General features: G+C 37.9%; 1 long non-coding RNA gene across 3 annotated transcripts; it reads left to right on the top strand.

The window, feature by feature from the left end:
* Positions 1-236: 236 nt before the first annotated feature.
* On the top strand, positions 237-29,677 carry LOC116754625. Of its 3 annotated transcripts, XR_004350105.1 has the most exons (4): positions 237-366; positions 707-842; positions 5,105-5,181; positions 5,276-5,577. It is a non-coding gene; the product is annotated as an uncharacterized LOC116754625 (long non-coding RNA). The 3 variants fall into 3 exon arrangements; XR_004350106.1 differs by lacking the exon at positions 5,276-5,577 and adding an exon at positions 29,057-29,677 and having other exon boundaries at positions 258-842; XR_004350104.1 differs by having other exon boundaries at positions 258-842.
* Positions 29,678-60,948: the final 31,271 nt, after the last annotated feature.

Below are 60,948 nucleotides of genomic sequence, written 5' to 3'. Positions count from 1 at the left end.
AGAAGGGACTGGCAGGACATATTTAAAGTGATGAAGGAGAAAAACCTGCAACCAAGATTACTCTACCCAGCAGGGATCTCATTCAGATTTGATGGAGAAATTAAAACCTTTACAGACAAGCAAAAGCTGAGAGAGTTCAGCACTACCAAACCAGCTCTACAACAACTGCTAAAGGAACTTCTCTAGGCAAGAAACACAGAGAAGGAAAAGACCTACCATAACGAATCCAAAACAATGAAGAAAATGGGAACTTTTTCTTTTCCCGTGACTTTTAGGTTTTACTTTTTGTTATTGTGATTAGTAGTCTGAGTGTGCTACTGGCTATAAGGGGGAGAAACAAACTGCTCAATGAAGAAGTTACTCTGTGTAAATGTGCTTTAGATCCACAAGTCATGGTGTCTTAATTATTTCGTAATTGAGAGCTTTAACAGTTGTGGCTTAAAGAGATAATGGAAGAGAAAAGATTTGCTCACAAAATTTTCAGAGTAGCATCGGCCTCGGGCAAGAGTGAATATTTCTAGAGTTCAACCCAAGGCTATGTGGCTTAATAATTTAAATAAATATCTAAAAATGGTCTTTGCATGTCTGAAACAAAAGCCTGGAGGATCGGGATGTTTCTTATAAACATGGACTCTGTTACTGCCCTCTATCTGCATTCTTGGTTGGATCCCTATTTATCTCCTCTCTGCTTTTTGTGATGTGCCAGGTCGCTGAACTGATGCCACATACCCCAGCCAAACCTCTTGTGGCTGCTCCCTGGAGGAACGCCTGGACAGAGGAGCCAGATTGGAGTGGAGATAAGGTACAGCTGCAGGTGCTGTTCAGACAGCGAAAGGTTACAGGTGAGCATAGTTCTGTAGAAACCACATCTTCCTATCCTGCGGAGCTGAGGTTTGGCCATCTTACTGGAACTATTCTGCACCAGTAAAACATTCTTGTTCACAAGGGCAGAGCAACAGATGAGACAGGATACAGCGTCTATAAATACACACTCTTTCGACAGGAGATATTGTGATACATGCAAACCTTGGCCTTTTTGTCTGGCTGAATGTTAGCCATTGTACAGTTCTCACCTTAAGTATGGGAGCGTGACAAGACCCTAGATTGCATGAGAGGTTCCAACTATGTATTTCCATAGCAACGTGTATTTCCTACATTAGGCAGCTTATTACACTTGATTGCATGTTTACTCACATGTATCCTCCATTAGATTAGAAACTCCTGGAGGCAGGCACGGGTTTGGCTTGCTTATCATTGTAACTCCAGAGTCTCAGAGTGATTATGAAATGTTTGACAAGAGAACAGATAGTCAAGAACAACTAGGTCTGAGGTCAACAAGGATGCCAGGTAGTCCTGAAGGACGGGGCGCTTGTATTAAAAAGTCACGTGTAGGCTGCTCATCTGTTCTCTCTAGATGCGTTCTCTCCATGGGATCTATATGATTTCTTCCCTCCTCATCTCAGTAGTCAGCCTCTGGGAGAAGGAGGTGACAAAGTCCTAACAGCTATGGAGATTGTAACAGGGCACACAACTTCCTGCTACAAACCATAGAGCTTTAGGCATCAGCAAGCAGCGTTCTGGAGGGATTTCGGAGTTGTGGAGTCCTTCCAAATTCCCTGGAATCAAACCTGTAGTCAGGTTGATGCTTGAGAAGAAATATAAGTCAGGATAAAATCTTGTCCGAGGGCAAGCAGTAAGCATGATTCTCTCCTCTCCTAACAAGTTTTCTGAGTTTTTATTGAGAGAAAAATGACACCGTTTTTAGATCTTAGATCTGCTGGATAGACTGAGCCTGGAACACCAAGGTTTGTTAGGATGTGAGTTTCTCTACTCCAGGGAGCAGGGACCCTGTTGGAGGAACAGCAGAAAGACGAAGAAGTCATGCAAATATTGCTACTCTCCCTACTATTTATTATGGGGTTGAAAACACACAACCTGTATCCTCTAACAGGGATACAGGAGGGACATAGCTTGAGAGCTTTATGGGTCAATAGGGGATAGATTCCTTGGTGTTTTTGTTACTATTTCTTTTGAATATGGCAGACTATCATGAAGGTTCTTCTTTATTTACTTAAAATTCCATTCTTTTGAAGAAGCAGAGACTATAAAAAGTGAATACTCTTAAAGATTCAGGTGATAGGAAACATAATTCCCAACCAGCATTGTGAATAAGTTAAGCCTGTTACGTTAAGCTTGACCTGAAGGTCAAGAAAACCTTGGCATTTTAGCGTTTGTATCACGTGGTTAAAGCTTTTGCACATTGCTCTGCAGAGTAAGTATGCTTATGCTGATTTATTGAAAACAAAATTAAGCTAGCTATACACACAGAGCAAAGTTATATATTTTATTGTGAATGTTGAATGATGGCAGAGAATGCCAGCCCAAAATATGCCACTTAAGCATAAGGATTATTTTGAACAAAAGATACTTGAAAAACAGCAGATACAGAAAAAAGCATTCTGATCTCCCCTTTTTCTTCCTGAAAACAGGAGATAAAACTCCCTTGTGAAAGATGTCCCCCTATACTAGGAAGAAAGAAGCATTCTTATCAAGGATGGGAAATTAAGACAAAGAGAAATCTGCACAAACAGACCTTGTTAAAATAATTCTTATCTTCCTTTAGCCTCGTCATATGTTTCAGTTACTTTTCCCTAATTGTCTTTCTTTGATCAATTTAGTATAAAACCATTGTATACTAGGTTTTGCCATTTCTTTGGGTCTTCATTTCCTAACCTTTTAGGCTCCCATGTCACCAAAACTTGTTTGTGTGATTTTCTCCTATTAAGCTGTCTTTTCTTGCAGAGCCCATTCAAGAATTTTCCTCCCCTACACTGTATTTGGAAATAAGCATTTCAACAGGAACATTAAGTTATATATTTTACAATTGTATCTATATCAAAAAAGCAAAGTAGATAAATTAGATCTGGTTACACTCATCTGATATAACCACATTTTGGTGTCAACTATAGTTTTCCTTTAATTTATCAAAATGTATCTCTTCTTTACACAATACCAAGTTGTGACATTCTCTAGGAACGTTGGAAGGCTAAACTTTGGAAGTCTAATTATAATATTTTCCCTAGTATCTCATTGCTGTTTAATATTGACTATATATTTAGGTAAAACATATGATCAAATAAAACAATATTATCTTAAAAGTATTCTCTTAACTCAAATCTATATTGTTATAGCTGAATTTCATTGGGACAAATATTTGAAAGGACTTTTTTAAGGAACAGCCATTGGTAAAATAATTTTATTCAAATTATTTTAAATTATTGCAAAGAAGGTGAGAAAGTGATACTTTTAATAACTATAGCTGAAGTATTAAGTAATTTGGACCCCCATATACTTGAGAGCTGTATAAAAATTTTATAATAGGAGAAGTAGCTTACCTTTCTATTTACTTGATCTTTAAGTAATACTTATTTAAACGATATCAGTTTAAATGAGAATTTTTCACATCTGTGTTGGAGTTTCATTTCAAGATGTGACTACAGTTCTCGATTTTAATTCACCAGCAGTTTTGAAGTTTGCAGCAGTACATAAAAGTACAGAGCCAAGTGAGGCAGTTTGCAAGCTGAATCTACAGCTGATTCGTCTATGGATGGTGAGGAAATAATGGAATAAATTATGGAGACATTTCTTCTGCATAAAATTTTTGGGAGATCTCAGATTTGGTAATAGCTTCACCAAAAGTCACAAACTGACAATTTGATGTCTTATCTTGTGATCATGTGTCTCAATTCTCTTGTCTAGCTGATAAAGTGAGAGCCACATTTTGTTGGATCCCTTGCATTAGTTTTGTTAGAGGTGGTACATAATACACTGAATCAAATCATTATGAGTTATTAGTATGCGTAGAGTAAACCTACGTATTGAATGAGAAGTGCTTCTGAAAACTTTGTACAGAGCTATATTATAAACAGGTTCATTTGCAGTTGGAAATATTGCATTGACTAAATGATGCCTCTAGAGGGCACTCTGCATTCAGTTCAGGTAGAAACTAGTTTCTGATGTTGCTCACATTTTCTGTTATATTTATTTTGAATTTTGAGTTCAGCAGAGAGAGAGAAGTGTGTGGTGTGTACATTTGTAATAATTGTAGCTTTTTTTTTTTTTACCGAATTTTAAACTTTTAATAAAAATTTTCTTTCTCTTTTAATAAAGTTTTTTTTAATTTGCAGTTGTTGTTTAACATTTATGTAATAGACTTACACTGAATAGCTTTCCTACTATAGTGGTAAGTTAACTTTGTTAAAGATTGAAATGGTCTATATTCATTTTCTTTCTTTCTCTGTTTTTTTCAGTGTTCATATGGATGTGAAATTGATGAGCCTAGAATTTCTTTTTGTGCTAGAAATTAGGAAATACTTAAAGAACTGGTTAAACATGGGACAATTTCACATCAAAATAAGTAATGATATAAATGCATTATAACTCATTAAATAAAATAGGATTAGTTAATTTATACTGATAAAAAATTTAGAAATAGACATAAATGGGGACAGGAGAAATCTTTTTTCTTTACGTTAGAATACCTACTAATAAATGTAGAAGAAATTATGGTATCAGAAATTCACTATTTGGCAGCCATCATAGTAATAATTTAAATAGGAAATATTAATGGATGCTAAAACTCATGCCTGAAATTTTGATGAGGAATGGCATCTTTACATCATTTCATAGGATCTCCCCCCCCCCAATACTTAGCTAATACTAAAGGAAATACGGAAGGGTAACTTTACATTGGAGAATATTGGCAGACTCCACCTTAACGAAATGATCAAGAATAAAATCACCTGTAATGAGAAAAATCCAAACTGACCATCTGATAGGATGCATCAAAACATATCTTCACATCTGTGGTATTCCTGCTAAAAATGTATAAAGTGTTAGGTCATGAAAGTCAAGCAAGACTAGGAAACTGTCCCAGATTGAAAGAGGCTAAAAATCATGAAAACTACATGCAATCTATGTTCCTGGATTGGATCCTTCTTTGTCTAGGAAAGACATGGACAGAATAATTGGCAAAAACTTGAATGGCTTTGAGGATTATATGATAGTATTGTAACAATGTTCGTTTTCTGATTTTATTTCAAAGGGGATCAGAATTTGCCACACTCAAAATATGCCACTTTGATATGAAGATTATTTTGAGTTGAAGAATCAACAAGTATGGTAAGAGTTATCAGCCCTCCTTGATCTCCCTAAAAGCAGGGCATAAATTTCCTTTTGTGAAGGTGGCATAAATTTTGCCCTTTTCCTATACCAGGATGAGAAGAACAACTCATCACCAGAGATCAAAAGCCGGCAACCAAAATGAGTCTGCATAAACAAACCTTACTAAAATAGCCCATATATTTCCTAGTTACTTCCATACAATTTATTGTCCCCTGAAGCCCAAACACTATTTCCTTTGCTAAGAAGGGTATAGAAGCTCCTGAGTCTAACTTCTTCTTTGAATTTCTTTTCTGTGAAATCCCATGAAAATACAAATATTAATAAATGTTTATTCCTTTTCTCCTGTTAATCAACCTTTGTTGGTTAAATTAGCAGGCCCTCCGACACTGAACCTAAGAGGGTAGAGGAAACGTTTTTTTCTTTCTGTGGTTACATGGGAGAATGTCCTTGGTTGTAGGAAATGCACACGAAATAATCCAGTGTTAATTTATTTCTGAATGGCTCAGTTAAAAAAAAAAAAAGAAAGAAAGATCTTGATACACTTAGAAATTCTTGGGAGTTTGAAATTATTTTAAAATAAAAAAGTGCATAAATAGTAAACCTAAAAAAATAAAATCGGTTTGACACTTTACCTTATACTCAATGTAGAAATCATCTTATGAAAATGAAATTAGCATTTCATTATATTGCAGAAACTAAGATGCAGGCCTATAAATCTTCTTGGAGATTTGTGGAGTTAGTGCAAACCGAAACAAAGCAAAGATGATTTGGGGTTTTGCTTTTCTAAAAGAATGTGGAGGAAGAGCATGTGTGTGAATCCAATTACTTTGATAATCTGTTCTAACCCAAGGATTCCAAAAATGAAACGAGCTTATTTCCACCATAATATTTAAAGCCCAGGTAGGAAAAAACACAAAATAAATAAACAAAACTCCCAAACTTTGAATGTCTTCATCTTTGCTCTGTAATGTCTGGCATTTCACCTCCCTGTGGACTTCTCATAATAAACATATTAAAAATTGTTGAAATCCTCAGATTAGAGAAGCCTGCCTTTGGAAATGTGGGTTAGTGCTAAACTCCATGCACAATAGAAAAAGAAAAAACCCAAGCTCAGGAAGACTTTTTTTCTCATTTAATTCAACAAATATTTCTTTAAAACTTCTTTGTGTAATAAAGTCCATTAACCTTCAAGAGCTTATGTCCTCATGATTTTGGGTGAGATTCCAAAAGAAAGAAATGCACATAAAGGGAGTGTTTTTCTTTCATTAATTACTTTTTTTTTTTTAAACACAATGGTATGACTTTTGGCATCAAGGAATAGCACAGGGGTTTAAAGTGGATTTTTAGGGACTTCCCTGGTGGTCCAGTGGTTAAGAATCCGCCTTCCAATTCAGGGGATGCGGGTTCGATCCCTGGTCGGGGAACTAAGATCCCACATGCTGCGGCACAACTAAGCCTGCATGTCACAACTACTGAGATTGCGCACCACAACTAGTGAGCCCATGTGCTGCAACTACAGAGCCCACATGCTCTGGAGCCTGTGTGCCACAACTACAGAAACCCTTGCACCACACACCACAACTAGAAAGATCCCGCATGCCTCAACTAAGACCTGAGGCAGACAAAAATAAAATAATAAATAAGTAAATAAAATGGATTTTTATCACAGCATTATTTTTAGATTCAAAAACGATAAAATAAAACTATTGTTGACCTTGTGTATTTCTGAGTAGAGAGAATGGATCATTTATTCTTGAGTGAAATGGAAAAAAACAACACTGGTTTCTCTTTGTTATAAAACATCAAATCATTGAATTCGGAAGGAAATTATCAAGGGTCATGATTATGCGGGAAACCAGCAAAGTGAAACAGTTATTTGGTATAAATTGTTTTTTGTTCTTCAGACATCTTTACAAGATTGACATAAAAGCAATTCAGGTATTTGTATAAATGCAACTACACCAAGACTAGAGGAGGCGTTCCTAAAACACGGTAAGTTAGAATACTTGGCAGAAAAAGCAAATCTCACATTTAACTGGCACTTTTGAGATCAAGTGAAAAAAAAAAAAAAATCATCTCCAAAGGCCAGGTAGCATTCTGTAGTGAAAACAAGACCAGCAGGTGGGTGAGGTGACATTGTTCTGATGAGCGATGACAGGATAGATGGGAAACAGTAGCATTCTACTAAAAAAACGACATTCACCTTTACTCACCTGACACTTGTTGAAATATGTACAAACACACAGTCCCCTGGCCAGGCTACTCACAGCGATGGCAGCATCTACTGAGCCAGACACTGCACTAAGCACTGTATATGCTTTATCGCATTCACTCCATAGAAAGCCTCCTTGAGGTAGGAACTGCTTCCCCTGTCTTACAGGTGAGGAAACTGAGGTTCACAGAGATGAAGTAACTTGCCCAAGGTGAGCTCTTCTCATTGCATTTCACTGAGCACAGCTTTTGTGTAGATTGCCAAAGGTAAAGAATTAGAAGAGATCACCAGTTCTAATACTGGTAGAAACAGATCTTTTTAATAAACAGTTCATTTTTCTATATAAGTACTTTTTTAAAAAATAAAAGACAGTAAGAAAAGAAAGGGCCACATACGATGTTCGGTTTTTAAGAGCTAAAAATTAGGAACTTGTTCAGGAAGTAATTGCGTGTGTTTGTGCAATGGAGATCACAACACAATTAAATTCAGAATTCCAGTGAAGTTTGGAAAACTAAAGAATTGGTCAGACTTAGTCATTAAAAAGTGAAGATGAAAAGAATTAATAATTACTTAAAAATATACATTCATATCAAATATAAGTATGTATATCTAGTAGCATTTTCAGTAATAAAGACTTTTATAATTAATATAGTAATACAACTTTAATATAGAATAAAATCGTGGTAAATTTACCTTTTTCCTTTCTATGCACATATATATTTTTGTAAATTGGGACTAGGGGTATATAAAGTATTGTACTTTTTTTCTGATTAATATATCATCAGAGTATTAAAGGCCTTTCCTTCAGTAAAGAGATCCATGAGTAGCATAGAAATTCAATTTAAAACATTCAAGAACAAATATGAAGACTTGGCTCAAAGTATTAGGCTTAATGAACTTAAACCAGTTAGAAAGTTATCAGTACAATGTAAAAGTTGTGCTCATCAAGTAGATGGCTGTTCAGAGTTAAGAAACTTGACTTTTGACTTAACTGTGAAAGATTTTGAGTGTCCCTTAACATCTAGGGCCAAGCTTAAGTACACATAAGATCTATTCTAAGCCTAGCTATAAAGCTAAACATAACTAAAATTGTGCGGGACTTCCCTGGTGGTCCAGTGGTTTAGACTCCGTGCTCCCAATGCAGGGGGCCCAGGTTCGATCTCTGTTCGGGGAACTAGATCCCACATACGGCAACTAAAAGAGCCCGCCCGCCGCAAGGAAGATTCCACACATGGCAACTTAAGCTCCCGCATGCCACAACTAAGACCCCGCAGCCAAATAAGTAAGTAAATAAATAAATATTAAAACAAATAAACAGAAAACCAAAATAGTGGGATTCACCCAAGAATTCTGAAGGAATTTGAGGACAAATTTAGGATTTTCCCTCAATATTTATTAGCCAACGCAGAAATAAGGCTTGCTAATACTATTTTAATTATGAATAGCCATGTAAGAAATTCAAAGATCTTATCAGTGAGAAGTAGAATTTATGATACAGATTTACTAACATGAAAGTAACTTAAGCAGTGGAAAGAAAAGTTTCTGTAAGGACAAATCTTGCTTGATTGATTAAATACACACATAAAATCTCTCCACTAAGATTATAGGCAAAGGCAATTTTAAAAATTGAATGCATATAAAAATGTTTTGTCATGTTTTAAAAATAGATTCTAGAAAAGAACTGAAGGGAGTAAGATAATAGACAAATTTCTGGGTGAACATAGCGATCTGGTTTCTCTTAGGGATCTGGGCTAGGAAAGATTTCATTTTTTTTTTTTTTTTTTTGTAAACTACAGGAAAGGAAAGGTAAACAGTAGCACTGAATGACATTTTAATAGACTTTGCAAACCAAAATGTTAAAGCAAAAGGAATGGACTACAGGAAAGATACAAAAACTTAAAGGAATGGGCTGAAAAGTAGTACATGACCTTCCTTGTAGAGAATCACATTCAGAGAAAATATAACCCGAAACATATGAGTTTGATATCTGCGGCCTAAATTTTTAGTTACAAAGAGGTTTACGTGGCAATGAAGGCATTGAAGATTTTTTCCTTATGAATCATCCTCACAGTGCTACAGAGGTAAAAAAGTAGAATAAAAAATGACTGGATTTTATCATCTATCCCTTCAGCAAATAACTATTGAACATCTATTATACGGCAGACACTCTTCCTAGTGGTTGGCACATTATCTCAATGAGCTGAAAAGAAAAAAAAAAATGCCTCCGCTTGTGGAGCTTACAGGATTTCTTACAAACGGCCGCTATAACATTTTCCTGCCTCCAAACAAACTGTAGTGAATTTGCTGTCAAGTTCATTAATGAACATGGCTCAGAAGATCCAGTGAGGGCCAGCTATGCTGATCAAGAAGATTCACTGCCTGAAGCTTATCAAGAGTTTAGTATATCTGCTTGGAAAACATGAGTAGGTTCAAAGAGAGTGTTAACAAAATCATGGGATACGTTATGAGAAGAACCCTTCCTCTCAAAAGTGACTGCAGTTGGCGCTGTGACCCTAGAGTTTTTCCTCATAAAATACTCATACAGCTCTGAGGTATTTAAATTAAAAAAAAATAATAATAATTATGGAGCTTACTAAGAAAAAGATTATCTTTAACATGTAATGTTTTTAAAGAGGTGTTTTGGAAAGGGTATAGACCTTCTATGATGGCTAGAGATAGAAAGTTGGAAAAAACTTAGGAGGAAGTTTAGTGAAACTAGCAACAAAACAAATAAAAAACTTGGGAGAACCCAGATGCAACATGGCTGGCTCAGTTGAAAGCACTGTGCAAGGACAAGAGAAAAGAGAGAGTTCAAACCAAAAAAAAAACAAAAACCAAAAAACAACCCCAAAACAGAACAAGAAAATCTAGAGGAAAATCAGGAGAAAAGGAAAGCCGAGAAGTGTTCGAGGAGATGGGGGCTGGCACCACCTTAGGGACGCTGTAAGTGAGGAATGTGAGAGCCAGGAAAAGTTCAGTAAAGTATCTGTAATATCGGTAGGCTACTGAGCTTAAAGATATATCGATGAAGCTCATTGTTACTTTGACAGCAATTTTCATTTAAAAGTAAAAGAAGTCGGGCATGGGGCCTATAAGAAAGGAGTCTTGCTATTCATGTAGCTTGGAAATACCCCTGCCTGGGCAGGGAAAACAAGGACTCCAGGTGTCTTGGCCATGAGTCAAGGTCAATGGATTAGAAAAGGAAGTGGCAACTGGGAATCATTGATTGAAGATTTCAACCCATGACTAGCTGAGAGATGTGAAACTAAACTAATAACTGAACTGATTATTATCTTCCAAATTTCCCCCCCACAGAACTGGAACTACTTGTGTGCACCTAGCTACAATGGCTGGGGAATAACGTCCCAGAGAAGAGGAAATGGGTCATGTCAACCCCAAGACACAATATCTGGAGTTGAAGCATCCCTCTGATACCCTCAGATAAGAAAGGAAGCTAAGGAAGCTTACTTAATCCTTCTGAGGTGACAGGGCAGGTAACTTGTCAGGGTAGCTCACTGAGGACAGTTTTGTGGGTTGTTGTGTCAGAGCACCTGGCTGGTGCTGCGGAAGGCTGGGATCTCACCCATGCTTCTCTGGCCAAGCCAGGAGCTCTCGCGTGGGGCTGCATACACCCAGAAAGAAGAGCACCTGTTTCTCAATTACACAAAGGCACTCTCTGGGCTGGCAGCGCCCTGGAAACTGTGTCCACTGTCAAAAACCATCGTCAGAGGCAAAGCCCATACCTGGCAATATTGGGGTGGCATTTGACATTTCTTCTGTTTGTATGTTGAGACATGGTAACCACCTGCGACTGGTTCTTTAACGCCCCCAAATGGACACAGACACGCTACAGGAAATTCCTCTTGCTTTTGTTCTCACCCAAATAGGTGACACCAACCACACCTGAGAGTGCTAAACAGTGGGTTTACTGGGATAACTGCAGAAAGATTGTGATGAATAGGACACTATAAAAATTACAAATTCCCTCTGCATAATCTTAAGAAGAGGACAATTTTGAGTCCAAGATTTCTCAAAAACCTCATAGTAGGGGCCTCAACTGTCTTTATTTAGACCCAATTTCTCAAAACTGTACCTAGTTAGAATTTGCTAGGCTCAGGGGGGTTTTCCACACCTCTGAACAATGTTTTTCGTCTTTACACAAAATTTTGGCAGTTGGCAGCTGTCGGGTCACCAGCAGTCTCTGGATGCAGAAAGGGACCCCTGAACACACGTCCTAACTAGCAGGCTCCCAGCTCCTCTGGTGCTTTAGGTAACCACTGCTGATTAGAAAACATCCTTTTCCTATGACAGAACAATCTAGTTCAAACAGAACTGTGGCTGACACTTACTGTGTGTGGCTGATTTAATGATCAGGGAATTACTGCCAGCTAACAGGCATGTTGATTATATTTTCCTCAACAGATTTTTGTTTGTTTGTTTTTATTCCCGCGGAGAGCTTTTTGTTCCTTTTCATCCAGCATATTTCTGGAACCCTCAGCCCAGCTGGCCATTTCAAGTCCTCTGCTCAGGCTCTATTAAGAGGAAAAACAGAACTGTACTGGAAAATAATGTACCTTAGGTGGAACTAAATCCGGAGGGAAGTATTGAAAAGCGAAACTGGCTCTTTGGATCTGCTAGGTGAGAGTGAAAGTAAAGGTCACTTTTTGGTAAGACGCTCTGAATGTTAGTAAAAGCAGAACTGTCTGTTGGGGAAAAGAGTAGGAGTTGAAGGTCAAGGGGGAAATTTGGTGGCTGCAATAACTAGAGTTAATTTATGAATGGACTCTAGGCTTCGTCAGTGAATGCTTCTGACGTGCCTGAGTGAGTAGGGGGCAAGAGAGGAAGTTTGGGGTGTGAGGAAAGTCCAGAAAACATGCTAATCAAATGTTCCACAAAAGGGGACAACTGGGTAGCCGTATTGGTACTTTAGTTAGTGCTTGGAAGGACCAGAGTAGGACTCAGCATCGAAAGCACGGGGCTGTTCCATGCAAGATGGTGTGTAGTCACTGGCCTGCTTCTGACAGAGCAGCAGGCTCCAGCCTAGAACATCTGGTTGTTAGACATTGTTTTGTGTCTCATGTGTTTAAAATTCATTTCTAAGCATTATTTTGTATGTTTCAAAAAGCAAAACACAAAAACAAAAACATAAAACCCCAAACAAAAAGTAATAAGCTTTCTAAGAGGAAAAGGTAATTATGGTCCTTTACTCTGTGCATCATGATTTTTGCCTTAGGCAAATTTACAGCCAGAGTTTATCACTGCTTTGGGCCATACACACATTTTTCTCCATGTTGCTTTCCCGAGCCTATGTCAAGGGAAAGAGCCCTGCACCTGGAATCGGAAGATCTGTATTCCAGAGGTACCTCTGCCACTAACTAGCTGTGATTTGAGCAAGTACTTAGCTCGTTCTTTGTCTAGTAATTAATGCATCCATTCATTTATTCAGTGGCCTTATACTGAGAACCTGCCTTGTGCATGGTAATCTCATTTTCTTCATGTGTAAATTAAAGGAATTACCCTAGATCAATTCAATGTTGGAATCATACAATTAATTTTAAATGTCACCTTTTTGTGAGAACTGAGATAGAAACCTAGGTCCTCTGATATGATTCATACACTTATTCTGCATTTATTAAAGCATTAGACTGTATTTTCAAATAAAAGCCTGTTTTATTTTTTTCTGTATTGTACACTATAAAAGTACACTCACTTTAACAAGCCAACACTAGAGAAGATTAAAAAATAATAAACTTATTCTTCCCTCAGTTCCACCTTACTGTGATAATTAGTATTTGCACCAATTCCATATTCTTCTCTATACTCACACAAATATGTGTATATTTATATGATTATATGATAATTTTTCTTCCTTTTCTGAAAAAGTAAAATATAGTCATATTATACATTACCCTGCTAATTATTTGGTTATTTTGCATTTTTCTGAACATTCCTCCAGGTTCATACATATAAATCTAACCAATTATTTTTAATGGCCGAATAATATTGAAAATTATAAATGGGCCAAATTTATTTAACTATTTCCCTATGATGGAATACCAAGTTGTTTCTAACAGTTTTTTCTTTTTGATGTCGTTTTAGTTAACGTCATAAAAGAAATATTTGTCTAGATTTATTCTTACATACTGGTGCTTTATTTACATAGAATAGATTTAGATTGTTAGCCAAAGGGTATAAACATTTAAACTTTTAACAATGCTTCTAGATTACTTTCTAAATTGGTTATAGCAATTTTCATTTCTATCAGCTATATATAAGAATTTTTATTTTCCTGCAACTGACGTCAGCTCTATGTGTATTAATATCTTTGCCAACAATGAGTATTCTACGGTTGTTTTAATTTGTATTTTCCTAATTACCAATGATGTTGATCATATTTCAATATATTTGTTTTTATTTGCTTGTTCTCTTCTGTAACTGTTAGTCTTGGCTCGTGACTGACTTTTCTTTGCAGATGCCTTTTCCCTTTCCCATTTGCAGTACTTCTTTGTCTAGTCACCATTTTCACAGGTAGAGGTGTTACAGATAACAAGGGAAGGGAAGTGGGATCAGAACTATGGAGTGTCAGAAGTAGGGGAAGTAGGGATTCCAACTTTATGTAGGGTAATCAAAGGCAGAGCCCACTGAGAAGGTGACATTTGAGCAAAGCCTTGCGGGAGGTGTAGGAGTGAGCCTGTGGCTTACTGGGGAAACAGCATTCCACTCACTGCTGTGTCAAAACTCGAAGGCTAGAGCTTGCCTGCTGTGTCCAACGAACCCAAGGAGGAAGGTATGCCTGGAGTAGACAGAGCTGGAAGGGAGGTTGTAGTCAATAATACTAGAGGTAAAAGGGAGCTAGCTCATGGAGGGCTTGTAGGTATTAACAAAATCTTGACTTTTACTCTGAGGAGATGAGGGTTTTGAGCAAAAGAGTAATATGATGTGACATATTTTGGAAAGATCACTCTGGTTGCTGGGTTTACAGTAGCCTGCAGGGACGCAAGGGAAAACGCATGGAGACTACTTAGAAGGCTACTCAATAACCTGGGCAGAGATGCTAGTTGCCCTTTACTGAGACAGAAGACTGAGGGAGGAGCAAATTTGGGTAGTTTGAGAAATGAGAGGTCTACAAAGTATTCATTATTGTCAGACGCATTTTATCATAGACACATTACTTAGTGTTCTGACTTTTAAAATAAAAGTTTACTTAAAGGTGTTGAAATGTTAGACTTATATATAACCTGGATCTTGTACTAAGCCCCTGAGGGTACAGAGCTATCTAATTTTATATTAATGGGGGTTGCCTCTTGACATTTTGCTTCAAAATAGAAACAAATTTAAGTATCGACTCCAAAGGGCAAGGAGCTAAGAGCAGAAAAAGGTGGTCAGGTAGAGGAAAATCTTCTCATTGGAAAAGAACAGTCATGGAGAGGCACATTAGCGAGACTACTTTACATGTGGTCTGGGTTTTTTTGTTTTGTTTTATGTTTTTTGCCGTTTGTTTGTTGGTGTTGTTAAATACCCACAATTGAAGAGAAAAGATAAAGGGACCGTGAAAGTTCAGGGAATTCTTCAGAGGCACAGAGAAAAATAACCTCAAGGTCAGTAAAAAAACAGTGATCAATGATGTATAACTGAGAACATAAAGAAGACATTAAGCTTTGACAGCTTTAAGTGCAGGAACTTCTAAATCATAGAGAGAAATTAATTAACAAGTCTCAGGAAAATCAAAGATTTCATTAATATTAAATCTATTCTAGTTTCGTAGAAACCAGGATACACTAATGCAGATATTCCTTGATTTATGAGATGGGGCTACATCTCAATAAACCCATCATAAGTCAAAAATGCATTTAATACACCCAACCTACCCAATATCAAGGCTTAGCCTCATACTACCCTACAGTTGGGCGAAATTGTCTAACATCTAACACAAAGTCTATTTTATTGAATACTTTACTGAAAGTGAAAGACAGAATGGTTGTATGGGCACAAAATGATAGTAGGTGTATTGGTTGTTTATCTTCGTGATCACACGGTTGACTGGGAACTCTGTCTACTGCCACCACCCAGCATCATGAAAGAGTATGGTATGCACATCACCAGCCAGGGAAAAGATCAAAACTCAAAATTTGATATATAGTTTCTACTGAGTGCATATCACTTTTGCACCACCATAAATTAAATAAATCATAAGCCAAACCATCATAAGTTGGGGACCTCTGTATATGATTTATTAAATGTTGATGAATTAAGCAACTAATTCTATATAGATGCTCTACTTCTTTAAATCTCTCTAGACTATTTCATAAGTCTGGTGATTTTTACTGATCTTTTTTTTTTTTTTTTTTTTTTTTGGCGGTACGTGGGCCTCTCACTCTTGTGGCCTCTCCCGCGGAGCACAGGCTCCGGACGCGCAGGCCCAGCGGCCATGGCTCACGGGCCCAGCCGCTCCGCGGCATGTGGGATCTTCCCGGACCAGGGCATGAACCCGTGTCCCCTGCATCGGCAGGCGGACTCTCAACCACTGCGCCACCAGGGAAGCCCTGGTGATTTTTAAATGTTCTATTTAACTGCTCTAACACTGAGTTAAGGTATTAATATTCTAGTGAATTATAGAACCTGAGGAGAGGGTTATAGGATCCCCCAAATTTATAACCTGTCAGTCAGAAGTATAGGTGGCCCCTGTGACTGGAATTCAAAGTGAGGCCAGTCTTGTGGGACTGAGCCCTTAACCTGTGGGGTCTAACTCCAAGTAGCTAGTGTCAGAATTGAATTGAATTGTTGGACACACAGTTGGTGTTGGAGAATTGGTTGTGGAAAAAGTCACTCATTTGGTGTCAGAAAAAAAGATGTTACAATGGGCATAAGTGATGCTTATATAAACCCAAGCAGCATTATACACAGAAAGAATATTGCCTTGTAAATTCAGATCAGTAAAGTTATGGAAAGTCTCACATGTATACATGTGTGTCTCTGAAGCTCTATAAAATAATTGCAGAAGAATCAAGGTTCTCTATCCTTTGATCCCAGATGGGGTGAGATAAATATTAGGTACATAATTTTACTATGTGATTTTAATTCACTCATCAACAAATATTTATTGAAGTTTACTATGGGCCAAGAACTGTCCTCAATGCTTCTTATATTTCTTATTGTAAGAAACAAGTCGGTGACACATTTGGGGACATTATATAGGCTTCTACCTAACTTTACATGACTGCTTCTAAGTATAGAGAGAATTATTGACACCTGAAATATTTTTAAGGTGAAACATTTTCTAACCATAAGCTAAGTTGGTTGTTTTAAATGCATCTGTAGGATGACTGAATACTTACTATGTGTCAGAAGCTCTATATGTATTATCTTATTTAATCCTCATGACTATTATTATTGCCATCAGGAAGATGAGAAAACGATGATTTTTAGAGAGATTAAGTAATTTACCTAAAAAGTGTGATTTGAACTCAGGCAGTCTGACTCAAGAAACCACACTTTCCACCACAAGACTGTTTTTAAATGGTGTCACTGATATAGTGGATGCTCTTTACTTGTCAGTAAATAAGAACTTCTATCAGCTTTGCTCAAAAGAATAGGTAGGAGTTTCTCTGAGCCATTGATGAGAAGGGGTCTCATTATCCTCTAATAAATTATACCATACGATAAAGAAAAGAAAGATTACCACTATATAGAGATGAAATAAATCCTTGTACTCTGGAACATTTCTAATAATCTTAAATTGAACCAGGTTTGGTAATCATACCTTTGATAATAAAAGTGCATGTGTTTCTTTAGGGGATTATTTCTCAATATATTGCCTGGGCTTCTAGATTCCTGTTACATTTCAGCAGTTGCCTAATCCAAATTCCTCCACACATCCTCCAAAATGCTTACAGATCAACAAGAAGGGCAAATAAAATCCACAATAGGGATCTGTAGCATAAATAAGAGTCTTAGCCTGCTCAAACTTCCATAAAAACATACTGCAGACTGGGTGGCTTCAACAACAGAAATTTATTTCTCACAGTTCTGGAGGCTGGGAAGTTCAAGATCAAGATGTCAGCAAAGTAGGTTTTATTCTGAGGCCTCTTCTCTTGGCTTGCAGATTGTGCCATCTTACTGTGTGCTCTCATGATCTCTTCTTTTTTTGCATGTGTGTGTGTGGAGAGAGAGAGCTCAAGGCAGCTCTCTGATGTCTCTTCCCATAAGGACACTAATCCTATTGCACCAGGACCCCACCCTTATGACCTCATTTAACCTTAATTATCCCCTAAAGGCCCTATCTCCAAATACTGTCATATCGGTTTAGGGATTCAACATATGAATTTGGGGAGAACACAATTCAGTCCATAGCAATAAGAGACAGAGAGTACTACAAATTTCAATCTCAAACCAACAAAGCTAGATTTGGGAACCATGCCAGAACAGGGTCTGGTGAAGAATGAGTTGAAAAGAGGAGCAAACCCATTGTGGTCTAGTGGTGATGAACATCAAAAAAATCTCCCTGAGAAAAAAATGTCCCCATTATTTCAAAAACAGGTACATGACAGAATCAAGTTATTTATATTGCCTCTCCTATATAATCTGTATCTCAGAATAGTCATATAGTTTTGGGGAAATTTTTTAATAGAATTATTCTACATAATAAAGAAGAAATGGTAGAATGCTCTATTGCTATTTTATAATCATAATAATAAATGAATGGATCTAAGCAATTATCAGAGGCTGATAGTAATCCAAAAAAGAGATGAGCAAACATTAAGTATTTTCAGGTAGAAGTATACAACATCACCTATAAAGCAGTCTTGCCAAATGAATAAATAAAATCTGATTCTGACAAAGCCTTTAGATCTAAGGAGCAATTTATAGTAAATACAGTGGACAGAGGAACGTGTATTATATGATCAATGTGATTGCTGTTGGCAAACTCTGTAAATTACCCAGTTTCTTCAAGAGACAACAACAGCAAAACAAAACAAAACAGCAACAACAAAACTGCAAGAAAAAAGAGAAGAAGAAGCTGTAGAACAAAAGATAATTAGCTAGAATTATCAAATGTTTGATCCTAGTTCAATAAACTGTAAATAGAAACAAGTCAATTGGGAAAAGTCTTAACACTGGATATTTTGTGATTTTAAGGAATTGTTGTTAAATATGTTAGTTGTAATAACGATATTGTGGGTATGTTTTTTAAAAGAAATACTTATCTTTCAGAAATACTGAAATATCCACAGATGAAATGACATCTTCGATTTTTTTCAAAATAATTCAAAGTTGGGGGATAGGTGTGGATATAGATGAAATAAGACTGCCTATATATTGAATAGTATAAAAACTGCTGTGATGATTAAGGGCTTCACCATAATATTCTCTGATTTTGTATATGTTTGAAAATATTCATAATATATTTTCAAAAGGAATATATCAGAATTTTGAAGAAAAAAAAAAAGGAGGTGAAAGTTCCCTTCTGAATGAGAAAACACTCAGAACATGTCTGAGAACTGGCTTCTGGGGACTCAAAGATCAAAAGGCTGCCATCAAGAACTGTGAAGAGGCTGAGACTTTCTCCTTTCAGGCTAACAATTTAGCCCATCAGTGTTTCATGGATACTGACAGAAGAGATGAGACTTATATATCAGAGACAAAGGACTTTATTGCTCACAGAAATAGCAGTAGCCAGGTATTGGTGTTTTTGATAAGCTGGGCTAGTTCCTCAAGCCAAGTTCTTGTAGCGAGGTGCAAAGGTAGCCAGGTAGCACTTGTGACCAAGTTTATTGCATTACAGAGGAGGAGCCCTGAGCTTAGTAAAATGAATATTTTATACTGGACAGTAAATATGACTGCCCCTGCTATGAAGGGGGACACTATATTCCAAAACTGTAAGCAATTGTGCCCTTCAGTCCAGAGAAGACATTACTTTTGTCTTCTAAGAATTTTTTAAAATAAATGTCTTGGGAAGGTAACCCAGAACAAAGGCACTCAGTGTCTCTGCTTGTAAGACATGCATGAACATGAAAGACCCATGCAGAATTGTCCCCTGACAGTGGCAGCCTTGGGTGGGCACCACTGTGAAGGAGAGTATGAGACTTGGAAGGAGGAAGCCTCCTGTGGAGTCTGGTGATGAAGAGATGTAATAAACCAGGCTGTGGAATTGAACCCTACCTATAAAAACAAAATCAGAAGATACATTAACCTTGAACACACCAACCACCAAAGAAAAAGCATTTATCTTTACCATCAGAGGAGGGTCCTCTTGAACTAGGAAACCTAGTAAGACATTCTCACCAAGTTTACATCGAGACATCTATTATTTCCAGTCTAGGAAACTGATTATAAAATGGACAGTTGACAACCCTAAAAACTACAAGAAGAAAAACAGAAATTGAGAATCAACAGATTTTAGCTGATCAAAATATTCTCTAAAAAACCAAACATGATGCACAGGAAAACTGTAATAAAACTCCAACAAGCTTTAAACATCTCTAAATAAACATTTTTAGATATAAAAGAGAACCTTAAATCATAAATTCAAGAAAACCCAGGACAGAAGTGAGCAAAAGCACAATTTAAGATGAGATACGACCAAATTCAGGAAAGAAAAATTGAAAAAAAGATAAAAATCATCTCATGGGTGAAGGTAAAATTACAAAGTATCCAAGGAAGAAGAGATTTAGTTAAGAGTCTCATAAGAGATTTTGAGTAGAGGAACAAAAATAAAATGAAGAAATAAATAGGATCAGAAAGGAAGTGCTTGATATAGAACAGAAAAAAATATCCAATACACATTTGATTTTGCTGAATAAGAAAAATAAAACAATGAAATAGAACAACCATTAAAACTATAATCAAAGTAAAAAACGAGATCTTAATTTTATTGTTGAAAGTGCCCCCCCCACCCCCATATGCCTTCGAAATTACAAGACAGAGTCTAGTAAAACTATTTAGTTTTTAAGAATCCGTCATCTGGGGTAAAAATTACCAAGAAACTTACAAAGTTTCTTGACTGAAACATAAGAAGCAAGACAAAAATGACACAGCATTTAAAAAATAATTTTAGGGGCTTCCCTGGTGGCACAGTGGTTGAGAGTCCGCCTGCCGATTCAGGGGACACGGGTTCGTGTCCCGGTCCGGGAAGATCCCGCATGCCGTGGAGCGGCTGGGCCCGTGAGCCATGGCCGCTGAGCCTGCGCGTCCCGCGTACCGCAAAAAAATAAAAATAAAACATAATAATTTTAGGAAAGTATGAGTAAAGAATCTTGTATCCAGTTAAGCTGTTTTACATATATTAAAACTAAAGAAAACTTTGGCAAAAAGACTGCTGATGAGTATTAAAATAGTAGATCTAAGAGTATACCCAAGACTAAAAAAAAGGGAGAACAAGCATGGAAAAGCATCATCTACATATGGGTTCTGACAAAATAAAAGTAATTTAAAAAGTTGTAGGAGAAGGGAAAAAGTAAAAATTAGCATAAGTTCATAGCTGCATAGATTATAGATAGGAGTCAAAGAGTATCACTTAAATCTAACAAACCAGATAGGAGAAACCTAATTAAGGGGGAAAAAAAGATCAAGGGAAGTTTGAGTTATTAGCATAGAGTTAGGCAACTACTAGAATAAAAATATAAGCTTTTCTAAATGCAAAAACAAGTACTAAAAATAAGCAAAGAAGCCGGATCAAGTAGAGAGAAACATAGTAAATCTAACATTAATATTAACATCAAATAATACGACAGAATTGAGAACAAACATGCCGATCATATCAACAAATGTAAATGGACTTAACTAGGTTATTTAATGAACACGATTTTGAATGTGGCTTACAAAGCAAAACCCATACCCTTCCTCTTGCATCTCCCTCCCACCCTCCCTATCCCACCCCTCTAGGTGGTCACAAAGCACGGAGCTGATCTCCCTGTGCTATGCGGCTGCTTCCCACTAGCTATCTATCTTACATTTGGTAGTGTATATATGTCCATGCCACTCTCTTACTTCGTCCCAGCTTACCCTTCCCCCTCCCCGTGTCCTCAAGTCCGTTCTCTCTGTCTGCGTCTTTATTCCCAGGCAGCTGTCTTAATACCCCAGGCATGGCCAGAGGCTGATTCTTTTGGAAAGATGAAACCCAAAGCCTCTGGATTCAGAGACAGAAGGCACCGAAGAGGTCTGGTGTGGGGTTGAGAGGTTGCATGGAAATCTACATAGTAAACTGTAGTAGTCTGAGATCTCGTCCCTCACTTTTGCTCTAAATAGTACAGCCGTTCATATATCTCAAGACTACAGATTGGAAAGACCCTCACTAGAAAAACTGAACAGCCAGAAAAGACCGACGATTAGAAATTCTGAGGTGGTAAAGAAGGTTCTAGGAAAGACTGCACTGTTGGCCAAAGAGTAACAATCCAGACTGGAGAGAACGAAAGAGAGCTCAAGAAGTGAGGATGTTAGAAAAAAAGTAACTCATGGGGTTGACTGTAGAGAAAATAGTATGGGTAGGTTGTCTCACTTGGTGAGAAGGACTTCTAGAAAGCTGACCAACTGAAGTGGCAGAGCAACTTTAACTCCAGTAAGGGATAGTATTCTTAGGAAAGAAATTTTGACCAGAGTGAAGTACTTGGTTCAACAGTGAATAATATTTGGAGCAATAATAACAATGTAGAAAAATTACTCTGTTTCTGGAGGGAAGGTAAACTGGGGTTATTCTGCTTGAGAGCATTGTTAAGTACATATCAAAAGTTTAAAATTTTTCTGTACTTTCACTCCACTTTTGGGAATTTACCCTAAGAAAACAAAGGTGAATGTGCACAAATATTTAAATACAAGTATATCTGTTGCAGCGTTGTTCCTAATAGTAAAAGATTGAATACAACCTATATGTCTCAAACAGGGCATCAGTTAAATCAATATTGATATGGCTATATAACCAGATATGATCGAGATGAATATTTACTTGGGAAAATATTTATAATATACCTACTTAAAAATTTTCAAAAGCAACCTTTTCTCTATAGTCCTGTTTTTAAAGAAAAAGATAAAAAGAGGTAGAGAGAGATCTGAAAAATTCTATCAGTAGTTATTTTGGGTGTTAGGACTAAACCTGAGTTTTCTTTTCTTCCTTTTCATCTGTATTTGCAAACACTAAAGGCTTCTACATAAATATAGCAACTCTTAGAGTTGCCACACACAGAAAGAACTGACTTATAACTCACGTTTTACTGTTATAATTAGAAAATAGAAACTATTTTCAAAAAAGAAAGAGACAAGGAGAATAAGATGGCGGCACGTTGGCTGGTTCATTTGTAATGATCAGAAAAATGTTCTGTTTAGCAGATGGGCAGAGCAAACTTATCAGCTAAATTAGTCTCCACTTACTCATTCAACAAACATTTCAGAGACTTTACCATGTGCTACTCACTGTGATCAGCTCTTTTCCTATAGAGATCAACTAACCTTTCAGCAGGTAAGACAACAGAAGCAACTGGAAATAACCAAGAATCACATATTGAAGTTTACTTTTCTGTGTAGCTTGTAATCTACTCTAAATTTAGATATAAATGTGAAAAGACTGTCCAAGCTGTATAAGATATTAAATAAATGTAAATCTGATTTTGAACAGTAACACCTCAAGAGTGTCGTATTCAAGTACTGATAATAACAACAGTATAGGGTGTGAAACTCATCTAAGTTTCATTGCTAATATTTACATTTCCCCTCCTGTTTATATTCTAAAATAAATAAAGTGTGATATAGTACAGAGTAAAATAAAAACTTTTAAAAAGGCAAATCATCCGAATGATTGGAGTCTTAAAATAAATTTTATTTCACTTTTTAATGTGCTGATATTTTCTGTGATAATTGAAAATACTGATCTGCTAATATAAGGAGAATAATGGAACTCACATGGTTAGAACAATGAAAGTCATTGTATTTGGAAAGTAGATGTCTCCAGCTTAGAAATATTTCCTAGATGTGAAACGGAAAAATGATTCCCTAGTGCAGTTTCCTTGGAAAGTGAGGTGATGTGTGATTTAAGTAATTACAATCCTTTCTAACAGAGCAATATATTCAGAATATAAAGTGAGCACTGTGTCAATATAAAAATTAGCAAATGATATAAATGACTAAAAACAGAGAATAAAAATTGATTTCAAACAAATGCTGAACATAACCTCCCTACTTTCTAAAGTAAACCTATGTTTGATCAGAGACATATATAGTATTCAAAGTAGATGCCTATCAGCAATGAAAAAACCCAATTCACTGAGGGCATTAAACTTAAAATTTCAATTTATATGAAGGAATAAAAGAGAAAGATCCAAACCAGAACCAAATTGAATTTTCCAAACTCAAGTCCCTTCATTTTTCCGCATTATTTCCTCACTTAGTGTTTTGATATAACTTCCTGTCAGAGCAGCATAAAGAGAGTTGTGAACTTGTTATTTCCAAATTGCCCTGAAAACTGGAATTTTGCTAATGCAATATTTCCATCATGTTAATTGGCCTTGAACCACATCAAATTCAAGCCACGAAACTAAATGTACTGCCTTAGAAGGGTCTGTGTATTTAATTACCATGCTGGAGGACATGTCATTAGCTTAAACTCTGAAGCCTTCTGCAAAAAAAAGGGCAACTCAAGAACTGCCACACACAGAAAGAACAGACTTATAACTCCTTCAGCTGGCTGCATGCTGTCTGCAGCCTGCCTGGGGCCTAGTTAGACCTCCAAGTGACCTCTGTGCCTTCCCAGTTAATGCCAAAGATGTTTCCATTGAGGTAAAAGCTGGCAGATCCAGTCTCCAGATACACAAATTTCATGCTGAGAGGTAGTGCCAGTTCTTCCGAGATTAAATGATAAGTAGCTCCTTTGGAGAATTCTAATTTGGTATTCTTTCCAACAGTATTTCCCCAAACACTTCCTAGCACATGGTAGTAACTTTACAAGTTATTGTCGCATTGAATCAAACAAAGAGTTTATGTGGGCATAAAGTATTAAAAACAGACAGACAAAAGATATACCATAGATACCTTCTCTGGCATTTTGTTTAAGCTGGGCCTTAGAAAATGGAAAGTCTATCCCATGGGTGTTGTTTGTACGGAAAAAGCTTTTCTGAAATGTGCTTTATGGAGTCTGGCTGAAAACACAAGTTTTCTAAAAGCCCCCTGTCTTATATCTCTGTGAATGTATCCATCCAATAAAAGTTAATGTTATGTAATATATTACACATAAACACATGCTTGAGATGCTACTTTCTTATTTTGGAAAGAGAAGAGACTTAATTAGACTTTTGTCCAGAAACCCAATGTAACTTTGATGTTTATTAGTTTGAAGAACTGTAATTTCTGAAAAACTGACAAATTTGTCTCATAAGTTTAAATATTGAAACTGTTTAAAGCATGACTAAGAATTAACAAAATTTATGAGAAAATATAGATGAGGATCTGTGATGTTCTGTGAGTAATTAAAAACACTTAGCACTTCAAAATTAATTTCTCTTTTATCTGACAAAACAATGTGAATGGTTGGAAAATACGTATGCCAGTCTGAGAAAGTAGATGACACCATTCACTTCTCTCTTCACCATGTGGACAGCAACTGTATAAATGGCCCTCCCAGAATAGTTTAATTTAGGGTCAGGTAAGAAGTAGGTTAAAAATGAAGAGGCCAAAAGAATTGTAAAAATGCTTATGATATCATAAAAATGATCATTTTAGCTTTCGCTTACCACACAGTCTTACTCCAACCAAAATATTTGCCTATCACCCCATAAACGTCCCTACACTGTTCCTCCCTTTATGAGCAAAAAATGAAGTTTTAAGGGATGTTTAATAGCCAGCAGTTTTTGGCTGCCAAATACTGCATCTGGAGGGTAGTGTACTCTTCATGTATGGGAAGAGAAACCAAAAAACAAAAACCTGTTGTTTAATTTTCTTAAAGTCCACCAGTGTTTTGCATCAAGGCATTTAAACGCTTTGAATGTGGGGAAAGACACAGGAGCTCCTTAAGGGCATCTGAAACCAGTGTATTGTTCCCAGAAAGCAATGAATAACAGCGATTGTATTTGACCACGTTCAATACGTAGGTTGAACAAGTGCTAAAGTGAGTGAGTTTAATGCCAAGTAAAGGAGGCACGTCATGGGAATTTTTTTTTTTTTTTTTTTTTTTTTTTTTTTTTTGGGTTACGCGGGCCTCTCACTGCTGTGGCCTCTCCCGTTGCGGAGGACAGGCTCCGGACGCACAGGCTCAGCGGCCATGGCTCACGGGCCCAGCCGCTCCGCGGCATGTGGGATCTTCCCAGACCGGGGCACGAACCCGTGTCCCCTGCATCGGCAGGCGGACTCCCAACCACTGCGCCACCAGGGAAGCCCTACGTCATGGGAATTTGACATTCATTTGATTCTACTGTGATTACCTCTACTTGAGGCTATAATGAATCATAATAGTTTTCCTTGCTAGGTAATAATTATAATTTTCTGAACACATAATTTATTAAAAATAAATTTCTTAAAATAGATGTTAGGACAGGGAAAAAATTCTGCTTTAGGAAAATTTAAATGAGGAGCTGGTCTTGTAAGAGTACATCAAAGCAAGGATGACCCCAGGATCATGATATATTGAGTGGGGCTGCTTTTTAAACAATATGCTTCGAGATTTTGTTAACAGGAAAAATAAAAACCATAAAATACTGTTTTTACTTTGATAGTTTCTCACTGGGATCAAAGTTGTTTCCTCTGCCCCTTTACTTTAGAAAGAAGTTTGGTATGACGACCGTGATATCAGTGTATCACCTTCAAGAAGTGGCAGATTTTACCCTGCAGAACCTAAAATGGTTCAAGTAGAAAGGGGTCAGTTCAGGAGAGGAAGAGGGAAAGATGACCAGCACTCACTATTCAGTTCCTACTCTGTGGCCTCTCATCTCCCTGCTTTCTTCTCTCTTTCTCACCTCCCTTGAGAGGGGGGTATGGACTGCAGCATCAGCCTCATCCACCATCCTTCTTCTGGACTCCAAGTCATATACACCTAAAAGGTTAACCTGAAAACCATCTCCTGAGCATTTTAAGTTACTGTAAAGGACCTACCTGTCTCATTCTCTTAGAAATACAAAAGTTTTACTACTGTAGAAAAAAATATGTTAACTACTAACTTCTGAGTAATTTTCATCATGGGTAAATGGAGAGACTCTAAACATTAATTTGGGTTGCTGAGGAGAGGGGGCAATAGAATGGGACTCAGGAGCTTACAGAGTCCTTGTAATTCTCCACCTGGAAGAAAATGGTGTGTGGGGTGGGATGGGATGGGGAGGTAATCCCTACTTCTTTGCATTGTGGTTATACTGAAGGAAAAGCTAGACTATACATAACTTCAAAACACAGAAACAATAGTTTGTTTGCCTGCTTTTCTTCCTTCCTTCTTTCCTCCCTTCTTCTCTTTCCTTTCCTCTCTTTCATTCTTTTTTTTTAAACTGGTAAAATTTGCCAAATATGGACCTTTGCTACCAAAGGTCCATATTTGGCAAATGTGGGGTATCATCTTTCCTAGAAATCGTTCAACATCATATGTTGTCTTCTACGCTTCTATAATATCTATAGTATCTTAGAGGTTGTCAGTATAATCGGTTAATCCTCAAACTACTCCTGTGAGCTGAATTTCTATTTTGCTTACACATTTTATAATAATTTATATGAAACTGATCAATGCTTATTATAGGCCTGCTGCTAAAGTGGGTTATACCGTTGTATGCTGAGTTCTTTCCCTTGAGGTAGATAAAATCTCATCAACGAGACAAGACTTATACATACAGCACAATTATAGAATAATAAACTGTGATGCATAATAAAATGCTAAATTTATACAATTTATAAATTGTATAAATTTATACAATTAAAGGCTAAATTTATACAATTAAAGGCTAAAATGCTTGTTATTGATACTGAATGTAACCGGTTGAGAGGAATGGGATAAACCAGCAATTCTATATTTATTCAAGCTTCTAGTCACCTCCCCCCTTTGCCAATTTCAGACACTGTGGCCAGGTTAGCCTATTGTCAATCCTTGTTCAGAATTCTTATTGGCTTCCCTTGTGCACAGTCGTGATTCTCATAGTGGAAGTACCTATGGGTTTCTTTTAATGAAAAGCTTTTCACAGACCAAGAACCCTGAGAATATGTCTCCAGATCCACAGGTTATGAGAACCCAAGTTTGAGCAACACCGACTTGAGAACCTGAGGGTAATTATTTCTTTAAATCATCTTTCACTTGACAGAAATTTTGTCTTTATACACAGAGAAACATTGGCGTGTACAATAAGTCCTCAACTATTTAGTCTCTCACTCAAGATGAGTTTTGTATTACATGCCAGATGTGGAAGTCAAACCAAAAAGCTCACTGGAACCAACACAAGTCCTCAACTTACCTACACAACTTTTTTGTATACATTCTGCCTTCAGCCTGGAATACACTTTCCTTTTTCTTTTTTTCCATCTGTCCCCCTATTTTCTTTTTGCCAGAACGTAGGTCAAACAAATCCTTCTTCACACATCTCTTGATGCTCACAACTAGGATTCTCACCTTCCTCTGATGTCTCAGGGCAGATTATCTGTGCCTCTTTTATGACACGAAACATTCAACATTTATTATACTTAGGTGTGTGTGTGGCTTTTCACTTCTAAACTGCAAGCAGCTAGAGGAAAAGGACAGGATCTGATTCATTGTTTAGAAGCAGCTGGCCCAATATCTTGCACAAAAAAAAGGTGCCAAATAAGAAGTCAAAGAAATAACTACATGGGTCAATGAATAGAGTGAAGCTTGAGAAAAGCCACAAATGGTCGATAGAATGTAGAAAGTGACTGAAGAAGGGATTTTTTGTTAAGGGACTTAGTAAATTTCTCATCCTATACCTGAGCTGAGGATTTAAGAACTCAGGAGAGAATATATAGCTACTTTTCACCCTATTAATGAAATAGAGTTGGGACTTCCCTGGTGGCACAGTGGTTAAGAATCCGCCTGCCAATGTAGGGGACACGGGTTCAAGCCCTGGTCTGGGAAGATCCCACATGCCGCAGAGCAACTAAGCCAGTGTGCCACAACTACTGAGACTGCACACCTAGAACCCATGCTCCACAACAAGAGAAGCCACCGCAATGAGAAACCTGTGCACCGCAAAGAAGAGTAGACCCTTCTCACCACAACTAGAGAAAGTCTGCGCGCAGCAACGAAAATAAATTAAAAAAATAAATTAAATTAAAAAATAAATTTAAAAAAAAGATATAGAGTTGTTTCCTAGGTGAAAATGTGTGCTATTGAGGAGAAATTATCTGAAGATCCAAACTTGTCAAGGGAAATTTATCAAATACTTAAAAAAAAAATCAAATAACTTCCGTAACTTGCTATGATTCTTGCCCCTTGAAGAGCAGTGAAAAAAAATGTGTTCAAATAGTCCACACTGTTATCCACCATATATTTCTTATCAACTCTTTATGGTTGTATCCAGATAAGTTCTCGTCTACTCTTAATAGACTGAAAAACTTTGTCTGGAAACTGAAGTGCTCCTACTAGAATATTACTGTTAGAGGCATGTATCCTCTAAATAATGTGTCTATAATTACCTTTCAGAATCTTCTGACTGATTGGTGAGCATGACTAATTTGTCTTCATGTTTCTCATTTTTATTTAAGAGTCGTCCACGTGGAAACTAAAAGGAAAAAATATAAAGAACATGAGACTTGGCCGTATCTCAAGGGAAGATAACAACGTCAGTCAATGGAGGAGAAACCACTTGTTAAATGCATTTTTCCCAAAAGCCATGTTTTTATTCTCATGTCTTGTTTTCAGCACTGACAGTTATGAGAAGACAGACCGTGAACTTGCCTTCTGTCTAGTTTCAATCAAAGGTAAAATACTGGGTGTAAACATAAGGACCCAGTCTTCCAGTTAAGGAAGAGTCTCATGACAGGGAGAAATTGTCCAGGAGCAAGTGAAGAAAGCTGGACATTCCAACGCACGAGTCATAAACTGTTAACGCTGTCAGACTGACATGTTTGTAGTTCAATTAGCCACAGTCCAGGAATGAGTTTTCCAGGAGTGCCTAACAACGCAGTGACACCAAGAGCTTTCTTCTCAGAATCTCATTTATTCCAGCTTTTTCTCCAATAGAAGTTAGTGATTATTTCCATGATTTTCAGGATAACAAGGGAACTGGTAATGTGATCATTAAAAAAGGAGGAAATTTTAAAAGGCGTGTAAGACAGAATTTTTTTCATTTCCCAATTTTTTTCCCTATTTAATATTAATTGCAACTTAAGCACCAAACTGTGGTCAAACATTACACAGACATCATAGTCCCTCATGGGGATTATAGTAGATTCTTGAGATTGAAGCATTTGAAGACGTGGGTATGTTTTAAAAGCCAATTCCTGCAGGCAGTTAACACATTTGAAATGCATCTGGAAACCACTAATTGCTGTGATCCCATAAGAAAAGTTAGGCTGTTCAAGTGTGTGGGAAACATGAAGCCAATTTGTTTGAGTTTTATGAGTTTCTATTTAATAGTAACAACAACAAAAAAAAGTTTTTTTGTTAAATTGCTCCAAGAAGGATTTGTTTTAGCTATTGGCAGGCTGTCTTTACATAGTGTAGGAGGGTGGCTTTTTTATTTTGTTTTTTTTCAGCTTGTGACAGCTGTTTAAAAGTCATCCATTACCACCATGGTAGCCAGTTGCTAGATGAAAGCAAATGCCTTTCAGGACTGTTGTAGGAATTAGACCACCAACTAGTACAACTATCTTTTAGCTATATAAAATTGCAAAATTGCCCAGTTTCTTCATGTGGCACTCTGGAAATACCATACAATTCTGCAGGTGCTTTGAAAAGGCATGCAAGTGAGGTGCTACCTGACAAAGCATGACTTGCAATTAAGTGTGCACTCTGTAATTTCTGGAAGATGAGGTTTTTAAAACAATTCATTTATAAAATAAAATTGCAGTAAGTTTTAAAAAATATCTTCAATGATTTCATTATTCCTAAAATTACTTTTTATAAAATGTTAATTTCCTAGCAGAGCTGAAATGACACATTGAGTCCTGGAGTATTAGAGAATCATAGAATTTGAGACCTTGGAGAATACTGAGAATTATGACATCATCATTTTACAAGAGAGGAAACAGAAGCCCATAGAGGACAAATGATTTGACTAACTAATGCCTCATCTAAGATTAGATGTCAAGCCATTTGACCCCTAGTCCATGACTTTCTATTGTTGTTCCACAATTGAACGTTATACAGGTGAAATTTCAAGTTTGAAATAAGATGAGATCTAATGTTAAAATATTTAAAAACGTATATATGAAATGTTTACATTATAAATGAAACCTCATAAAAACATATTTCTTAGGCAAGGACATTGTATTATTTGAACTCTGGTGGTAAAAAATCCCCGAAAACAGCATGTGGAGAGGGAAATTTCCAAACTTAAAATGTTATAGTTTATACCACAATGAAAAAATAAAAACAACAAACAAACCAACAAACCAAATGTTATAGTTTAAAATTCACAGATAATACCTCCGAGGCACTAGAAACAGATGGAATAGGTACTGTCTCAAAGGTGTACTTTACCGAACATTGTATTTCCTTCTAAATAGCCTTTTCATAGGCTGGAATTTTACACTTGTTATTCTTCTACCCAGGAAGTCGAAATATCAACTAATGACAATCAGAAAAGTCAATATCACAGGAATAATCATAATTTCCAATAGCTTATACATTTCCCCGATGGGGGGTGTTTTTCCATGAGAAGAGAAACAAAGAAGACAATCAGAAAAAGACACTAAGCAATTAAAGGGCTTCTCTTTCAAGTAGAAGCAAAGAAATCAAGCCAACATTGAAGACACAGGGCCTTTCTCAATGTCGGTGCCTCACTTTTTTTTTAGTCATAGAGAAAATGAACCACTTTAGGAGTCTCATAAGACTTAGTAAACATATGTGTGCCTCTCTGCACTTTATCTCTACGAACTGTAAGTCAGGGTGACGTTAAACCATAAGATAAAGAATTCTACTGAAGTTCTTGCTCCTTTAATTTTTCACAGAATCAGCCTGGAAGGGAGGTAATGGACTTCCTGAAATTTAATTGGCTAGTGTGGAGACATGAAACAGGCAGGAGCAAAGCACCTGCTACACCAAACCAGGAGACACTGTGGTCAGAACCTGCACATCTATAGCAGCACATCACAGCCTACTACAGCTTGATTGAGGTTCATTCATTTCTTGCAAAATGTGTAATTTAAGTATTTTTGCTTTGCTAAACATTTAAAATGTTTGAGGCAGATCCCAAATGGGACAACCAAGTCAGACATAGAACAGGGTGAACTTTCATTAAAATGAATAGTATCTGAATATCAAATAGTAGAAAGATAAAGGAAAGATAGGGTACCTGACGCCTCTTAACCTTTGCCCATTCAAGGTGAATTTCTCAGTTTTTCCTGAAGTACTTGCAATATAAACTAGTCTAGTTTGTACTGCTGATCATGGTGTCTGCCTGCTCTACACTTATTTCTATTAACTTCTAGGTAGAAGTCAACAGATCTTTCTCTCATATCTGTGATATTGGTCTCTACCCTGCAGGGTCATCCGAGAAGCCATTATTTCTCCCAGATATGTTCACTATGTGGTCCACGAGCCACTGAACCTTTGTACCCTATCATCCTTGATAGGAAGTGTGACCGTAATATGACTGCTCTCTGCCAACAAAGCTACTGTGAATTAAGTACTGACATCTCTCTTCTGAAATTACTTCTAGAATTCATGGCATGTTCTTTTCAAAATTTTTGGAAAAGGCCTAAGTTGTCAGGTTAAAGTTCAGGAAATAAGGTGAAGACAGTAAGGCTAAGTAATATCAGTGGTTTAAAATATAGGGTGAAAAATAGAGCTGTCTTCCTTCCCTCGTTTGTAAACTTTTAAAATATGTTTTCTTTGTATGGATAGAAGCAGAGTAGCATAGTGATTAAGAACAGGCTGGGAAGCAAGACTGCCCAAGTGCAGTCCCGGCTCCTCTAGTGACCCACTGAGAGATACAGTCTTCCTGTGTCTCTGTTTCCTCTCTGGTAAGATGGGGATAATAATAGTACCTGCCTCATTAGGGCCGTAATGAGGCTTAAATATGTCGATATATGTAAAATTTATACAGTAGTGTTTGCCTGTAGTTAGTGTGCTATACTTGTTTACGGGTGTCATTTTGACAGAGTCTGAGGAGGAAGAAGGTAAATAACTGATCGTTTCATCACCTTGACTCATGGTGGGTAAGAGGGGCTCGTACCGGGAGAGCTTGGTGTATGGGGGTTGGTGTAGATGGTATCTTTTTTTGCGGTACGCGGGCCTCTCACTGTGTGGCCTCTCCCGTTGCGGAGCACAGGCTCCGGACACACAGGCTCAGCGGCCATGGCCCACGGGCCAGGCGCTCCGCGGCATGTGGGATCTTCCCAGACCGGGGCACGAACCCGTGTTCCCTGTATCGGCAGACGGACTCTCAACCACTGTGCCACCAGGGAAGCCCGATGATATCTTTTAAGGTTCCTTTTGACTCTAAAATTCTCTGCTTCTAAGATTCCGAGGAAAGAAAGAGGTGCTTGCTTTCAAAGAATTCACATCCTATTGAGAAAGTAGGATGCTAAGCCTTAGAGGCTCAAATCCAGGTGTTTCTTATTTTCATATCTCCAGGATCCTACCTGGTACTTATCTCACAGTGAGGACCAAATATTTTCACAGTAGAATTAAGAAGGATACCTAACTGTATAAAAGGAGAGATGTGAAAATGAAAAATAACTGATACTGACAATTAAGAGTTTGAGGATTATAGGACCTAACTATGGCCAGCATCAGTTGCTCTGATGTTTTTAATGGATTATTTACATTGTTTTATTTTTACCTTTTATATCAAGGAAATTTGACAACAAGAGGGCTTAAAATTTTACTTAAGTTGTTTTATACTTTTGTTTTCCTGGGGGAAGGCTAGTATAAACCACATATAATTTCTGGGAACCAAAAGATTTACAATTAAAGACCATGGAAGTTAGAGTACCTAACTGGCTGACAGCATCCTCTCAGCTAAAAGCAAACACATTTTTTGTTTCCATTGTTTGGTTACTTTCTTCTTCCTCTTCTTCTCCTCCACCAGTTCCTCCTCTTTTTAAGGAGTTTCTTACTGCTCAAGAAGCAGCTGTTGCTTTCTGTTTAACTTAACCAAAAGATGTCCTGGATTCTTGGATGGATTTCAGTACATCAGTGGAGATCATAAACTCTGTGATTGTTTAAGCAGAAGTTTACACAATCCACAGTTCCAAAATAACCCAACTTTAGAGGATAAACTTACTTTTGGAAGTAAACCAAGTTTTATGAGCTTTTTGCCATTTGTGGTGACAAGCTTTTAATACACTTGGATTTTTAAAGTCAGGTTCAAGGACTAGGGTGTGAGCATTACCAGTCATGGTCAACTGTACAGAAATGGTTTTTACAGACCTTGAAAATCTCACATTAAAAATGGCCAAAGAATTCTTCTACAATTGTATAACATTGTTATGTTGGTCAAGTCTATGCTATAGCATTGGAATGTGTCAAAATAAATGAGCAATCAAAGGCATGAAAGTTTTACTTAAAACAGAAAGAAGGCTGTCGGCTGAGGCTGACAAGTGATTTTTATTTATATAAAATGCTCTGCCCTCTGGGGCATACGATTTAGAACTCATAATACTTACCCGGAAAATCTGTTTCATTCCAGAGTCTACCTTAACTAAATTCAAAATCAAATGTTAACCAGGTCCAATGCATTTAGGATGAAATGTCCTAGGTAAGTACTAAACCATTATGAAAATTATTATCCTTATATCTAAATATATATGATAAATAATAAAGATTTTATAATATGCTGAAAACATACATACTTATACCCGCAAACTTACATATATGAAATCACTTATATTGATTTTTAAAGGAATGATATATTGGTGTCTAATACACAAATGCTTTCTTACCATCACATAAGAGACCTACAAGTAGTCAGTTGATCAAAAAATTGGTTAAAACTGGGACTCATGAAGAATAACACACTACTATCATAATAAGTTATTATAACTTAAAATACACAAGTGCACCTCAGTCACCAAGCCCTCCTTTCCCAGCAGAGATCAACTGATGGTGTTCCACAGAGCCTTTCTGGCCCACAGCAAATCCTCCATGAATTCTAGTTTTTGTTTTGTTTACAAGGGAATTAGACTTGTAAGACATTTACAAAGCTGTCTGAAAATAGAATGCTTTTCGATGCTTATATTTTTCCAGTCTTTTAAATTTGCCTCACCCACATCCAATTTAAATTGGGCAACTCACCTGTGTTGGATGTTTCCAAGGTACTCACATTAGCTTGTACAGAACAATTCTTTTACATTTTTTGTACTCATGAAACATCAGCTTATACAAATTTTATTTAAATTATGTAATTGCAAAAAAATTAAAATTGTCCCACATAGCTTGGGGGAAAAAATAAGACTGACCTTTGGTAAACGTACCACTTAACTTTTGGAGGCAGAAATAAGAGAATGTCTTTAGCTGCGAGTGTTAGGTGTGCCTTGAGTGCCAGTTTACAGAGAGAATAGACAGAATGGTTAACGCATGCTGAGCTGGTTAAGAGGAGTTTGGAAAAAGAGCAGAGCTTTCAGTCAGGAGCGGGAAAGTGCCTGCAGCATATCAGGAAGCTAAGATAAATTGGCCACATTAGGTGGTGGGAGGGCCTGTGGAGAACAAGTAAATGAATGTCCTGCCTCAAGGCTTTCAAATTCAATTTTTTTTTAAAAAAGCAAAGTGAACAAACAAAAAACAATGCTCTTAAAATATATTTCTGTTGACTTTCAGCAACTATCAAGTCTATTTTTCATAGCCGTTTGTAACTTCCAAAGCGTGAGCTTATTTGTTGCCAATATGTAGATAATCATGCATAAGTTTTGAGATCCTTGTGATTATCAGTAAGAAAGAAATAGGAAAAAAAGCACTAGATTAGAAACTAGAAGTTCTTTCATTTTTATTAGTTTTTTTCTGGTCCCAATTCCTATATTAACTAGATGTAAAATTTTAAGCATTTTAATTATTGTCTCTAGATTTCAGCCCTCTTTGGCAGAATCAAGGCCTGATTGCATTATCTCTAATGTCCCTTGAATTCCAAAATTCCATGATGATTTTTGCCAGATATTTACTGTCAGCACTGGCAATGATGACCAGGATCACTACTGGGTTAACCCTTTTTGTGGGAAGGAGACACGGGTGCTATTGTTCTCTGTGTTTGGTTCTCCTTAAAGTAGAATTAAGTGACTTGTATAAAACTCAAGAACGAATTGGGGAGATAAAGGGCCAGACAAACTTTTCTTTATGCTTAATGTTCTATTACATTGGCTGGTAAGAAATAACTTCAAGTATTGTATAGCTTCTTTGCAATGCTTGCAAACCACTGACAATACCATTGCTTTTTACCTGGACCACTAAAGTAGCATCCTAACTGGCCTGCCTCTTCCTGGTATTGGCTCCCTTCAGTTGGCTCTTCACATGGTAGACATAGTGTTCTTTTCAAAACACATATTTGATCTTGTCATCTCCCCTCTCTCCACCCCCCAAAGAAACCACCATCATGGTTTTCCATTACAGTGACCAAAGTCCTTATTGTAACTAAAGGGCTCTGCTTGTCTCAAACCAGTCACTATTGGAAGTGATGGTTAAGGAAGTCACATAAGGAAGTGATGGTTCTTTGCCGTGTGGCAACTCTTCTGGTATTGACATCACCGGCCTCCAGTCATTACGATAACTGAAAATGCTCCCCTCTCTCTGCCATTGACCCACAAGCACCTTCCAACCACTTTTCTTATCACCCATTAGCCTTTTTGTCAGTTCCCTGAAGGTACCACGCTCCCTTCTGCTGTAACCTTTGAAGCTGCTCCCCCTTAGATTGCTCTTCTCCTCAAAGTAAATCTTTCCTGACTTATCTTGTACACATTCTTTTAATATCCATTCTTACAACTGTATGCATCTCCCCTTTGTAGCATTTATCATAATTGTAATTTCTATTTTGGTGTGTGAGTATCTGCTTAAGGCCATTCTTCTCCACCAGACTGTAAATTCTGTGATTTTTACATCTTTTTTGCTCACAACTGAATCCCCGGTACCTGGTGCAGTGTCTGTAATATGCTAAATGCGCCAGACATGTTGAATGAATGAATTGAAGGATATTAATTATGCCAGCAGTAAGTTGTACATGGAACTTTAACATGTTTAAGACAAAATCTTGAATAAGCTTTCCTAATAATACCTTAGTTTAGTCTAAATCACTCTTTAAACCTGTCTGTATGTTCAAGAAGTTTTATCCCCAGAGCTCCCTATCAAAATAATTTTATAGTCAAAAAAATTAAAAAAGAAAAAGGAATTCACTTAGCCTAGAAACAGGGTTAAATTCCACTGGAATATTTCAGATAATTTCTATGATAAATAAGGCAAATGCCCAGGGTTTTTTAAGAATACGATAATGCCATTCAAAAAAAATAAGCATTTGTTCTAGGTTTTCATTCATTTATTTTCTCTGGCAAAAAAAAAGATCCCTATATCTAAACAGGTACTTAAGGCCCTTTGATTACAGTTGTGGAAGAAATTGGAAGAGAGGAAAATTACACATCACCCTCATTTACAGTAATGGCTCAAGGGAGATGGAGAATAGGAAAGAGACTTTTGGCTACACATTGTTTGGCTAAACCAAAAGAAAGAGATACCTAAAAGAAGAGCTGTGTTTTTTTTTTTTTTTTTTTCCATTTCATATTTCTGAGAAAGTTGCCCAGTCAGGGGACTTTCATCATCTATTTCCTTCTAAGAAGTCTTTTTGTTTTATAGCAATAGAGTAAAATTCTTTACCACCACAGGTACTCTATTGTTCAAGCACTTCAGGGCACCTGCACTACTTTATGAAAAACTAACATTTGGGGACTGAAATTGGAAAAGTTCCTGAATCAGGAGTCAAGAGACCAAGATTCTGTTACCAGGGCTGTCGCTAAACTTGCTCATCCCTGGATAAGTTGTTTATCATCATCTCACAGATTTGAAGAGATTGGACATTATAATGGCTAAGAACTTTTCCAACATTTAGGTGCTGTGAAATTGGTCATCCCAGTGTTATATGTATCGCAATATCTCTTGTGACACAACGTCTTAGAGGCTTACTGAAATATGACCAATGGCCAATTCTTACCTCATAGAGAGGGTCCTGTTGTCCATAGCATGGCCTTTCATTCTGTAGCAAGACAAACATGTGCTTGCTCTGGGCCTTCATCCAGCTCTATCTGGGGAATTAGTCTCTTTCTGTGGATTTCTATTGAAGGACTCCCCTGAGGTCCCCCAATTTAGAAATTCACCTTTTTTAACATGCATATTACAAAGAATGATTGGATTAAGTAAGTGTCAAAAGATGTGAGTCCCAATCTATCTCTTATACTCAACAAGCTTTGTGACTTTTGGCAAATTAATTAAACTCTCAGAGCCCCAATATCCTCATCTGTGAAGTAACAATAATACTTCCTATCTTCAAAGGGAAAAACATAAAGATTGAACGAGAGATTGCATTTGAAAGCACTGCCAGTTTGCCTCCACTACAAGGAGATATGCCCGGAGTTGTCCGATGAATAGTAAGTTCTAAATAAATATTGTAGAATTTAAATACTGTTTAACATTCAAAACTCATTGGAAAACCTGTAGAGAAAATGATTTTTATGGGACATGAGTATTTTATGTATGTTATTATTTATGGATGTTGATTGTTTTGTTGATAGTCATGAAACTGGGATATTAAGGAGGTGTTGTTTTATGGGAATATACTTCAGATGAGTGTATTCTGACCTGCACCAAATTTTTAGCAATAGAAGCCATGTCCGAGTCTGTGTACTTTCAAAATGATAATAATATGTTATTATTATTATAAGTACTTAACATTAATTACCATGTTATTATTATAATAATATAAGATTTTTATTATTAACATCAAGGAATTGTGATAAATCTAAATATCCATGACTACATCCAGGTGATTATCACCAGATTAACAAACATATATATTTATATATATATATATACATATATATAAAGAACTGTGCTATCTCAATATGACTCAAATGAAAATAAATGACTGTTTAGTATAATAAAAATGAGCTCAGTCCTGAGATTTTAATAAATGCTTTCTGTTGGTAAGGAAAAGTTGAGATGAGACCTGACCTCTGGACACTGGATTTCAGATACAGAATCCATCCTTTTGTTTCTACATGTGAAATTCAAGATCCTTTCAGACTAATTACATAGTCTCTGCTTTAGTCTTATCTAATGTTCATGGTTTTATTTTTTGATATTTTTTCTTATTTTTAAAAAAGCAACAGAATAATCTCTAATTAGAAATTTATCTTATTTTTTGACACACATTTAGGGAGGATTAAATTTGTCTACATGAAACACTTCAAGGTTGAGAATCTTCCTACTCACTTTTTTCAACTATAAATCAAATTTGATTGTTTTGATACTGTTCCAATGTTTTATGTTCCTCTCTACAAGAAAAATTCAAAGAGGAAGCACATTTTCCTATTTTTCAGGCTCAACAGTTTTTTGCTTATTTTAATATCTACAGTTGTTTTGCCTTTTATAGTTGAAAAAAATGTAAGCTTTCTTCCCAGAACACTTTTGAACAGCTTCTCCTAGTAAAGAGTTTGTGAAAAGTGATAACATATTCTTCAAAACTGAAGGAAAAAAGGTGAATATGGCAACCTACTGAAGAATGTACTGATATACCTCGTAAGCATGCAATCTGTCATCTGGACATAATCTATCAATATTTATTCGCATCAAAAGGAAACATTTCACCATCTTTGTAATTTAAGATGTATTTTAAAACTGTGAAAGGAGTAATTCACTTTTGAATGTATTTTATGAATTACGCCACTTAATATATTTCTCAGAATTTGTGTGTCAGATTGGCAGAAGTATAGAATAATTAACTTTGATTACTTACCATAATAATCTATTAACTGTGTACTAACTGCCCCACTGTGACTCTTTCTCTGTCATCCAGAGTTTTTTACATTCTTAGATCAATCAAGGGATCCATTTGTTGGGACTGTGCTTTGCAGCCACTAGAATAATTTTCACCCATATGTTGTTTTTATTTTAAAACCTTGGGGATATTTCATCTTGGCAGTGTTTTCAAATAAAATTGATTGTTTACTCATGCTCGGTGCAATTTCAGTAGAAAGACATTTTTTAAATTCTCTCATCTTTCTTAAAGACTTGAGGACATATGTGTGTAAAATATGTTTCTTTTATTTTAAATCCTTCTTCCTTCATGAAAACAATGTTTGAAATATCTAAACTGTCACAACTCCAAACAGATGGGAGAACAACCGTGACTAACAGGTTTTCCTCTGAGACCTCTTCATTATCTAATCTTAACGAGGAAACGAAGTTTACAAATTGATAGCTAAAGCACTTAAGCATAAAACATTAGAGAGCAATTTTTTAAAGTTAACAGTTAAAACAAGGCCTAAGGTTTTATTCTCTGCAGGAAGTATTCGGTTGACAAAGAACTTAGTAAGCATCTTCATTCCCTCCTCCCCCTCCCCCCTCACTATCTAGGTAAAGATGCTTAACCCCAGTGGAAGAAGATGGTCAAGGAGTAAGGGACCTTGATTGATGAAGCATACAGGATGGTGCCTGTCTCTTCTGTTGTTCCACAGGCCCCTCTCACACCTGTGTTTCAGGTTCCTTTAACTGGAGGAATTGAGTTTAATACTACATTTCCCATGTTTAAGAATGATTATTTCTTCCTCATTCATGCCTCATTTATCTCATTAAAACTGGGAAATTGTACAGTAACTGCAAATTTCAATGGAATAATTATACTGGAAGCCAATGATGTACTAATTAAAATGTAGACTTAGTGGAGAACGAGGGAAGCCAGCGGAGAGGGAGACAGAGAGAGGGAGAGAGAGACAGAAAGACAGGAAAGAGACAGAGAGAGACAAAGATACAGAGTGAAAAGGAAAGGAGAAAATGAGAGAATTTGTTTCCCATTATTTTCTGGATTTTAAAAATATATTACAATTCCAATTCAAAAAAATTAGCCTCAAGAATTTGAGGAGAACATTTCTGAAAATTGTCTATGTTAACGTTGACCCATTCTACAGATACTTGCTTGTCACCCATCGTGTTAAGGCCTTGTGCTGTGGGAGCAGGTCCTTGGATGCTTTGCCATTTAAAAAAGGGCTTTCAGAGTTTCTGCAACAGGGCATTGCCTGAGATTCCCAAGAATAACGAAGCCCCGTAGTATTTTACAACAGAAAATTTTGTGGCTAAGCCAGAAAATTAATGTTGCTAGATTAATGAAAAAAATCATCACTGTGCCCACAGCCATCTCGTCTCCCTTTGTCCACTGCTGGCTTTTAAAATGAACCTTCCTTGGGTGTCAATCTGATTGCTTATAGTTAAATTGCACCTAGGGAAGTTTATTTTCCAATCTCCTCTGGAAGATTTGACAATTTAAATAAATCAACCCAGTGACTTTATATTTAGAAATACATTCTTTTAGAATTTTTTATGCTTCCCATCAACATGATTCTATAATACAATGATAGCTATCCACTACAGCGACACACATTGCCTGGATCCTTGCATGGCTCGTTGCTTTATCAAGATTGTTGAGCCCTGCAATATTGCCTAAGAGGACAATCATAGTAAAATTTTTCATATGAGTGCTTCGATTTGGTTATTATTTAGAGAATTGTTAGAAACAGTAAATAGGATAACATCACATAGTTAAATGTGTCATTTCAAAATCTCTTATCTGACATGGACAAAGGGGCTAAATGGTGAAAGCTATGAAAATTTTAAAGGAGAACATCACACACTGTTACATTTTATACATTCTATCTCATTTCCCACCTGGAATACAAAAAAACAGACCTTAATTGCTAATATTACCAAATCCAAAAACCAATCACACATGCCATTTTAATATGAAAACTCTAGGCATTTTAAAAAGAAATTAAGTTACGGCAAACTCTGGTAAGTAAGCGAAATGAAAGTAAAGGCAGGAGAATACGTTACTCACCATGCTCTATACTGAAAGTTCCTCTCAGATCTAGGTAAGTGTACTACGAGGTCTAATAAAGACGTGGAGAGGTTGTCTTTATGACAGCCTTTGAATCAAACAGTAAGTAAGTGGTTGAAGTAGAAACATATATTTTGAAAGGTTAATCTCCCCATGCACAGGGAAACCCCTTTTTTTTAAGAAAGTCACTCTGCCACCAAGAGGCTACTAATATTCACCTCTTGGATACAAATACAACCTACAGATGAAAGATTCACAACCTATGTGAAAATACCACAGAGGATTCCCTCTTAGTCTCTATGCTGTAATGGAAACAAGAAAACAATATACCTCTTCAGGCACTTGGGGGTACTACAGGAAATCCACCTGCCCACTTAATGGAAAAGTTATATCAGCTCAATAGGGCCACAACACATGAACATAAATGTAGAATTAGTATAATTTACTGTAAAGACTACATAGGTCACACACTCATTTCTAGGAATGTTCCTCTGTTTCATCTTCCTATTTCTTTCCCTGAGAGAGCTAGCAGCCAGGTTAACATTTAAACACTCATTCTTTAAAGTAATTTAGAAATAAGCCCACTCCCTTTTTAAAAAGGAGTTGCTGAATGTCTTCTTAGAGGGGAAATTGTATTTATGGCCTCTATATTGCTTCACTGGCATTATAGGATAGGAATCATGTATGTTTTTCTCATTATACGAGAACATAGTCCATAGAATTTTTAGCAGTGGCAAACCTCTCCAAAGTAATAAAATATTTTTTTACAAGTTCAGAAATGAAATCGTTGTGGATGAAGAACCCAATAGTAATCATTAGGGGTTATTTACACCATTTGATTATATTGGAGTATTAATTTTTCTGGTAGACATGGTGAGAGTAAACTGCCAACAACATGTGGGCAATATGCTGGAGAAGACAGACTGTACTGGAGTTTGACTGTTTGGTACATTTCAGCTCTTATCACAACAGGCATTGTACTTCAGAAAAATAGACTGACACCATGAGAAGATCCCACTTCTACAATTCCACTTCCACAAACACATTTTGGAAAGTCAGTGGATTCCAAAGAGAACTTCAACATTATCTTTTTATGACAAAAATGTTATAAATATCAATACTGAGTGGTGAAATCATGACTGTTTGTTATATTTTTATCACTTTATTTCTGTTTTCAAAAATTTTCCATAAGAAGAAAAGCCTATAATGCAATGTAGTCTGTACATACAACCAACCTAAAAAAAATCTCAACAGAAACTTAGAAGTAAACAATGTCTTTAATCTGAGTTATTAAAGTAAACACATTTGACCTGGACAGAGCATAGACATTTCTTTCAGAGTTTATTGACAATTAAGCAAGAAGATTATTTCCATTAAAAACTATGGGAAGGACGGGGGGATGGTCAGTGGAAAATGGAACAAGACATCATTTTCATTTACCTCATGAAATGTTGGAGAAGGGAGAGTCTCTAAAACTCAAGGACAGATCTTCTTATCTCTACCGCCCATCATTCTGACTGTAAAAGGGAAGCTGGACTCTCTCTAGAACACCGTCATGAAATAAAGGCACTACTGGTCCGTAAAGCACTGCATTGCTTCTAGTACACATCTAAGCCACGTAACATCAATGGCAAGCAAAAGCTGACTATCTGCCGACCAGATGATTTTTACTGTTCACAAAAGAGCATTTTGTTTAGTGATTTACCTTCAGGGGAAAATAAGGAAATGAGTTGAAAAAAATTTAATGAAATGTGAAGACTAGTACCTAAAGTGACTGCTCCAAAATTAATTTCACATGGCTTGAGGGTGCAAGTGTCTGAGGGAAAAGGGGGAAAACAGAGAAAACGAAACTGGTGAAGAGTTTGGGAAAAAGAGAGTCATATTTGGTATTTCTTCCTTTGTCTGGAAGTAATATTAAGAGTATTAAAGAGGCTAAGGTAAGGAAGTTTCCCAGCTTTAGGCTTGGGATAGGGCAAATCCAACCTGTCTCTAAAGATGAGCTGAACGTGTCGCTTGGTAATCAGGCTCCCATGGACCTCAGCTGTGCCCCATGAGCAGGCAGTCCGCAGGCACTCTGAGGAAGACAGGCAAAGTGCTTCCACAGGCTTCCTTTCTGGCATGATTCCAGGCCCTCTCCTCTCCCTCTCTACCCCTAACTCAGGCTCCTTTTCCTCCCAGTCTCTCAACATCCCAGATTCCGAATCATGAGTAAGAGTGGAGGTTGAATGGAGACAATCATGTAGGTACTACAGTTGAGAAATTCACTTTCAAAGTCTTCATCATCATAAGGTTTTAAAAGAAATGTGGTAAAACGAACCTAGCAATGTTTGTCCCATTAAAACACAGGGTCCTCAGGAGTTGTTCAAACTAGATTCCGTCTGTTGGGTGACAGCTTCCTGCAGATAAGACATATTTGATAATCCTCCAGAGTCCTTCAAGAGGGAGGCCATGACCTCTTGCCAAATTTTGGTCCTCATTGTTTCCATGAGAGATTCAAACTAGAGAGTGTATTTCCATTAAAACTTCAGGACATCACCTGTAATATTACTTAAAGGACGGAGATAGTTGTGCCAGGAGCCTCAGCTGGATGGCTATCCAACCAGGAGAGTAATATTGTGACTTCTGCTCTACTGTCTCCTAGCCTAGTTTATGAAGAATAAACCTTAGTATTAATTTGGGTTTTCTACTTCATAAAAAAAAATGGCATTTTTTTCTCTCAAACTCCCATAACAACCAGGAGTAGAACTGACTTCACTATGTGATAAAATTTCACCTGGATGAAAATCAACATAGAGAACAGATCATTTTTGTCATCATTTTGCAAAACTGACTACCCCTTCATAAAAATCTGGGAACAGTTGTACTCAAGGTATAATGGTTAAATTTGATTTTTTTGTCCATTCTTTTTTTTCCCAATGGGAAAAAATTTTAAGGAATTAAGTAGTTCTACACATTTTCACTGAGTTCTTCCTCATTACTGTGTGTGTGTGTGTGTGTGTGTGTGTGCGCGCGTGCATGCATGCTTTTTTAAAAAAAACTCCAGTGTATATAACAAAGGGCTAAATAGCATATAATGTAAACCATTGAAATATCACCTTTTCCTGACTAGATCTGATTTTTTTTTTCTGAAAAATTCTACCATAAAAGAGGATATATCAGGGCTTCCCTGGTGGCACAGTGGTGGGGAGTCTGCCTGCCGATGCAGGGGACGTGGGTCTGTGCCCCGGTCCGGGAGGATCCCGCATGCCGCGGAGTGGCTGGGCCCGTGGGCCATGGCTGCTGGGCCTGTGCGTCCGGAGCGGGAGAGGCCACAGCAGTGAGAGGCCCGCATATGGCAAAAAAACAAAAAACAAAAAACGATATATCAGGCAAACAGTAGGGAGGGAGAAGGGGCAAAAATCTTATTTCTAAAGAGAATGAGAGAATGGATATGAATCATGTCTGTAGATAAATCAGAAATGCAGCTGTTTGACACCAAAGTCTAGTTATCACTATATGCCAGGCCCAGAGACATGGTGATCTTTAAAAGGCAACCCCAGGTGTTGACAGTGTAGAGACATCCCAGGAGAACTCTGACACTCAACCTCTTAGACTTTTACCCTCACCACAACTGTATTCCTTCCTGTTTTCAATATGCATTAATATACTTTCTCATCCAAATTCAGGAACCATACCTGTTTTCAACATTAAATTTGCTTTTGATCATTCCTATCTTTACAGGAATTACCACCCAAAGAGCATTAACTTAGAAGTCAGGCATTTTGGACCAAATTTTATAAGACCAACACTGAATCATTTATACATTCTCCATCTGTGCCCAAACTGAGTTTGGGTATTAGAAGGCCTACACATCCTACTTGAAGAGACCTATTTCTTACAGCATTTTCTTGTTTTCAGTTGAAAATCTAAAACAGAAAAATCACTTCTGATCTTAAGCTGTGATTTCTACCTTCTATGACCTTCATTTACAGCCAATGGTCTTCATGTGATCTTCAGATCTTAACTCCAAATCTACAGCATTGCGGGGTTTGCACACTTGGGAATAGACAGGAACTTTAAAACTGTAGGAACAGTTACTAAAATGATTAGCTTTATGGATATTTTAAGGAAAAGCCATTTACTGTGCTAAAGTTTGGGAGGGGCCCTCAGTGTTTTATCGCAAAGGACACAGAAGGTTACATAACAAATGTAAAACTTTCCCTCCAGCACTCTGAAACTCACAAGATAATTTTGAAGCTTGTATTGGAAATAATTTTGTACACCAAGGAGCAAAATGCTGAGATCTGTTTATAGAAGTTTAATTTAAACCAATGCATTATTCTCCCATGGCATTCATTCTAACAACCTCACTACAAATCAGACTCATTTAACCCTTGGAGATTTCAGTTCCTTTTCCTAAAAATGAGACTGGGACAGATGATGCCTGAAAATCCCATCCAGGTCAAAGATTCTATAATTTGGTAACACCCTAAATAGCAAACAACACATTTCCATTTTGACTGGCTTTATGCTTTTTAAGTTCCCTTGTACAGTTGAGAAAAAAAAATTCACAAAAATTTAACGTTCACATTGTTCCACCACGTGTCTGCTCTGAGTGGATTCTACTCACGGAATTATATTAACTCGTTCAGCTCTTAAACCAAAGTATTAAAGACTGAGAAGAGTTGGACTCCCGGCACAATTAACAGTTGTACACTTGAATGCCGAATTTACTGCCAAGGAGTAACTAGGCCTTAGGAAAAACTGTTCTCATCATGTCCTTCGTTGTTCTGTAAAAATGTTTGACAGTAAGGGAAAGTACTTCACTCTGAAGGAAATTTTCTCTATTTTACAAAGATGTTAGCGTTGTGGAAAGTTAAGAGTAAACAAGGGCCCAAAATAATAAATATTTTTCCTTTAATTTTTTAATTACAAAAGTCAAACATAGGACTTAGGCAAAGTTTAAGAGTATGCAACTATATTAAGGAAAGAGGAAAAATGGAGAAAGAACTTCTGATATAAGGCTGTGATTTCAAAAGGCAACACCATTTTCAGATAACTCGGTGCACCAAATTATTATTATTATTTGGTTTATTTCTTCTCCATACACATAATAATTGGTATCATTATTGAGCATAATATTTTGTTACTGGATGAAGCTCACAAGTATTACTAGTGACAATAATATTTTCTGATTGGGTGAAACTAGGAATATCTCTTGCAGTTTAATAAATTATAGTTTCTTCTTTATATACTAAAATGGAGAGAGAGAGAATAAAAACATTATAAGTTGAAGTGACTTTCGTGTCATTCTCTCTGTGGTTTTTAAAATCGTGTATAAATGAACCATGTAATATAAAGAATAAACACATATGGACAGAGACCATTGCTGAAATTAAGCCAAGTTTATAAGAAAAGTTAGCGCATAACTTAATAACTAATGATTATTGTGTTGCATGGTAATTAAATATAAATGGAAGCGATTTACATTTATGAGTTTGATGATAATAATTGAAAATAATGACTAGCCATAATTTCTGATCGTCTATTATGTACCAGTTGCTTTACAAACATTATCTCCTTGCTACTTGAAGTGAGGTCTTTGGACCAGCAAAAAACTTGTAAGAAGGTGTAATAAAGGCAGAATCTCAGGCCCCAACCCAAACTTACTGAATCAAATTCTGCATTTTAACAAGATCTCCAGGTAGCTATAAGAGGGGATCTCATTAATGAACACTAAAGTCTGAGAAGCACTGCATTGTCTCATTTTTTTCTTTTCAGTAACTAGCAAATAAGGTGTCACTCGCCCCCTGTTATCCATGAGGAAAAGGAAGCTCAGAGAAGCAGAGGTAATATTCAAAATATTTGACACCTGATTCAACACAGGCGTCAGCCAACAAGAGAGGAGAACGGAACAAGAGTAGGTGCAGGTGTCCAATTCAACCCTGCCGAGAACTGAAGGACCCATCTGAGCCACCTTTTCTCAGCCGGTAATTAGCATAGCTAAGATTCAGACACTGGTTTATGCGTGGCAGAGACATATTTTTCACACTACCCCACAGAGTGATTTTATGACTGTTACACAAATAAATCAAGAATTTCTGAGGTCAGTTGGGGTGAGAAGTAGATTCAAAGCTAAACTTAAAAGACTTCGCTGTTTCTGGTTTTTCTCTACCCGTTTACTTCTCCATTTCAATCCCTCCGCCCTACCAGAATTGAGCTGAATTCATGGACACCCAGCTGATGTGGCAGAGAATTACTTGCTCCGGGGGAAACCTTCCACATGTACTGTGAACACAGGGTCAAATGTTAAGTGTCCTATGTGAGGGCGGTAATAGTTTAAAAGCAGAAAGAGACACAACAGCTGAAAGACTCACAGGTGGAGAACTGGGGTGTTTTATAACCCATCCTCCAAAATGTAAAAGTTTTGTCTCTGTGACTGCTCTTCTCACAATAAGCGATCATGGAGTTTTTCTGGTGACACCCAAATGAAATCTATGTCACCCTCTGTTTCAAGGAAGTCCAGACTCCTTTTGTTCCTCGTAGGGCTTCTATTCACAGTCCAGCAGGAAAACTTATCTATTTCTTCCCTGGTCAGTGTCACTGCACTTCCCCTGCCTTCGCCAGGCTTTGCTGGGGAAGTGTCTGCATGATTTCTTTTTTTATTCCTAGGGTTGTGACCAAGATAATGGGAAAAAGGAATATTTGTTTCTCTGGAAAATATCATCTCACAGTTACAAGCAAAGTCAGAGATATGTCCAAATCCCAGTGTTGGAAGCATCTAGGGAGTAGTCATTTTTTTCTTTTAAATTTTTTATTGATGTATTAATATATAGAAATATTAATATGAGTATACAGCTTGATGAATTTTTAAAACCTGAATATACCTGTGTAACCAACACCCAGTTCAAGAAACAGAACATTACCAAGGAGGCAGCCTTTCAGCTGCCCATTCATGGCAGGGTTTGTGAATTACCGGGGGTAAGCAGCCCTCCTGTTTGTGACCCATCTCAGGCTGATGAAGTCAACTTTGTAAATGTAGCCACAGTCTGAGGTCCAGGCTGACAGGAAGGTGTGGACTTGGACAGTAAGTTGCGGTTGGGATGTTTGCTGGTTAGTATAGGGGAACCTGATTATTTCCACCACCAGGTTCTTGTTTGTTGGGCCTGACTTTAGAAGCTGTGGCGTTATTTGCAGCTCTCAAGGTCCACTGCATTTTCTGGGATTGACTCTCCATCCTCTATGTTGCTCCCCTCAGGGTGCACAGTCAGGGCAGCTGCAGTGGCTGAGGGCTAGATGGCCCCAACATCCTTTGTTTACTGACATGGCAGGCGACATTCTTTGACCACAGGTTGCCTTCCAATTGGAATGGGAAGCCGAAGCCACGAGAATCCTTTCACTGTGCTCTGAATCACTTGTTCTTGGGAAGTGAGGTCATTCTACGTGGACTGTGTGTCTCTGAGATCATGAACCACCTCCAGAAACCTCTGTTCTGCCTGCTGGTTTTTTTCAGCCTCTGAGACTTCCATCCCTTCTTGTGTCACTGGTATAGTTTACAAGACGCCGTCTTCTCCTTAGGGTCTCAGAGATGCACGCTCTCTGTGAATTTGTCCAGTTAATGGTGAAAGACCTTATGCCCATAATTCAAAGCTTGCTTGATTACAAGTCACACAGTAAGCGCCACCTCCATAAAGAATCTGGGATCAGTTAGTGAAGGAGAGCAGTTAAGTCTGCAATACTCCAAGCAAGAAGGTTACCCACTTAGCTGTTTGTCATTTCTCAGGAAACTTAGTGCTTCGTGGATGTTGGGTGAAAACTGATGACAGCTTCGCAACTTCATGTGAGAAATATTGAGTTTTCCTTAAGTTATTGAAGCAACACAATATCAGGTAAGTTTGATTCTCTACCTGAAGTAGCCAGGTTCGAACCGTGTGTTCACCCCCATATTGCAATTGAGAGTTGAATGACATTTCATCATTGTTTCACTGGTAACCTGGTAGGGCTCTAAAAAAAGAGAGCAGAAGAAAACACGGCTCAGAAATGATACAACTTGGCTTCCTACACATTAAATCAGCAAAGCAAGCTACAAGGCCAGCCCAGATTCAGGCAGCAAAGAAACAGATTCTACCCTAGTGCTGGCAGAAGCAATGCGACTTTTCAGTTTCTCCCAACAAGAGGAGAGACGTGTATCCCAGATGCCCCCCACCTCCTGCCTAGTTAGTTGCCAGCAACCTGCCAAAGCGTAATCGCCTTTCTTGACCAGCTGCTGCCTGCAAACATATATGAGTCCCATTGAGACAAGAACTGGCCGTCTGAGCCCAGGCCAAACTGGCAGTCCACAGAATTGTGAGCTAAATAATTAGTTGTGTTATTACATCACTCAGTTTTAGAGTGATTTGCTACACGGCAAATACTAAGTGATAGACTGCCCTATGAGACACTAAAAAATGTACAATAACCATCAAACAGTAAAATTTAATTCTGGTTTTATTTTTGTCTTCTTTTTTTTCACGCGGGCCTCTCACTGTTGTGACCTCTCCGGCTGCGGAGCACAGGATCCGGACACGCAGGCTCAGCGGCCATGGCTCACGGGCCCGGCCGCTCCCCGGCATGTGGGATCCTCCCGGACCGAGGCACGAACCCACGTGCATCGGCAGGCGTACTCCCAACCACTGGGCCACCAGGGAAGCCCTATTTTTGCCTTTTGAAAAACATTAAAGGGTATCTCACAGCACCACTTGTGAGAAAAATAAACAAAACGGCACAATCTCCTATCCTTCGCTCTATAATCCATCAAGCCGACCTGGAGCCCTTCTTGCCTCATTCTGAAACCACTCCTCAAAATTCTGTCGAACGCCCTGCCCACCCACGCTTCTCACTTCCTGCCTCTCGAAAAGGCACGCTTGGCTACCCCTGTGAGGGAGTGATTCCGGGGACCTGCCCCTGCCTGCTCACAGGCAGCCAGAAGATCCAGCAGCTGCCTGCCGTATTGTCCTTGCTCGCTCACAAAGACATCTGTGGCCGTGCTTCTTGGAAAAGCTGGGCTCTTTTCTCACCCTGATGGCTTTTCTTACAAAGTACCTCCTAAAAATCTTCCAAAAAACCCACGTCTCCACTTGTTGCATGATAAGTAGAAGTAGCCTGGGAGTGTGAGACTCATTCACATCTTCGGATGGGGGCTGTCTCTACTCTCTACTGGACGTATTGCCAAAGTCATCCCTCAAGAATGTACCCAGGCTAAGAGCTTGAATGGGGCAAAAAAAAAAAAAAAAGTGAGGTGAAGCTTTGAGCAAATTTACAAGTAGAAGACAACTTTTTTAAAAATAAATGTACATAATGTCCTCAAATGGGCAAGTAGCTCCAAAACAAGTGGCAATCAGAAAGCAACTGTTTTAGTAGTTGCTAGAACTTTCATGGAAATGCCTCAGCATAGATTCAGCGTCAGCTGACAGCACTGCTAGACAGTATTAGTACTACCAGGCAGCACTGGTACTGCTAGACTGCTGTATGGGTAAGTTGTGGGCATCAGGGGCTTTCTGTGGGAGGCTGGGAGGTCTGACTTGCCAATTAGTACAAAAACTCAGTCAAACCAATGAATCAGGATATTAAGTTATTGGAGAAATTCAGGAATGAGAACCAAGAAATAAACAAGCCAAAGCATTCAGATAAGGAGCTGGGTCAGAGTCAGTTGTCACATCTTGGAATCAGCCATGAGGGTCAGGAGTAAGAAAAATTATTGTACCCAGAACCCCTTGAGATGAGATACTAAAATTTCTTACTTGGTTCTTTGCTTCCTAAAAAGGGTCTGTATCTATAAGTGGAAAGTTGTACAGAGCTAAACAGTATGCTACTGCCCACTGTTAGGAAAACCCCAGGGGGAGAGTAAGGTGAGGCTTTAAGCTTGCTTGGTGTGAGGTGGAAAAGGTCAAAGGCCCCAACTGAAATCATCCAATTCCCAGCGCTTTTCTCTGGGTCCACGTCATCACAGTCATGGAATAGACGTGTTGGAGATTAAAGGTTTTATCCTGGACTGAAAATTCTTTTTGACTCTTCACTTTGATGGTTACAGCTAGACAGCAAAATTAAGCTGGCCAAAAAGAAGAGGAATCAAGGTAAACATGAATGTAGCAGTTACAATAGAGTTGAAAATATTTGGAAGGGATCAATGACATAACTGTTTACTTATAAGAAATTATATGTGAATGAAACGAGAATCACAGTCTATCTCTGACCTGGAGAAATTCTCTCAGTATGATTTCATCCATTTGCCATTTGTTAGTAATCTTGACAAATGAAACGATGACTTGAGATCATGCATGAGTGTGGTTGAACAAAAGCACTAAATTGTATTGGGTCAGAGTCTGGAAAATTTAGTAAAACATAACTTCCAGGGGAAGGTCATTTTAAGTAAGGCAGATTATAGTGTCAGCGTATGGACACTCTTCTTTAGACAGGATTGCTGGTTGGCTGGTGATGCCTGTACAACTCTGGAAGCTCTGTTTGAAAGATGCTCTTCTACTCTTAGTCTGAGAGTTTGGGATTATGAAGTCAAGTTCAGTTATACTTAGAGGGTAGAGACAAAATACGTTGTTTAGGAATATTTGGACATCGTCAGTAATCATCTTTATACCCTGACTGGGGAGGAAGTATGCTATCTTGGCCTTACATTAATCACCTTGAAGATAGTATCATGTTGTTAGGATAGAGATTTCTGCAATAAAATCTCGTAAAGGCATTCCATTTTCTCAGCTCAGGCTTTAACTTGAGCACACACTTCATAAATTCTACAAGAATTGTTGTCACTATAATTGCTGCTTGTGCTTGCAGAATCTTGACGGTAACAGTGCTAAGACTTGAAGATGAAGCTGTTGCATGAAAAATTTGAGAGAGCAGAGGAAACGAAGTAATGGGCCACTAAGATGGCTGTATATTCAGAGTAGTCGTATAATCCACATGACAATGCCAGAGAATTATACCATCTGCAGTGAGTTTAATTATACCAAGTGAGCATAACTACAAATTGTCACGCATATTTTTGAGGAGGTGAGGACGTGCATTCTCGCCTGTCTCACTGATGAGTAACTTGCCTGGGTCTTACTGTTTGACTCCCGATGGCCCACCTGGTGGAGACCCACTATTTCTTGTTCACCTCTGGCCTCTGTTCTCTCCAGTGGTGACCATCTTCTCATGGAGTTCACGCACCATATCCTCAGCCTTGGTTTTTGGGTCCCCAGGGTCTAGCTTTAGGCTCTACAGCATACACATCACTTTCTACGTCTCTGCAAGATAGCAGTGTAACTTCTAACTTCTGACATATTCACCTTTATAGTCCCAGCCAGCAGATGGACTATGGCTTACCTGATGCTTACCCGTAAGCATATTCCTATTCTTTAGAATAGGAAGTGTTCTTAAGGACAATAGAAATAATATTCTCTCTCTCTCTCTGCTCTCTACTGCTGCTCACGACATCGGGGGTGCAGTGTTAGGATGTGTTGGGATTCCTGCCACAATGTGAGGCAGGTGCGGCTCAGCTGTTTGGAGGAAGGTCTTTTTCTCTGGATTCAGAGTCATAAACCTTAACCCTGCAAAGATCGGAGGGCCGAAGTAGTAGGTTCTCTTTCAGAGTCAGTGCTTCCTCCAAGCCCATCCAGAGTATGGGGTGTTTCTCTCCCTCTCCTGGATCCCTCCTCATAGCCAAGTGCCCGCCATCGCCTTCGCCCAGTAACCTGTCAGAATTTTACTAAATCATATTTGAGGTCAGCTGTCTGAACACTACCAGAGTTTTAGTTGCCTCTTGATCTCTGAAGTGAAGGAGTCAGACACTTCTGGTTTTTCAAATCGTGGCTTTGTGACCTTCAGCAGCATGACTTTTAACCTCTTTGGGCCTTATTTTCGTCGGCTGTAAAGAGGATTGTTATGGTGGCGGTTATATCACCATGGTGTTGTGAGGATTGAAGGTGGTGCATATAAAGTAATGAGAACATAGCAAGCACTCTGTCAATCAGCTTGGGCAGAAGAGAACATTTCCCTTCAACAGAGCCTGGATCCTGAGTGTGGATGTCTGAAGCTTCCTATCAGTCCGGGGTTATGCTATCCTCAGCCACAGGCTACCCAGTGTTATAAAGGGTCATGTTTGGGTCTCTAGTAACAGTTGTAAACTGCTTTTGGAGTTTGTGTCTGTTATCTTTAACTCTTCAGGAAATTCTGGTAAAAATCACATCCTGGTCTTAGTTGCGCGATGATAATTAGGGACGGCAGCACCCTTCCGAGGCCACCTAGGGAACACCAGCAGAGTCATGCTGGAGGGCTGTCTCAAAGGACCGTAAGCCTGTGAGGGTCTCTCAGCCATGGCAGCTGAGTGACTGTAAGTCAAGTCTTCTGGAATCTGAAAGCCTGAGATCTTTATCCTGGAGGGTATGTGATATGGTTCCCTTGGGCTCTCAGATATAACTGGGTGGATGATTTGAGCTAATTTCTGGAAATTTGGTCAAAGAAACTTGTGCCAAAATTGTGGATAAAGAGGAAGTAGCTTCTTACCTCCTCAGGTTGTGGTGATAGGCGTTGAGACCCGGGAAGTAAGCATTGCACTCAGTTTAACTGCCCCGTATTAATGCAGAGCAGAAGGGCTCCTTGAATGACAGACAGGCCTGGCCTCACGATCATTTCAAAGCCCTAGGGAAACTACGGGTGCATGTAGTCATCTCCATCTGCTAGATTTTCAGTGCCCACCAGAGACCTTTTCTGGTGGTGGTAGGATTGTAAAAATAACAGAAGAGTTGTGAAAATGTAATGTTCTACTATGACTTCTGTTTTATTTTTTATTTCATTTACCTTTCTATGTGTGTGTACACATACACAAAATATATATAAAGCCATAGATACTTACACATATAAATACATTTACACAAAACACACAAAATACGCAAGTTTGAGATCGTTCGGTTTTTGATAGAATAAAAGTTAATTAACATTTTAAATAAAGATTTCAAAGCTAATTCTTTTTTTTAACGTTTTTATTGGAGTATAATTGTTTTACAATAGTGTGTTAGTATCTGCTTTATAACGAAGTGAATCAGTTATACATATACATATATCGCCATATCTCTTCCCTCTTGCGTCTCCCTCCCTCCCACCCTCCCAATCCCACCCTTCTATCTGGTCACAAAGCACTGAGCTGATCTCCCTGTGCTATGTGCTAATTCTTTTAAGAAGAAGAAGAAAAAAAAAAAGTTCCGAATATCAGTTCCTGTCCAGTAAGTGTTTCTGTGGGAGGGTGCATTCTCTGCTAAGGTAATTTTGAGCCACAATATCTTAAATTGAATGATGCAAAGATAGAAATTATTTCCTTGGCAAAAAACTATGACACTATAACTCAAGGCCTTGGAGAATTTCAGATGAAAAGCTGAATTTAATACATTGAATGACACAGCATCTTTATTTTTAAATGGAACAACTCAATAAGATATTTACAGGAACACATGGCTTGAATGATAAAATGTGTGAATAAGCTCTTAATAATTTATTCCATTCGCTGATGCAAGTTCATGCAAACTCAAGTGTTTTAATGAGAACTCTAAGCTGTTTTTCGAACATATGTGTTGAATGTGAGGGAGAGAGAGAGAGAGAGAAAACAGACCAACCAAGCAACTAAAAAGTAGCTGGGAACTGCTAAAGCTAGATGACTAGGAGGCTGATCTTGGACTCTTGAGTCGTCCCTGACCACCTACAGCTTCCCACACAGATCGGAACCTCCTCTCACGCTGCCCTCGCCATTACCTTGTGTAGGAGTTTATCTTTTCTAGTTATCACTATGGGCAGGGTAAAAACCACTTTTATAAAAACTACCTTCATGGTTACTGAAAGCTAAAGAGGAATACTTCACTAATCGTGGCTCATGACTCATAGTTTAAAGACTGAACTAGTAAGCATTTATAAGATTTCTTGGGGGCTAGATATTTTTCTCGCATAAAGATTGCTTTCATTTCATTTCATCCACATCATAGCGGCGCTCTGGATGAAGTACTTCACTTAACTCTCTGAATTCAACCTTTCGCAGGGGCATAGCGAATTTTGATGGCTATTTCATTTATGCTTCCTCTAAAGAGTAGTTTTGTTTTTTAGAAAAGGTCTTTCAAAACTGGCCACTGTGTGTAAAACACTCCAAAGAGTTTTTGTAAAGAGTTTCAAAAGAACAGAAGCCATTTAGATGAAAGAAATTGACATACACAATCCACTTTGGCTGTACATTAATTAATTCATGTATCAAGAATAGTGCTAGAATTTAGGAGACTTGGACAAGACATACTGATGAATGAAAAATTAGGAATCGATGATGATTTTGTGGGAAACTTTTTAAAAATTATTATTATGACTGGTTTTCTAACCCTTTAATTTGAGCAATTAAAATGCAGGGAATTTTACAGAATCCTGAGATGAGAAATGAGCCTGGTGGTTAGATGTGAAAATATCTGTCTACACTTTCTTTGAAGGGTGAGGATGTTCATTTGGGGTACAGTTCTCATAGCCCAGCAACGCCTGTGACCTGGGGAACCTCAACCTGTGCTGAGCTTAGAACCTACCCTTTGCCTTAGAGAAACAAAAACTCTCATGTAAACTTCCCCTCTGTGATTCTCTCCTTTCTTTCACAAACTATTTGCTAAAAAGCTCCTAATATACGTATAAATAGATTGAGTAAAACATCCATTTCTACAGTCTCCAGGAGACTGTAGAAGGAAAGGAGAAAGCAGGAAAAAAAATCCTGTTAACCAAGATAATAAGATAAAGGAAATATAAGCCCTCCAGAAAAAAATAATTTCAACAAATAATATTCTCAAGCAAATTATAGCCTAACACTTACCTTTATAGCCTAACATATAATAACATTTCTTCAATATTTAACATCAATGAATTACATGTAATTAAAAATCCTGTTCTTATTTACAAAGCAGAAATAGAGACACAGATGTAGAGAATAAACATACGGATACCAAGGGGGAAGGGGGAGATGGGATGAATTGGGAGATTGGGATTGACATATATACACTACTGATACTATGTATAAAATAGATAACTAATGAGAACCTACTGTATAGCACAGGGAACTCTACTCAGTGCCCTGTGGTGACCTAAATGAGGAGGAAATCCAAAAAAGAGGGGTTATATGTATACGTATAGCTGATTCACTTTGCTGTACAGTAGAAATTAACACAATATTGTAAAGAAACTGTACACCAATTAAAAATAAAATAAAATAAATCCTGTTAACTTATTTCTTTATTTCTCAATCTGAAAATTATGTATTTTATTTTTCTTAGCTTTTTTGAGGTATAATTGACAAATAAAATTGTAATTGGGACTTCCCTGGTGGTGCAGTGGTTAAGAATCCGCCTGCCAAGGCAGGGGACACGGGTTCGAGCCCTGGTCCGGGAAGATCCCACATGCCGTGGAGCAACTAAGCCCGTGCGCCACAACTACTGAGCCTGTGCTCTAGAACCTGTGAGCCACAACTACTGAGACCACATGCCACAACTACTGAAGCCCACGCGCCTAGAGCCCATGCTCCACAACAAGAGAAGCCACCACAATGAGAAGCCCGTGCACCACAATGAAGAGTAGCCCCTGCTTGTCGCAACTGGAGAAAGCCCACGTGCAGCAACGAAGACCCAACGCAGCCAAAAATAGATAAATAAAATAAATAAATTTACTTAAAAAGATTGTAATAGATGTGGATGTAATATTTCATTTTTCAGCTTCCGCCAATGTTGGTCTTAGGGTCTATAAACTAGTTTATTGGTACTCTTGTCTATAGAAGCACTGTATAGTGTAGTACGAAATGTATTAATATAAGCATAGGATAAGGTGTGCGTGTGTGTGCGTGTATGCACGTGAGTGTGGGGGAAGTGTTGTGTCTGCATAAAATGCTTGTGTCTGTTTAACTAAGAGTACTTCTGGAAGGATTGAGTCAAGCTAGATAGGAGAAGCTAACAGGAGGGTAGACCAAGGTTGAGAGAAAGGAAGTAAATAGGGGGAAGAAGGGTACTGCCTCACATATTCCCAGGATACTTTTAGTTCTTGGAAGTCTCTGGGGTTGGCAGACACAGATAGCAAGTGATGGATTTGGCAGTAAATAAGAAGCCAGACATTTGCAGGTTTACCCTCGGGTTTATCTGGTATCTTCTCAGTGTTCCTCCTCATTTTTAGCAAGCGTAAACCTACATTCCACCATCTCAGCCTCTGGGATTCCCAGGATTAAGCTCAAATTATTGAAAACTTGTCCTTTGAGGATAATCTTAAATACTCCTTTTATGAAAGAAAAAAATCCCTAGGATATATTTTACAAAATTCTGTTTGAAAATCTCAAATTGATTTAATTTGCTTACAGGTAAATTATTGATAAAATACATTCCCTAAACTGATTTTAATATAACCAAGAAAGCTTTCTTGTCTCCATTGATTAAAGTGATACTTAAGTGGAATTTCCCCATTTAACACTGAACTTTTCCTTTGCTCAATGCCTTGGCTTAGATATCATTAATGTTTTAGCAGAAAAATGATGTCTCAGACATATCATCACACTTTGTTAAAGTGGGTCAGAGGCTATTGAATGTAATAGTCTCAGAACTCTTCCAATTGGCATTATGTGGATGAGGTAAAGCATTTCTTGGCTTAAACAAAGCCTTTTTTGGCTCCAAGTTACTATATTATCTATAATCTAAAGATTTCATAGCAAATCAATAACAAGAATGAAAATTTGTCATCTGGCTTTGATTTTAAAAAATATATCTATATCTACCTGTTTAATTTTTTAAATGTTTGCTTTGATTTTATATCCCCCCAATGTGATTTTCCCCCTAAATCTTTTATAATCATTATATATTTAAATTTTTGTTTACATTTAGTATCCTGGAGACCTTAGCTCTCATCAGCTTTTTGTCCTCATCAACTTTGCTTATTTTAAATACTTAAATGTCTTGAAACATATACGATAAAACCATGATGCATACAAATGAGTGGGGGGAAAATGTGTCTAAATTCAAAACTGCCTACAGAGGGTAACATTATTAACTAAATTTTTCTCTTTGGAGGAAGGGGTAAGGTTATATAATAGAAATAGCAATTTATTTTTGTCATTGATTCATTCACTCAGTCAGTCTCTACATGTGGGATCCTCCCGGACTGGGGCACGAACCCGCATCCCCTGCATCGGCAGGCGGACTCTCAACCACTGTGCCACCAGGGAAGCCCAATATTGGAGAGTTTTGAGGAAGGACATAACATAATCTGATTTTGTGTTCAATAGAATATTTCTAGTTGCTATGTTTGGAATAAACTCTAGAAGAGCAAAGGTACAAACAAGGAACCAGGTAGGAGGCTATTTAGGACAAAAGATTCTGATGTCTGAGACCAGGGTAGTATCGGCAGAGAATAATCTGAAGTCGACCCAGTAGGGTTTGCTGGTAAACTGGATATGAGGTATTAGACAAAGAGGATTCAAGGATGATCTCAAGGTTTTTGGTGTGTGCAACTGGATAGACTGTGTTACTTGCTGAGATGAGGAGGCCTATGTGAGGAGGAGGTTGAATAGTGATATTCAGTTAATATGCATCCAAGTAGAGCCAGTAAAAGTAAATGATTGTATATATTAGCTGAGGGTTAAGGAGGGAAGTCCAGGTCAGATATATTAATTAAAGAAGCATTTGTATATAGAAAGAACTGAAAGCTCTGAGACTAGATGAAATATCACCAACACAGTGAGTGTAGAGGAGAAGAGGTCCAGAGACTGAGCCCCAGGGTACACCAGTGTTGAAAGAATGGGAAAGAGGAGGAATCAGGGAAAAAAGGCTGGAAGGAAGCATCTACTTAGTAGGGGGAGGGGGGAGGTGGCTGGGGATTGGAGTGTGTGGTGTCCTGGAAGGCAAGTGAAGAAAACATATCCAGGACGAAAAAGGATCTGACAAGTCAAGTTAGCTGCCTGAAAATTTCCCACTGGATTTTCAAAAGTGGAGTTCATTTGGTGACCTTGACAAGAGCTGTTTTGTTGGAGGGTTGAGGTGAAGGCAAGATTGGAAGGAGTTATAGAAAAAAAAAGAGAAGAGTTTGCGAGTCAAAACAAGTTTTAATAACTAACAGCATTCTGCTATTTAACTGACCCTGTGAAAATTCATAAAAGGAAACCTCATTTAAGGTGGAGTCCCGAAGAGGGAGCTCTCAGGCACTACCCCTCGTTGCCATAGGAAGAGGGCAAACACGAAGAGACCTACCCTACATCTCCAACAGGAGGAACGAAGATTGTCTCCTAGATCAGCAACAGGCCCAGCCAATGAGAAACTGTCACCCCGAACTCTCACTTTCCTCCAATGGATTTTTGTTGGAAGCAGCTCCTCCCAGCTTCCTCCTTTTTCTATATAAAGTAATGTTCCTCTCCTTTATTTGCCTATGGTTTTGCCATAGCCTGCACATTCCAACTTGCAATTCCTCTACTCTTCCTGAATAAATGCATTTTGCTGGTAAAATAACTGGCTGTTTTATTTTTAAGGTCAACAAACTCCTCTGACTTGGGCCCTGATGAGCCAGAGGATAAAGAGTAGAAATCAGCATGGCAGCTCATCCTGAATCACTGATGAATCATGAGTAGCACTCTTCCACTAATTTGAGGAGATAGACTAAAGGACAACAGAGATTTTTTTTTTTTTCATGGAGTGTGAAAATAAATATTATTAATCATCTGTAATTCTGCTTTCCCATTCTCAGCCAAGCTGTGTCTTCTCTCTGTCCTTATACTTTCCCCTGAACTGAAGCATTTGTTATTGCCACACACAAGCCTCCACTGATGACTTTCACAGCAGTAAATTGGATAAAAATCTCCGAAAACCCATAGTTAGTGCCGTGATTAAACTTCTTTGTGTTGGCCTGCGGGAGAAGAAAGCAGATGGCAGGAGTCTACACCTTCAATCACAAACACAGTTAAAGAGGGAGGCATGGTCAGCCTAGTAGATGACAGTTTCAGGCAATCACCAGGGAGGTGCGGGGGAGGAATAATTGGGCCAGCAGGGTCAAGGATGAAGTGGTGGTTTCAGCCAGGGTCATGAATAGGACGTATGTACAGTTAAGTGGCAAAAACTGGCTGAAGCACGGCCAAGGGAGAAAGGCCAATGTTAGCTCAGAAGTAAGGCCCAGATGTTTAGACCATGAGTGACAGTAACGATTCATTGTGCACCTTTATGTGGAATACTCACTTCTTTCCTCCTCATCCAGCTTAAGCCCAGCCATAAAGAAATTTCTCCCCAGCTAATCCTCCATATGCAAGTTGGCAGCTGGCTAGCTCCTCAATACCCAAGGCATGAGTGAAATTTGATAGAACGTTTCTCCCATTCTCTAGTGCTGAAACTAGAGCTCAGATGCTGATCAGACCCAAGTCGATAGGACGGCAAG

This window comes from Phocoena sinus, chromosome 5 (genome assembly GCF_008692025.1).
Source record: "Phocoena sinus isolate mPhoSin1 chromosome 5, mPhoSin1.pri, whole genome shotgun sequence".
Lineage (NCBI taxonomy): Eukaryota > Metazoa > Chordata > Mammalia > Artiodactyla > Phocoenidae > Phocoena > Phocoena sinus.
This window is presented reverse-complemented; position numbering and strand designations above follow the sequence as displayed.